This window comes from Hyperolius riggenbachi, chromosome 1, assembly GCF_040937935.1.
Source record: "Hyperolius riggenbachi isolate aHypRig1 chromosome 1, aHypRig1.pri, whole genome shotgun sequence".
Taxonomy (NCBI): Eukaryota; Metazoa; Chordata; class Amphibia; order Anura; family Hyperoliidae; genus Hyperolius; species Hyperolius riggenbachi.
Window position 1 is genome coordinate 358,303,363 of NC_090646.1, and position 72,089 is coordinate 358,375,451.

Consider the following 72,089-nt stretch of genomic DNA (forward strand, 5'->3'; position numbering starts at 1 on the left):
CAAAGATGTTACCAACTCACCTGAAGGCAGAAAGGATGCAGCACTTGCAGAACAAGCTGGCAACTATGCTTTACAGTGCGTTTAAGGGTGATGTCACAGCGCAATGGAATAAAGGTACGACTGCCAGTAATCCTTCTCCCATGTCCACGCAGGCAAGGACAGGACGCTCCAGTGATCTCATGGTGATGTTGGACATGCGGACATACTTTAGTCTAACGCCTCGCCTTAGCCCTTCCGGATCCACCCTCCACCAACGCTTAGACCGGCAGGTAGCCAACTGCCTGGCCTTTAGTGTGGATGTAGACACTATGAGCAGCGATGAACCCCTGGACTACAGGGTGCGCAGGCTTGACCTGTGGCCAGAGCTGTCACAATTTGCCATCCAACTTCTGTCTTGCCCTGCCTCAAGCGTCCTGCCAGAAAGGACCTTCAGCAAAGCTGGAGGCATTGTCACTGAGAAGTCGCCTAGGTCAAAAAATGAATGAGGCATGGATCCTGGAGGGCTACTGCCCGCCCGAAGACTAAGTCTGTCCCCAACACAGCATCTCTGCCTGCACGCCGTGTGACTGCCTGCCCCAAGTTTCAGTTGGTCCCCACACAGCATCTCTGCCTGCAGGCCGCTTGACTGCCTTCTCCGCCACCACCAACAGGGTCCAGGACTCCAGGCGGATTCCTAAATTTGCTAACAAAACCAATAACAATTTTTTCAGGTGTGTGTACATGCCTGCCTAATTTTTCTGGCTGCATTGCAGCTGCAACAACAAAACAAAAGGCATATACATGTGTCAATTCCCCTTCGTGATCGTTACCTTGCCACGGTGAAGGTGCTTGCATATCACAATGAAGCAATGACCGCCGGCTATATGAGTGTCTGGGGGGGGGGGCACACCCAAGATAATAAGGTCGTTGCTTCATTGTGGACATACCAAATTTGATCAGCTGGACAGTCACTGTTGTTCTGTCGTTGAGCTACATCAGCCCGGCGACCATATGGGCTTGAAAACCGCTATCGCCTTCACTCTCACCATAGTGCGCACCAGTCCAGCACAGCCGTCCCTACACAAACAGCTGTTTACAGTCACTGCATACCTTTCACTGCATCTGTGTGACTGCAAATTGTATTATTATACCAGTCAGTGCATACCTTTCACTGCATCTGTGACTGCACATAGTATTATACCTGGCAGTCAGTGCATACCTTTCATTTGAATGGATGGCAGACTTGCCCTCCATAACAGATTGTCGTTAAAGGATTTAACGTTTATTCGTCTCGTATACAGCAGGGCCTCGAAAGAGTCCTCCTCTATTGTTATTTTTCGTCACTACCTTCCTGAGTCGGGACTTGCGTGCCGTGCCTGCTGCCTTCCTTGGATGTGTGGTGGTAGCCGTTCCTGCTCCTTTGCCCACAGCGTGCTTGCTGCTTTCCTTGGATGTGTGGTGGTAGCCGTTCCTGCTCCTTTGCCCACAGCAGCAGCCAGGTGTCCGTTAAGGAAATCTTTCAGCGGAAGAAGCCAATGTCTGCCAGTCACCCCCTTGCCCGGCGTCTGACAGCTGGCTTGGCAGAACTGTTAGCTCGCCAGCTGTTACCATACCAGCTGGTGGACTCTGAGGCCTTCTGAAAATTTGTGGCGATTGGGACACCACAGTAGACTATACCAGGCCGCAATTATTTTTCTAAAAAGGCGATACCCAAACTGTACCGTGATGTTGAAAGGCAAGTGGTGTCATCTCTGGCACACAGCGTTGGGTCAAGGGTCCATCTGACCACGGATGCCTGGTCTGCAAAGCACGGTTAGATTACTTATACGGCACATTTGGGTCCTTCCTTGGATGTGTGGTGGTAGCCGTTTCTCAGGCTCCCTCTCCGGACCAGAATCGAACCCTGATTCCCCGGCCGTTACCCGTGGTCACCATGGTACAGAGAAAGTAATATGGAAAGTTTATCAGTCACACAGTTGAATGAATGGCAGACTTGCCCTTCATAACAGATTCTCGTTAAAGGTACTGAACAGCCAGCAGTAAAAGTTATTTAAAAAAAATAGTTGTAAGCTTTAACAACGGTAAAGAAAGAACCATCAAAAGTTGATAAGGCAATCAGACATTACCTGACATCACTGAGGAAGAGCAATCTCGCCATGGTGTCCACCAGTCCAGCATGGCTGTCACTACACAAACAGCTGTTTGCGGTGCATTACACAGTGAGTTTGGTCTGTCAGTGTGAAGAAGTACACTAATTACACTACCTGATTGATGTATACACATGTATCACTTGATGTATACACATACAAGATGTTTTAAAGCACTTTAGGCCTCCAATTTAGCATGCAATGTGATTTCTGCCCTTAAAACGCTGCTGTGCATCAAATCCTGATTTTTCCCCGGGACTTTTGGCGTGTATCCCACTTCTCCATGCCTCCCTCCAGGTGTTAGACCCCTTGAAACATCTTTTGCATTACTTTTGTGGCCAGCATAAATGTTTGTAATTTTCAAAGTTCGCCTCCCAATTGAAGTCTATTGCGGATCGCGAAGTTCGCATGAACTCAAACTTTTGCGGAAGTTTGCATTCGAGGTTCGAGCCATCTCTAATCCTCTGCCACCAATTTCTTATATTGTTCCTTCAGTGTTTTAATTTCTTTTGGTACTGCAACATGTTACTCCTTGGTTCTCTCAAGCACTATATTCTGAAAAATTGCTGCCTGTGCATTCTTCCATTTTTCCATGAACTATATATCATCTCGGTATTCCGCCGGTTCTTGATACCGTCTGAAGCCCCTTGCCGTGATTTCTTTACTTTCTTATTCTTTCAGGGCCGTTACTATCCAGAATATTTTGATCTCTCTTTCGCAGAGCCTCCTAAGCTTTAGCTCAACCACTCTAGCCCCACTACAACCACTAGATGGGACCAAAACCAAGGAAAAACAAATACAGGCTGAATCCCGCATATGAATACATTTCACTCCAGCATGACAGCCTGTATAAGATGTTACTTTGCAAAAAGATATAAAACATTGTTAATAAAAAGACTAACGGAAGAGCCAGCAGGCTGAACAATGGCTGGGTGGCTTAGTGCAATTACATTTTAATAAGAGAAGACAAAAAAAGGGGGGGGGGGATACTATTTATTCCTACTTCCTTACTTATGCTTACCACCTCCTCACACCATAAGCCGTTAGACTAATCACTGTAGCGTGGATCGGAGGGGTTGGCCGTAGAGCTGCGCAGCCGTACTCGCAGCCAGGCGGACTGCGCAGCCGCGTCCAGAGGAAGCAGCCATATTGGGAGCAGCACGAGAGCCCGACCCGGCCTGTGGGGTCGCGATCGGCACGGGGGGCGATCTCAGGAAGGGGACCCGGCGGAACTGCACGGAGGGCGCGGACGGCGTCCTCCGTGCTTTTAAACATCTTGATTGTACTTGGCTTTGTTAGCCATTTTGGCCTCGTAAGTCCTTTAATAAAGATTATTAAGATTAATTAAATGCTACATGTGATTTATCATTGAAAATCATTCGCTACTGTAACAAATGCCTACATTTATACACGTGCAAATGCTAGGAATTATTGATAGTCAAGTAGATGCAAATAACTTCAAGTTGATGCAAATTTATGCAAATTGTTATGCAAATTTATGCAGCTTGAAAAATGACCCAATCAAATCCTGCTGAGGTAAAATTCGATTGGTTCATTTTCAACCTACATAAATTTGCATAAAAAATTGCATGCATTTGCATCAACAGAAAATGCAGTAGGCCTATAGAGGTACATATTGGCTTTCATACTTAATGAGTTATACCGCATGCGTTAACAGAGTGTCCAGTGTCCGAAAAGTATCTACCAAAATATGGCTATTTTAACATGCACAATGTTTTTCGGCAGAAATTAACATTGATGGAAAAATTGGGGGAAAATGGTGATGAAAGTGGGTGACATGTTGGTAAAAAATTGTAATTTTAGAGATAAAATAAAGTTCATAATGAGTGCATTGTTTTATCCTTAAAGAGTAACTGTCAGGCTGCAGAAGCTAATTTAAACCTCTATTCTCCTGTGTTAAACAGTTTAGACAGAAGCCAAAAAGACATTACTAAAGATAAAGATCTCTCTTACATTTAATGTGTGCTTATCAGCACATCTAAGCTCCTAAGGAGGACGCAAGCCGCATTCCATACTGCAAAGCATTCTGGGGCCCTCCCCTCGGCTGCTAAGGAGAAGACGGGATCAAGTTTCAGCAGCTTCTAACGCAGTCCAGCCACAGCACAGATAAATCTCCGGGAAGATTACTCTGCAGGAGTCCGCTATTGTTCCTAGCCACATGGCTCATTAATATTCACTGCACACTGTGTTATTCTGTACTAGCTCCTCTGTGATCAGAAGCAGGCAGGACATGACGACACATTTGGCTTCACAAACATGGAACCTGCCATGGGCTGTCAGGAGCATCATTCTCTGCATATACTATATAAAAATTCTGTGAAATCCAAACGTGGACAGTGAAATGCATATGTAATGTAAGTACAGCCAATCTTTAGCTACTGATATATGTGTTTATTTTCTCTGAGACCTTATACCTAACAGCTCCTCTTTAAGGCTAATTTCACACCAGGACGTTGCGTTAGAGGGGGCGTTAAGGTCGCATAACGTCTCCCTAACTCAACGCCTGGTGGTGCTGGATCTGGACGTCAGAGTGAGCCGCGTTGTGCAGCTCACTCTGGCGTCAGTGATGCCGTGATGCGCACTCTTGTGCGCATGCGGCATCACGTGGTCCCGCCGGCCAATCGCCGCACAGAGTGGCTGCTCCAGGAAATAAACACTGCACGTCATAACGTGCAGTGCATATTAATTAGCCATGTGCCTGGCCGCTCTCCGCTCCTCCCCAACATTACTGAGCATGTGCAAGCAGTCTAACGCGGCTCAGCCGCGTCTAAAGTACTGCATGCAGTACGTTGTCTTGTGACGCAGCGTTACAATGTAACGCAACGTCCGCACTGTGAACAGCCCCATTGATTTTTTCCATGTGCGGTGGGCTGCGTTACAGGCTGCTCTAACGTGCGCCTGTAACGTCCCACTGTGAAACCAGCCTAAAGGGACCATGAGCAGAGGGGTAAATTGAAAATCTGGACTTACCTGGGCTTCCTCCAGCCCCCCGTAGCCTGCGGGGTCTCCTGGCATCCTCTTGGTCCCTTCCATGGTCCTGCATGTGGCTCTGGTAATCTGGCGACTTCGGCTGGCATCATCACGCTGGTCACCGTAAGTCTCCTGCGCATGCACGGCCCTCTGAAGACTGAATCGTCCATGAAATGGAGGCTTACAGCGACTGGCGTGATGACCCGCCAGGGGGCACACATGCGCGAAGTTGCTGGATTACCGGAGCCGCCAGCGGGACCACAGAAGGGACCAAGAGGATGCCGTGGGACCTCGCAGGCTACAGGGTGTAAAGGTGCGTACACACATGCGACTATAGTTGTCTGAAACGATCGTTCCCCGATCATTTCAAACGACGATCGTTTAAAAAAAAGCTGCCAACGACCAAGGACCAGGGCTGTTTTAAATGATCTGTGCTGCGTGGGCTCTCCAGCCCGCAGCACAGATCGTGTAAAAGGCAGGGCGATCAGACTTCCCCCCCCTTTTTTCCCCACTAGGGGGATGACCTGCTGGGGGGGCCTGATCGCCGCCGCTCCGTGTGGCTAAGCGGGGCGGGCTCCTCAAAGCCCCCCTCCACAGTGCGATCCCTCCCTCCCTCTCCTTCCCTCCCTCCCCTTCGCTCCATGGGCGGCACAGGACGGCGATGCGTTCTGCGCCGCCTCTGATAGGCTTCAGCCTATCACACGGCGGCAATCTCCGGCCAATCAGAGGCTGGGGATCGCCGATCTCCTTTACGGCGCTGCTGCGTAGCAGCGCCGTATTGATTTCTTCCCCACGTGTTTACAATTAGCCTGCGAGCCGCGATCGGAGGCTCGCAGGCTGTTCACGGAGACACCCTCCGTGAACTGACATGGAACGGCCACTCAAACGAGCGGCCGTTTCCATGTAAAACCACAAACGACCAGCCGCCGCCTATCGGCGTTAGCTGGTCGTTAAGTGGTTAAGTCTAACGACGGACGAGCTAGATCGTTAAAAACGAACGATCTAGCTTGCGGATTTGTTTGACGATTGTTTGCAAAAGTAGTACATCGTTGGAAAACGGTCGTTCGTACTAGGCTTGACAAGCGCATTTCGCTATTTCTCCATGGAACGTTTCTTTTTTTATGCGCAAGCGCAAAAGTTGCTTTACGTGATGTAACGTTCGTTCTAACGATCAGATTGTTACACACATTTAAAAGCTAACTTTACTTAGGTAGTTCTTTCGTCAATTAAACGTTCGTTCGTCGTTCACAACGAACGATCGTTGTCGTATGTGTGTACGTAGCTTTAGAGGAAACCCCAGGTAAGACCAGATTGTCAATTTACCCCTCTGCTCAGGGTCCCTTTAATTACTAATTTTTTTATCACCTGCTGCTATTTTTAACTTCCCATCCAATTACATGTAGTCTATGGGGATGATCAATGAGATGCAATTTTTTCAAAATTATGCAAATTTTTATGCAAATGTATGCAGTTTTAAAACGGATCAATAAATTTAAACCCATGTTTAAATTGATTGGTCCATTTTCAAGCTGCATACATTTGCAGAAATATTGGCATACATTTGCATCAACTTGGAATTATTTGCATAACTGTGTTCATCCCTAGTAGTCTAGAGCCTTTTGAGCTGTGTTTACTAGACTTTGAAATGTTTCCACAGAAAACGATATTTTACGCACCTATTCTGCACTTTTAGTGACTGTTTAACAACTTTCTTTATCTACAACCGTCTTGTTAATGCACTTTTTTAGCGACCTTGAGGCTTGGAACCCACTGCAAAACGCTATCGCTAATCGCAAGCGCTAGCATTTTGTATGAGCAGTTTGTCAGTGGTTTCATGAGCGTTTTAGGAAGTGATTTTACAAAGAGTATCAATTTGCCAGCGATTGTGTAGCGATCAGCGATTAGCGGTTTAAAATATGATTGGTCCTTTCAATTAATTTTTAATTTTGTTACAGTGTGTGGTAACGTTAAAACGCTAGCAAAATCGCTCCATGCAGGTTTTGATGAGCGATTACGCCAGCGTTTATATACTTTACATTGAAGCGCTAATGCTCCCAAAATGCTGCATGTCTTGCATTTGCGATTTGAGGAATCGCAAACGCTCCAGTGGAAGTTGCCCCATACATTTACATTAGCTGAGCGTTTTGGCAAAACGCTAGCGTTCTGTCAGGCTTCTTTCACACTAAGACGTTGCGTTAGGTGCTACGTTAAGGTCGCATAACGTGCACCTAACGCAACGCATGGTGGTGGTGGCAGAGGACGTTAGCAAAGAGACGTGTTAAGCGGCTCTTTGATGTGTCCGTAATGCGTACTAAAGTACGCGTGCGCTGGTGGAGACCACGTGAGCGGAACACTCCGCATCACGTGGTCCCGCCAGTGACGTCAGCACAGTGCAGTGAATATTAATTAGCCATGTGGCTAATCACTGCGCCTGTGCAAGCAGGCTAACGCAGCAAAGCCGCTCTAACGCCGTAGCATGCTGCACTTTAGATTGACGTGCAGCGTTACAATGTAACGCAACGTGGGCACTGTGAACAGCCCATTGCAGTTACATTGCTGTGCGTTGGGGAGCGTTACAGGCTGCACTAACGTGTGCCTGTAACGTCTCACTGTAAAAACAGCCTAATGCTCCAAAAATGCTCTCAAAATCGCCCTTGTGGGTTCCAGCCCTTACTCTCATTCGGAAAAAAAATTGTGAATGTGGAGAAAAAAACTGTAATTTCTTGTTACATTTTTTGACCACACGTGTTGTGAATGGAGGCCTATGTGCGTTTTACTGCAAAAAGGACCCCTGCCTAAAGCAAGATATGATTAGTACAAGCTTTGCATTTCCTGCTTGAGGCTTTCACTAGGGGTAACATATTGGGCTCTATTCTCAAAGACTTCCCGCATGCGGTAAAGTGCATGCGGGAAGTTACCGACCAAAACACCGCCACATTGAAATTCTCAAAATGTTTCGCATGTTTTTTCCGCATGCGGAAAAAGTGTGGTAAAAGTGCGGGATTCATGCGTAAAAATTTCCGCAAAAGTCGGTATTTTCCGCAATAAAAGATCAATTCTCAAAAATGTTCAGGCGCATCATTTAGTCGTTAATTAACGATTTTTTATCACCTACAAGTAGTAGGTGATATATTCCGCATCCCATTGACTTTAATGAGGTGTGGAGGGCTGTGCTTGCTGGACTTTAACTTTTTTTTTTTAAACACTTTTTCATGCGACCTTTTTACTGCATCATTCCCGCATGAATAATGGCTGTTTCCGCATCTTTTTTTCCCGCATGCGGAAAATATTTGTGAATGTGGAAAAAATGCGGAGTTTACCGCTGGCGGGAATATAGCGGTAACATTTTTTCGGAAAATTTGGCTCTTTGAGAATAGAGCCCATTGGGCTCTATTCACAATCACACATGCGGTAAGAGATTTTGGTACTTATCCGTTAGCCGGGCGCATCCTCTAGGTGGCGACAAAACTCCACCAGAGTTACAGCTTTCCCTACTATCCATGTCGGCCTGGAGGGGGAATAGTAATTAGCGCCACCTGCCGGATGCGCCCGGCTAACGGATAAGTACCGATTTTTTACCGCTATATTACCGCCAGTGATAATTTCCGCATTTTTTCCACATTCACTAAATATCTTCCGCATGTTTCCCGCATGCGAGAACAATGCGTAAAAAATTTGGGAAACATGCGTAATTACATAGTAAACATGCGGAAACCATGCGGAAAAAAGTGGCATAAAAAAAACTTGTCCAAAAAAAAAAAAAAATTAAAGTTCAGCAAACACAGCACTCAAGGCTCCAGACTTCATTTAAGTCAATGGGAAGCGAAATATATCACCAAGTACTAGTAGGTGATAAAAAAATCGGTAGTTAAGTAAAAAATAAGGCGCCCCTTTTTTGTGAATTTTGATTTTTTTTTTTGCGGGAACTACTGACTTTTGCGGCCTTTTACCGCATTTTTTTATGCATGCGGTTAATTATTGCGTAAAATTTTACGCATGCGGTAAATGTTCATGCGTGCAATTTTGTGAATGTCAAGATGGTCTCATTTCAGTCGTGAATTTACCGCAAGTGCATTTCCGCATGCGGAAAATGATTGTGAATAGAGCCCATTTTATCATACACAAGTAGCCCCTAGCCCATGTTATAGATTTTCACCCAATTGGTTCCACCACAAGTCTTTGCAATTAGCAGCTGATTAAGGATATTAAGCTAAGATCAGCAATTGTTTGCAGTGCTACTACAGGAGCTACAAGGATGCTGTGGATTAGGCTGGGTGTATTACTGGTGCTCTTTGTTCCAGTGACACTAGATTCCGAATTCCAGCTCAGAGAAAGTTTGTTCCTAAAAAATTTGGGGTTCCCAGCTAAGCCAAACCCTGTGTCTCCGCCTCAGGTACCTGCGATACTATGGAAGATCTACAATCAGAGGATGGGACCTTTAGGCATTAAAAAGAATGTAGACTTGTGTTTTATGCAGGAGTTTAATGTTCCTGGTAATGTTGTCAGGGTATTTCCTGACCAAGGTGAGTGTAAGCTATGCCTAACTGCTGCTTTCCATTATTAGAAAAAGGTTCTCTGCATGGGGATATGGCTGGTTCATTGATGTGTGTCTGTTATTTTTGTTTTTTCCTTCATGGGGCTCTATTCACAATCATTTTATGCATGCGGAAATTGTGGTAAATTCACAACTGAAATGAGACAATCTTGACATTCACAAAATTTTACGCATGTTTATTTACCGCAATTGCATGCATGGTTTTCCCGCATGTATAAAAAAAGGTGTGGTTAAAAAACCGCAAAAGTCGGCATCATTTCTGACTTTACTGATTTTATATCACCTACAACAAGTACTTGGTGATAAATTTGGCTTCCCAATGACTTGCATGAAGTCTGGAGCCTTAACCCCCTTGGCGGTATGAAAAATACCGCCAGGGGGCAGCGCAGCAGTTTTTTTTTTTTTTAAATCATGTAGCGAGTCCAGGGCTCGCTACATGATAGCCGCTGCTCAGCGGTATCCCCCCAGCCCCGCCGATCGCCTCCGGCGATAGGCGATCAGGAAATCCCGTTCAAAGAACGGGATTTCCTGGAGGGCTTCCCCCGTCGCCATGGTGACGGGGCGGGATGACATCAGCGACGTCGGGACGTCATTGGGAGACCCGATCCACCCCTTGGCGCTGCCTGGCACTGATTGGCCAGGCAGCGCAGGGGTCTGGGGGGGGGCCGCGCGCCGCACCGGATAACGGCGATCGGGCGCGCGGCGGCGATCGGGGTGCTGGCGCAGCTAGCAAAGTGCTAGCTGCGTCCAGCAAAAAAAAAATTATGAAAATCGGCCCAGCAGGGCCTGAGCGGCACCCTCCGGCGGCTTACCCCGTGTCACACACGGGGTTACCGCTAAGGAGGTTAAGCGCTGTTTGCTGAACCTCCTTAACCTTTACTTTTCAGCAATACTTACCTTGCCTGTCACACGGCTGTACTCAGTACAGCGCTGCTGTAGATCGCAGTGCTATACTATGTAAATAGAATGCGATTTCGCTGTCTAACAGTCTCCTAGCGGCGGTCGCTGCTGGGAGATGGATGACGGAGCGCATAGGCACATGTGATCTCATGCAAACCCCTCCACTTACATACCTGATATTTAACTCTTTCAGGCAGAAAAAGAAAAAAGGAACACAGCATAGTTATTTGTGTGCTAGGGACTGTACATACCCATGTCTATCCCATCATGCCACATGTCACATCGGGTATCCTTTAAAGTGAACCAGAGATGGGGCACCCTCATGTATTTTACCATATGTATCAGTGGGAACATTAGAGAAAACACCTCAGCTATTATAGCTGAGTCTGTCTTTTCTGGTGTCTTTTCAAGCCCGCCCCCTTCTGACTCTGCTATAATGATTCCTGAGCAAAGCCAGACTGAATGCTCAGTTGGGGATGTTATCAGGGCTGATAAGAAGCAGGCTGAGCAGTGAAGAGTGAAACAGAGGTATGTATGTTCGTTCTCTGGTTCACTTTACAGACAGTTGACAGGTAATGAAATGTCTCTCAAACTCTCACAACGGCTCACAGCTGCCTGCTAACTGCTTTCTGAGCATACAGCTGAACTGTCTGTGGAAAAGAGGCCTTAGGCCTCTTTCACGCAAGCAGTTGATAGGCAGTGAAATGGCTCTCAAACTCTGTCAACTGCATGCTGCTGCCTGGCAACTGCTTGCAGAGCACACAGTTCAGCTGCCTGTGGAAATGAGCCCCGAGGGCTCATTTCCATGGGCAGTTGATATGTACAAAAAGGATCCGCAATCCAGACCAGGTTGAAGTAAAAGGCTGATATCTTGATTCAAAAAATCCACAGACATGCAATAAAATCACAGGATCAACTCACGCGTATCGGGCCTACCATCTGCCCTTAATCGTAGTACGATTTAAGGGCAGATGGTAGGCCCGATACGCGTGAGTTGATCCTGTGATTTTATTGCATGTCTGTGGATTTTTTGAATAAAGATATCAGCCTTTTACTTCAACCTGGTCTGGATTGCGGATCCTTTTTGTACATATCTATTTCGCTATGGCTTGGCTTGCCTGATCCTGCACTGACTGGTATGATGCTTGGGGGTCCTGAGCTTACATGAACTTTCCCCACTGCTGTTCCATGGGCAGTTGAACTGTATGCTCGGCAAGCAGTTACCAGGCAGCAGTGAGCAGATGTGAAAGTTTGAGAGGCTTTTCCCTGCCTATCCACTGCCTGTGGAAAAGAGGCCTAAGACGATGGTAATATAATGCGTTTTGTATGCGTTTTCATTTGTGGTGGGTTTTTTCTTTTTTGTTTTCTGGTGTATTTTCGCTTCCTGTTGCCTTCCTAGTGATTTGCATAAAACACAATAGAAAATCGCATGGAAAACGCATACAAAATGCATACGTGTTTTGTATATGTGAACCGCAAACAAGTTAAAACCGCATGTGCTGAAAAAAAGCAAAGGCACTACAAACGTAAAGACACACATGACAAACGCAACATTTCACGCACTGACAAGTGTGCATCCAGCCTCAGGCCTCTTTTAGACAGGAGGCTGAACCTAACAGTTCAGCATTCTGTCTGCTGCCAGCCAGTGCAATTCGGGTGAAATTTTAAATGCAACCGCATTGCAGTGGTTGTAACACCATGCGTGTCAAGCTCTGACTTGCTGGTGTTACCCAGAGACAGAACCGCGACATGTCATGTCTGAGTGCAGTTGCCCTCAAATCTGACTGGGTAGTGTCTTGTCAAGCACCTGTCAGATGGCAGTGTGAAAGAGGCTTGACGCACAAGGTTCTTTTTCATGTAGCTGTGAGTGGCCAAATGAACAGAACGAGAAGGCTACATGCTTTTTGATATCCTGCAGGATTGTTGTTTTTTTTTAGATTAATGTCAATGTTGGTTTGCATTAGTTTTGGATAAGGTCATTTGACATTCTCTAAGGACCCATTCACACTAGAAGCGCTTTTCTGAGCGTTTAACGACTGATTGGTTTCTTAAAACTGCTACCATTCACTTTCATTAAAATCGCCATTTTTTTTTTCTGCAAATTTTTTTTTTTTTTTAATGAAGGTGAATGGGAGCAATTTTACAAAACACTAATCGCAAAACGCTCAGAAAAGCGCTTCTAGTGTGAATGGGCCCTAAGGGTTTTATACACTATTAACCAACAGGATTTGATCTCACGTAAGGCCTCTTTTTCCACAGACTGTTGCTAGGCAGTGAAATGTCTCTCAAATCCTCACAACTGCTGACTGTTACCTGGTAACTGCTCACTGCTGCCTGGTAACTGCTTGCTGAGCACACAGTTCAACAGTCCGTGGAAAAGAGGCCTAAGTCAGGCACCCCAGCTAATACACAATTAAAAGCAATATTGTGTCTGTGCACTATTATCTTAATTATGACTCCATTTAAAGAGGAACTTCAGAGAAAATCTTTTATAATAAAATCCCTGTGTCTCTGCGTCCCTGTGTGTGGGTCTGTGCTTTGCGCTGCTGCGCATGTGCCGCACGGACACCTTTGGGCCAGGGAGCAGGACGGACCAGGGGGTTGGCCGGGCGTGTGTGTGTGCGCGCACTGTGGGCAGTCACGAGCATGCGCACTGACTGTGTGACGGTCACAGGGGAGGGAGTTCAGACACAGACCTAGAGCCCGTTTTTACAACTTAGGTCTACTAGTAATGCAATAAAGTGCTTCATTTTTTACAATAATTATGTATAAATTATTTAGTCAGTGTTTGCTCATTGCAAGATCTTTCCTCTCCCTGATTTACATTCTGACATTTATTACATGGTGAAATTTTTACTGCTGGCAGGTGATGTCACTGGAAGGAGATGCTGCTTACTTTTTTGTCAATTGGAAACAGCTGTTCTTTCCCACAATGCAACAAGGCTCCCACAGTGTGATGTCAGGACTTCAGAGCTGTGAGGCACTGACATCACACTTGGGAGGGGTTTCACCACAAAATCAGTCATACAGAGGCCCCTGATGATCCGTTTGAGAAAAGGGAAAGATTTCTCATGGGAAAGTGGATATCCCAGGGCCGGATTTACCATACGGCACTGTAGGCATGTGCCTACAGGTGCCTGATGATGGAAAGGAGGCTCACTCCCTTCCCTGAGCACCTCCTTCCCTATACAGAGTCCTGATGAGTGTAAATTAGAGGTTACTCACTCAGCTCTCGGCATTCCACTGACAAAAACTCCCTTCATTCAGGGGCATCTCTAGCCCCCCTAATACTTGGGGGCACCTCTAGCTACTTAATATTGAGGGTATTTTTGGCTACCTAATATGAACGGGCACCAGTAGCTAGCTACCTATGATGGGCAAAGGAACTAAGAAGTGACAGCTGGGCCAGCCAGCCCACTAGCGGTGCAGTTAGGTGAGGGCTTATAGGTTTATGTAGAGCAAAGTCAAAGGTGGCAGGACATCTGTGCCTACAGGCTCCTGTGAGGTAAATCCGGGCCTGGGGTATCCAATACTGATTTGGATGAAGTTGATTCTTGGTTAAGGTTTCTGTTTAAGTATTAACCAATTATACTAATTTGATACATTTTACAAAATGGTGGTCTGGTCTCCACACTGTAAATGCCACAACTGTAGAGAGGAATGTAGTGAATGCATGATTTAGAAGTTGTCTCGTTCCTGCTGGAGAACTGAACCCCCACAAACTTTGTTGGGGGGGGGGGGGGGGAATTGAGAGCTTTACCCACATAAAGACTGCAGCAAAAACTCCAGCAGAGGTTCTAACCCTCGGCCATGTTCAGCAGCCATTGCGTTGCATACTCTGTGACCATAGCATCGAAACAGTGACGCTGCATATTATACTTGTGTCGAGTACAGTATGCTTCACTCTTACTGTTAAGCGCTAATGCACTGAATGCCCTGCGTTACCACACCACAACGTACCTGCTGCAGTGCGGTAAGCCACGTTACAAAGTGGCACCACTGTTAACGTGGCTTTTAGCTTCATACACATGCTAGACAGAACCTAGCTGAGGTGGCCAGTAACCCCTCTGCTGAGAATTGTCCCCCAATGCCTCGGCCTGTGCTCAGCCAGTTGGATTGATTCAACCAAGAGATTTATTCTCACCATGCCTGCCACGTGATGTCACAACCCCACCAATCCATTGGTCCACTCCCACCGCATAGGAACAGAACATGCGGCTAGCCTGCAGGCTAACAACGTGTCTGTACAGTGTTGGCTCTGCAATGCCATTCATGGGATCGGGTATAACCTTTACTGTGATTGGGTTTTAAGGCCTCTTTTCCATGGACTGTTGATAGTCAGTGAAATGCCTCTCAAACGCTCCCAACTGCTCACTGCTGCCTGGTAACTGCTTGCTTCACCGGATCCGGATGGCTCAGTCCGTGGCCTGTTTCACATATAAAACCGGATCTGATCAATGATTGATCGGCTCCATTTTCACTCAGCAAATACATACCTAATCTTCTGCAGCAGCCGGCGGTAGAGGCTTCCCCTCATGACGCGTCATGTAGTCACATGCCGCAAAAGAAGATGGAAGCCTCTACCGCCGGCTGCTACGGAAGATTATGTATGTATAAACCCTCCCTAGCCCACCCACCCGGCTGCTGCACCCTCCCCTCACCCTCCCATCGCTAGATTTGTGTCGGCCCATGCCCCCATCCCCCATGGAACGGTCCGTTTCTTCACTAGCGTGAAGAAACATTCCGTTTCCCATTGCCCCAATGCTGCTGCATTTTTGTCCGGATCCATTCCACTAAGCAGAACGGTCCGGAAAATTAGGGCCTGCACCAATTTTTAGGTCCGGGGACCAGAACGTATCCGTACCAACGGACGCATGTGAATGGATCCATAGGTTAACATTGGATCCATTCACATCCGTTCCGTTTGTACAGTATATGTATATGTTCCGGTTATGTTACGGAAAAAACGCTAATGTGAACCGGGCCTTAATCGGTCAAGCTGACAAAGATAAGTAATTCCTCTTCCAATCTGATGTCCTGCAAAGTTCCTGTTCAGCCCAGTAGAGTTTCTGCTGGCTGTGGAGCAACAAACTGTCTAGAATGACCTTCACATCACTACATTAGAAAGTAGATGACCTTTAGTCATTTTCCTGACATGGGCTGGCTCCTATTCAATTAACTCAACTCTTCCAGGAAATGTTGGAAAGTTATTCTGTAGAGAAGAACAAACCTCTACTAATTTTAAAAAGCAGGCTAAAAAGTAATAGTTACTGCATGGATTTGTTTGCCAGGTGTGGAAAATCTCCTGTGGGGAAAAGTTAATTGAAAATGGGCATGAAGTTAAGTAAACTAAAAAGATTGTTACATCAGATAAGCAATGAGACTAGCTGTGATGAGCCTCTCATTCTCTGAGCAAGCATGGTTGTCCCCAATGTGAATGTCTGTATATTAGGATATATGTACCTTTTTCAATGCAGCCAGGGGCGTAGCAATAAGGGGTGCAGAGGTAGCAACTGCATCGGGGGCCGATGAGCTACAGGGGCCCCAATGATCCCTTCCTCAACTATAGTATTGGCTCTCTATTGGTCCTGGGATCATAATTAATTCTATAGATGCTATGAATAGTAGCAATCATTAACAAACTGTTCCCCATCCCTTTCTTGCACCTCTGACACTGTGGTTGCAATTGGCAGGTTTTGGTGCACCGCATCAATTGTTATTTATAGAGTGCTTGGGGGGGGGGGGGGGGGGGGAATTGTAAAACTTGCATCGGGACCCACAGCTCCTTAGCTACGCCACTGAATGCAGCTGTTACTCTTCATGAACATTATCTCAAGTAGACTTAAGGTGGACCTGAACTCAGAACTCCTCTCTGCTCTAAAATATAAACCGCATAATAACCTTTAAACAAAAATGTCTTTGTTACAGCTGATACAAATCCTAAAATCTGCACTCTCTCTACTTCCTGATTCATGGAAGTAGACTTGCTAACAGCCTGTGCTTTCAAATGAGCTCATCTGCCATCTCTGATGTGGCAGCCATGTGGAAAAAACGTCAAACCGCAGGTGTGCACCATCCCATTGAAATACATTAGCCAAGTGTTTTTACAGGCGGATGCGGATCGCACCTAAAACCGCTCAGTGTGCACTGGACCTTAGAGTGGACCTGAAATCTTGCACAGATTTTGCCCTGTTAGGCCTGGTGCACACCAAAAACCGCAAGCAGATCCGCAAAACGCTAGCAGATTTGGAAACGCTTTTTCTTCTTTTTCTGCAGCGTTTCAGCTAGCGTTTTGCGGTTTTGTGTAGCGGTTTTGGTGTAGTAGATTTCATATATTGTTACAGTAAAGCTGTTACTGAACAGCTTCTGTAACAAAAACGCCAGCAAAACCGCTCTGAAGTGCCGTTTTTCAGAGCGGTTTGCGGTTTTCCTATACTTAACATTGAGGCAGAAACGCATCCGCAATCCAAAATCTGCAGCAGCCCGGGAGTATGCGTTTCTGCAAAACGCCTCCCGCTCTGGTGTGCACCAGCCCATTGAAATACATTACCCAAGCGGATCCGCACCCGCAAGCGGATCGCAAAACGCTGCCGAACCGCTTTGGTGTGCACTAGGCCTAACAGCTCTTGCCTTCATGTTAAAGGGACTTGTGAATTAATAAGTGTTAGGCCAGAAACCCATTAGGAGCGTTTTTTTTTTTTTTTTTTTTTTTTTTTTTTTTTGAGCGACGAGAGTTTATAAAAATCCCCCATAACATTGCATTAGCAAGCACTTTTTCAAATCGCTAGCGATTAGAAGTTGTTGCTCACAGTGGGTTTCTGGCCTCAGGCTTCCATGGACTGTTGAGCTGTGTTCAGCAAGCAGTTACCAGGCAGCAGTGAGCAGTTGTGAAAGTTTGAGAGGCATTTTACTACCTATCAACAGTCCGTGGAAAAGAAGCCTTAGGAAGACTTCCAGGAGTGTGCATTTGAGAGTTGTAGAGCCATTATGCATTGTGCCTGCATGTCTGTGCCATATTTAAGTATTGGGGTGCATACACGCATCAGACCATAGTCTTTGGAAAATGAAAGATCACAGACCAATTTTACCCCCTTCCATGTAGTATGAGAGCCATACTCTACACAGTCTAATCTATTGCAGATGAATGTCTGTTAAACAAGGTGTGTATGAGGATCTGCAGATCTCATAGACTATGAATACATTTTGCAGGAACGGATCTTTTGCAGATACTGATCTTTTGAATGTGTGCAGCATCTTGCAAAGATTTCTATCTGATGGGGAGTGCAGCTCCATAGAATAGACTGTGTGGGTATGGCTCTCATACTATATGGAATGGGGTAAGATTGGTCTGTGATCTTTCATTTTCCAAAGACTATGGTCTGATGTGGTGTATGCACCCTTAAGTTGTGTACATATAATAAAGGCGCACGAGAGAAAAGGTACTGAATGTTGCTTCTAGTAAAATTACCAATGTTCTACTTATTCTGATAGTAAACTATTTGTAATGTTTGATATTTTACTACGATTTAATCAGTGGCATAGCTAAGAAGCTCTGGGCCCTGATGCAAGTTTTACATGGGGGCCCCTCAAGCACTCTATACATAACAATTGATACGGCGCACCAAAACCTGCCAAGGACAACACAGTGTCAGAGGTGCAAGAAGGGGATGGGGAACAGCTTGTTAATGATTACTATTCAAAGCATCTATAGAAGTGATCATTACAAGACCAATAGAGAATACCACAATTGAGGGAGGGCCCCTATGGCCCAAGGGCCCTGATGCGGTCGCTGCCTCTGCACCCCCTATTGCTACGCCCCTGGACTTAATCCCACATACACAGAACCCTTTCCTCTACTGATGCCTAACACTATACCCCCTGTTTATTGCCACAATTTGCACAGAGGCACCCACTATTTTATCAGACCCCCTCAAGTGGTGGCGCCCTTAGGCACTGTTTTGTTTTGTTTTTTTTTTTCTCGTTTTTAGTACCCGAGCCGCAGCTTGGGTACAAAATTAGATACTTGCCTAAAGGGAGGGAAGCCCCAGGATCCTATTGAAGCTTCCCTCCCTGCCTCTGATGTCTCCTGTTGCTGAGCTCAGCCCCCCAGAAGATTGGCGACAATGCAATGTCACTAAACCTATCCAGCATGGGAGCGCAATAACCGACCTATCCTGCATGTGCAGTAACCCTACTGCATATGTGTGGGCAGGCTTACACGGCTAGTGCGCAGCCACGCTTCAGAAGGAAGAGCTGTGGAGGGGGGCTGTGCTTAGTGTTGGGCGAACAGTGTTCGCCACTGTTCGGGTTCTGCAGAACATCACCCTGTTCGGGTGATGTTCGAGTTCGGCCGAACACCTGGTGGTGTTCGGCCAAACTGTTCGGGTTCGCCCGAACGGCTCAATGCCTGGCCGAACAGGGCCCCTGTTCGGCCGAACAGGGCCCTGTTCGGCCGAATACGGCCCCCCTATGGGGTCGCAGGCATAAGGGGGGAGCATGCCCCGATCGCGGGGGGGGGGTCGGAAATTCCCCCCACCCCCTCCGCTAGCGCTCCCCCCCTCTGCCCGCTTCCCCATACAAAAGAAGTGAGTGAGGAGGAGGAGTCCGGAGAGTGACGCGCTGAGGGAGGCCGGGCAGCGGGCGGTTCAGCGGTAATACCCTTGTGGTACTTCCGCCCTTTCTCTGACCTCACGTCCTCTGCGTGATGACGCATACGAGGGTACGCGTGACGCGTACCCTCGTATGCAGAGGACGTGAGGTCAGAGAAAGGGCGGAAGTACCACAAGGGTACTACCGCTGAACCGCCCGCTGCCCGGCCTCCCTCAACGCGTCACTCTCCGGACTCCTCCTCCTCACTCACTTCTTTTGTATGGGGAAGCGGGCAGAGGGGGGAGCGCTAGCGGAGGGGGTGGGGGGAATTTCCGACCCCCCCCCCCCCCCCCCGCGATCGGGGCATGCTCCCCCCTTATGCCTGCGACCCCATAGGGCCCCCAAAAGCGGGATGTTCGGGGTTCGGCCCGAACATGCCGAACATCGCGGCCATGTTCGGCGAACGTTCCTGAACCCGAACATCCAGGTGTTCGCCCAACACTAGCTGTGCTCAACAATGCGGGGCTTCAAATCAGTGAGGGAAGCCTCAATAGGACCTGAGGCTTCCCTCTTGTTTTAAAGTATGGCTCTGATTTTGATCCCAAGCTAAGGCGCAGGATCACTTTACGTCTAGGACCATTAAGAAGCAATCTTTATGCCTAATCTTTACTATCTGCTCTTTTCAGGTCACTTTGTGATTCCTCATCTTCCCAGTAAATCTTCTGCATCGCTCTGCCTAGAAAAGAGACTGTTCTTCAATCTCTCGGTAATGGAAATGGAAGAGGAAATAACCATGGGAAGACTAGAGATCCGGTTTAGCCGGAATACCTACTATGGACAAATATTTGATCTCCGGCTGTACAGGGTCACACACATGTTGCTACAGGGAATGGGGAACCATAAAGTAAGGGGGAATCTCTTGGTTTCCCAAACCTTTCGTCTGCTGCACAAGTCCCTTTATTATAACTTGACAGATATTTGCCAGAGTTGGAGAAACCCTCTTAAGAATCTTGGTTTGATCTTAGAGATCTCTTCAAGAGGAGAAGGAAACTTGGTGGGTAGACCATTAGAGGACTGCCAGGGAATACAAACCTTTCTCTATACTACTCTAATTGCAGTGACTCTTCATCCATCACAGTGTAAAACGTCACGAAATAAAAGAAGTTCTACCAAGCACCACTTCGCTGCCAGCAACATCTGTAAAAAGAGACGTTTGTATATTGAATTTAGAGAAATTGGGTGGGAGAACTGGGTGATCGCCCCTCGTGGATATATGGCCAATTACTGCCATGGAGAATGTCCTTACCCACTGGTGGAACTGCTAAATGGGTCTAACCATGCCATCCTCCAGACCCTTGTCCACTCCATTGAGCCTGAGGAGACACCACTCCCCTGTTGTGCACCCACAAAAATGTCACCTTTATCAATGCTATTTTATGATAATGACGACAATGTGGTGCTCAGACACTATGAGAGTATGGCTGTGGATGAATGTGGCTGCAGGTAATGGTCTGCTTTTTAAATCCAGGTGACCATGTGTTTACGACTTGTTTCCACATTCCAAAAGAAAATAAACCGGTTTTAATCTTGTGATTATCTATTTTGCAGCCCTCATATTAAAGGGTTTTTTAATATGTATATATGTAGTATTGCATTATTTGAAGTTTATTATGTAAAATGGCACCTTATGTTTGAAAATAAAGTATTCTTATAAAATGGGTCTCAAGCAAATTTGGCTCATTCAAAATGTGTCCCTGTTGGTGGCTTAAGCTTACTGTTCACACTTGCCTCTGCCAACAATCTAAAATGTGTACAATTCTCCCCCTCATCATGTTGCTGATTGATGAGCCTGGTAGATCATCTCACTAGAGCACAGGCCATGGGATTGTTCTCCTAATTTTCAACCGATCCATCAATCGCTGTGCTGAATCCCACCAAATTGATCTGGTAAACTTACAAACTGCTTACATTTAAGATTTAAAATTACATATTCCACCTCAAAATTATTTGCAACTTTTTGGGCAATCATTAATTCTGATTTGCATAGATTGTACATCAGGATATTCTGTGTGTAATTCAAGATTTAGCCACCCAATTCACCAACAAAATTGTCTCCATCAGGAAATATCCAGCCTACAAGCCTCACCTCCATTCCCCCTTCCATGCAGATCCTCCCCCTCACCTCCTTCACTCCTACCACTGAGGAAGTCAACCACCTACTGCAGACTTCCCATACCATCACCCCTCCACACCATGACTCCATCCCTTCTGACTTACTCAGTCCTCACTTCCTGGCTTTGGCCCCAGTCCTCACTTCCCTCTTTAACCTCTCCCTATGCACAGGCACCTTCTCCTCAGGCTTCAAGCAGGCCACTGTACTGCTTCTGCACAAGAAACCCTCCCTTGACCCCTCACTACCCTGCAACTACCGCCCTATCTCCCTCCTCCCCTCTGCCTCAAAACTCCTTGAGTGTCCTGTTCACAAATGCCTGATCTAGTACCTCAATGCCAACTCCCCTACTGGGCCCACTGGAATCTGGATTTCCGCCTGCCCACTCAACCGAAACCTAATCAGTGGTCAATGACCTTGCCTTAGCTAAAGCTGAAAGAAAATACGCCATAATACTCCTCCTTGACTTTTCAACAGCTTTTGACACAGTGGTCTCATCCCTTACTCCTCCAGTCCATGGGAATTCATGACCTTGCCCTGGCCTGGCTCTCATCCTACCTCTCCAACTGCTTCTTCACGACCTCCTTCAATGAGTCTTCATCCACCCCCAACCACCTTTTGGCGGGAGTTCCCCAAGGCTTGGTCCTTGTCACTTTACTGTTCTTTCTCTAATCGCATTCCGGGACAACAGGAGATCCGGTCCCTCCTCCGGATCTGGGGAAACCATGATCAAGAAGGATTAAAAGCTCCCGCCCTCCCTCATCCCTCAGTTCATCTGTGTTTCCCTCCAGGAAACACCTTCAAGAAGAAGCTCCCATTTTTTTATTTTTTACCTTACCGGAGGGTGAGGTTTTTTTCTGTGGAAGCCAGGTCCGAGAGGGGTTCCAGAGGGGATTCGGAGGACCCAGGTTTCCAGTGGGGGAGAGAGCGCCTCAGTAGGGTATGGAACAGCGCTGCTCCCCGGCCTCCCGCACGCAACGCCGGCTGAGCTAGGCGCGTGTGTCGGCCGCAAGGACTTCCGGGAGGCGTAACTGCGGAGGTCGTGACGTCAGACGCCGGAGTATTTCGAGGAGCGTGATGACGTCACATGCGGCGGAAGGGGAGGTCTCTAAATACGGAAGACCCAGAGAGGAAAAGTGGCTGGCGTCTTCCGTGCATAGGAGGCAGCATGGACACACAGCAGGGGACAAAGTCTTCCAGCCAGCCTCAGCCCCAAACGGCAGCAGCAGTTTCTGGTGGGGTGAGTCCTCCGTTGGAGGAGGTTTATTCTAATCTTCTTTAGACTGAATTAAGACTCAGTGGTTTGTCTTTCATTCTCCATTTATAGGCAAAATCTGAGCCCAAAACTTCTACTACAGCCCCGGAAAGGAAATACAAACGTTGTGGGTTTTGTAGTGTAAAGATTCCTATTGAGGCCCCTAAAAACGCTTGTCAGACATGCATAGATGCCTTGATAGCCTCTGAGACTTCCAGCATTTTAAAGGGAGTTATGGAGTCAGTTAACATTAAAATGCAGGACACCTTGGATAAATTTAAGGAGTCCTTTATCCCTCCACCCGCAGAGGTTAGGCCTGGTCCTTCCTCTGTTTCTCTCCCGGGCCCTTCGGGGCTTCCATCACGTCCCTCCGCTATGTCTGATGTTTTGAGGGGAGAGGGGGAGGAGGATTTGGAAGAGGAGGAGGAGGGGGAAGACATGTCTGAGATCATTTCTTTAGAGGAGGGGGAGCAGGTTCAATCTGGGGAGTCGGACTCAGAGCAGTTAGTCCGAACCCCTAGATTTTTGTTTTCCCCAGATGAATCTTCTGAGTTACTCAAAGCGGTTTATGCTACGGAGCAGATTAAAGAAACTGTGTCTGAGCCTACCCCCCAGGATCTCGTATATTCGGGTTTAGCTAGGCCCGTGGGACGGGTTTTCCCTATCCACAAATCTTTGCAGGAAATTATTTCCTCGCAATGGCAAGACCCTGAAAGGCGTTTGTTTATACCGAAATCGGCCAAGAGGAAGTATCCTTTTGCTCAAGAGGAGATTGATAAATGGATCAAATGCCCTAAACTAGATGCAGCTCTAGCCAAATATTCAAAGAGTGGTCCTTTCCGAAAGGAAGGGGAAGGGGGGGTTTCACTTTGGGAAACCCCAAACCTTCCAGTCAAGACAAATGACGTCTTTCCAGTGGGGGGCAGACTAACCTTTTTTCATTTGGAATGGGAGAAATTGAATCCCGATCCCTTTGTGTTGCAAATTATAAAGCGGGGTTACCGCCTTCAATTTTCCGCCCTCACAGAATTTTTGTGAATCGGATTCCGAGAGATCCAGAGAAGGCTCTGGGCCTAGAATCGGAGATCCACAGGTTTTTGGAGAAAAGTGTAATAACCCAGGTCCCTCGGTCAGAGGAGTTCCAGGGTTATTATTCCCACGTGTTTTTGGTAAAAAAGGCAAACTGGGATTTCCGATTCATTCTGAATCTGAAATCCCTGAATCCATTTTTGGACTACAAAAAATTCAGAATGGAGAGCATTTATTCCGTGAGAGCTCTCCTTCAGGGTCAGGAATTTTTCATTTCAATAGATCTGCAGGACGCGTATCTGCACATACCCATTTTTTCAGGCCATCAAAAATATTTGAGATTCGCGATCCAGGATCATTCCCGGATTCGCCATTTTCAATTCCAGGCTCTGCCTTTCGGCATTGCATCAGCCCCCCGCATCTTTACCAAGGTGCTGGCGGAGGTGATGAAAGAGCTGAGACTGCAACAGATCTCAATCGTGCCATATTTGGACGATTTACTGGTGTTTGCCCAGTCAAGAGAACTTTTACTGGCTCACAGAGAGATCGTGATACAGTCTCTCACTCGGGTTGGGTGGATTATAAATCATGCCAAGTCTTCATTAACCCCAACTCAGCAGATAACCTTCCTGGGTTATCACATAGATTCCGTGAGGCAAAAGATTTTTCTGCCTCAGGAAAAGATTCTAAAGATTCAGAAACAGGTAGAAAGGCTTCTGACGCCGAAGGATTGTTCCCTTCGCCAGATCATGAGTCTTTTGGGTCTTTTTACAGCCGCAATCCCGGCCGTGATATGGGCTCAGTCACACGCCAGGCGATTGCAGAATCCTCTTCTATCAAACTGGGACAGGTCCCAGACCTCTCTAGACCTCCAGACAATCATTCCGGAGCAGGTGAGAACAAGCCTATCCTGGTGGTTGATTCAGGAGAATCTACATCAGGGGAGATGGTGGAGGCAGCAGAACCCAATACAGATCTTCTCAGATGCGAGTTCATGGGGCTGGGGTGCGACAGTTCAAGGTCAACATGCACAGGGCTCCTGGGATCCTGTCGTAAGGAGAAAGTCGTCCAATTTCAGAGAGCTGAAGGCAGTCCAGGAAGCTCTCAGATCATTTCAAGAAATGATAGAGAGCAGACACGTTTTGTTTTTTTCCGACAATATCACGACGGTGGCTTATCTATTCGAAACAAGGGGGGACGAGATCCAGAGATCTCATGGCCCTTTCCTCAGAAATATTCGATTGGGTAGAGCTAAAGGTTCTGTCTTTAACTGCTATCCACATAAAAGGAGTATTGAACCTGGAGGCGGACTTTTTGAGCCGCCACCAAGTAAATCAGTCAGAATGGAGCCTCCATTCACAGACTTTTTCAGAGGTAACAGAGATTTTCGGAGTTCCGGACATAGATCTCTTTGCCTCCCCAGACAATGCAAAGGTGAGTCTTTTTTACTCCCTTTTCAGGAGCCCAGGGTCTCTGGGATTGGACGCACTCAGTCTCCCATGGAATTTCAGTCTATGTTACGCCTTTCCTCCACTGATTCTCATTCCTCAGGTACTGGTAAAACTTCAAAAAGAAAGAGTAAGGATGATTCTAATTGCCCCTATGTGGCCAAAGAGGTCATGGTACGCAACCCTGCTAAGATTATCGGAGAAACCTCCGTATCCTCTCCCAGAGCGAGAGGACCTACTGATGCAGGGTCCCCTGAAACATCCCAAGCCCCACTTATTCAAACTGGCAGCTTGGATCCTGAGAGGGTAATTTTAAGAGGGAAAGGTGTCTCGGAGAAGGTTATCGAGACTCTTATGAAATGTAGGAAGTCGGTGACTCAGAAAATTTATCGGAAGGTCTGGAAGGTTTTTCTGGCATGGTGTGCTACTAAAGATAGAAACAGGGAATTAACTAGCTCAGTATTAGATTTTCTTCAGGATGGCTGGGAAATGAACCTTGCGCCTAGCACCTTGAAGGTTCAGTGTTCGGCCCTGTCTATTTTATTAGATAGACACCTAGCTCAGGAGGAATTAGTTAGGAATTTCTTTAAAGGGATACTGTAGGGGAGGTCGGGGGAAAATGAGATGAAGTTACCCGGGGCTTCCAATGGTCCCCCACAGACATCCTGTGCCCGCGCGGACACTCCCCAATGCTCCGGCCCCGCCTCTGGTTCACTTCTGGAATTTCAGACTTTAAAGTCTGAAAACCACTGCGCCTGCATTACAGTGTCCTCGCTTCCCCTGATGTCACCAGGAGCACACGGCACAGTCACAGACCATACTGGGCCTGTGCAGTACGCTCCTGGTGCCATCAGCGGGAATGAGGACACGGCAACGCAGGCGCAGTGGTTTTCAGACTTTAAAGTCTGAAATTCCAGAAGTGAAACAGAGGCGGGGCCGGAGCATTGGGGAGTGGCTGCGCGGGCACAGAATGTCTGTGGGGGACCATTAGAAGCCCCGGGTAACTTCAACTCATTTTTCCCCGACCCCCTACAGTATCCCTTTAAGGCTATTCAAAGATCGACTCCTGTTAAACAGAAGATCTTCCCACAGTGGGATCTGTCGTTGGTTCTAAACAGCATTATGAGGTCTCCCTTTGAACCCATTGAGGAGATCGACATCAAACTACTTTCCTTTAAATTGGCCTTCCTGATTGCTATCACGTCGGCAAGGAGAATAGGGGATTTGCAAGCATTGTCCATTAAGGATCCGTTCTTAATTATTTGTCCCGATAGTGTTCGACTAAGGTTAGACCCAGCCTATCTTCCTAAGGTCTCTTCAGAGTTTCACCGCTCTCAGGAGATTATTTTGCCATCATTTAGCAACAATTCATCCAATAGTAAAGAGAGGGAGTTCCACTGTTTGGATGTAAGACGTACACTTCTGGTATATTTATCTAGATCTAGAGAATTTAGGAAGTCTAGTAATCTGTTTATACTGTTCACGGGCAAGAATAGGGGTCAGCAGGCATCGAAACAGACAATAGCCAGGTGGATTAAGCATGCCATAGTTCTGGCCTATCAAAATAGTGATTGTCCTATACCGAATGATATTAAAGCCCACTCCACACGTTCTTTGTCTACATCGTGGGCGGAAAGAGCAGGGGCAACGATACAACAGATCTGTCAAGCAGCAACCTGGTCGACGGCATCTACGTTTATCAAGCATTATAGAGTGGATGTGTTGTCTCAACAAGACCAGTCGTTTGGCAGAAAGGTGCTCCAGGCAGTGATCCCTCCCTAGGTGGGTCTTTTTGTTTAAAAGACTTCTTGTCTATCTCTCCTGTTGTCCATGAATGCGATTAGAGAAAGACTCCTATTAGACCTACCGGTAATGGAGTTTCTAAGCGTATTCCGGGACAACGCCTATAACCCGGCCCTGTCTATAGGGCACCTTTCTATGGGGGAGTCAGTATGGAGCACTTGTTGGTGTATAGATTTCTCTCTTCATTTCCGGTGGTTTTTTGTCGGTTCTACTTTTAAATGCACTGAGGGATGAGGGAGGGCGGGAGCTTTTAATCCTTCTTGATTATGGTTTCCCCAGATCCGGAGGAGGGACCGGATCTCCTGTTGTCCCGGAATACGCTTAGAAACTCCATTACCGGTAGGTCTAATAGGAGTCTTTCTCCCTATACACATCCTCTATCGGCAAGGTTATCTGCTCCTATGGGTTTTAACTATCATCTGTATGCAGATGACACCCAGATCTACCTCCACACCCCTGCCCTAGCCACCATTACCATGCGCAAGGTCTCCTGCCTATTAGCCATCTCCTCCTGGATGTCAACTAGGCAGGGGCGAGCCTGGGGTGCCTGGCACCTGGGTGCAAGATTTTCTCTGGTGCCTATGGGAGTGGTTAAATTTACTGCGCCCAACCACATAACCACACCAGTGTCCTGCCTAATCACACCCACACCTTCCACCTCTTTCCGCATGCATGTGATACCCCATTCCTACCCCTCTTCCATGGGCTTGCTCCTGGCTGGCTTTGGCTTCCTGCGAGTCTGCTAGTCTCTGGACTGACTCAGGCTGAGAGGCTCTGCGAGTGCGACGCAGTCACACACTGCGTATTTATGGCTGCCTGCGGCCACCCTACTCTCGCTGTCGTAGGCTCCTTCCCCCGCCAAGCCCAAGCGTGAGGTGGGCTGCCTGTATCTTTCCTGTTGCGCCGCGCAGCCTGCCAGTGTTGCCAACCTTTCACGTTATTTTTTTACTGACAAATACCTAAAAATTTACTGACAAAAGATTATTTTTACTGACAAAATTTCCCCACTAAATGCACATAAGAGACAGCTTTTCCCCATGTAAATGCACATAGCAAGAGACCGCTTTTCACCAGCAAATGCACATAGCAAGAGACCGCTTTTCACCAGCAAATGCACATAACAAGAGACCGCTTTTCACCAGCAAATGCACATAACGAGACCGCTTTTCACTAGCAAATGCACATAATAAGACAGCTTTTCACTAGCAAATGCACATAATAAGACAGCTTTTCACTAGCAAATGCACATAATAAGACAGCTTTTCACCAGCAAATGCACATAATAAGACAGCTTTTCACCAGCAAATGCACATAATGGAAAACAGACAGTGTCCCCAGAATATATAGCCAGGGATATATGTCCCCAGGATAGGTAGCCAGGGGGTATATGCGCCCAGGATAGGTAGCCAGGGGGTATGTGCGCCCAGGATAGGTAGCCAGGGGGTATGTGGGCCCAGGATAGGTAGCCAGGGGGTATGTGGGCCCAGGATAGGTAGCCAGGGGGTATGTGGGCCCAGGATAGGTAGCCAGGGGGTATGTGGGCCCAGGATAGGTAGCCAGGGGGTATCTGTGCCCAGGATAGCTAGTGAGTGACAGGAGCACTCCCCGCCACCAACGCTCCATCCTCCGCTCCCCCCTCACCTTTCAGCAGCTTCAATCAGACCTCAATCAGCGGGCGACCCGACCAGGAAAAGGGCATCGGACGCACCCGCTCTATATATGCGGAAGTGATGTCACTTCCGCATATCAGTGCGGCGTGCTAGGTCCTAGCGCCCGCCCGCCTGATCGAGGTCTGACGCGGCGGCGCCGGCGGCTAGAGGGAGGGAGCTTGAAGCTCAAGCTTCGGCCACAGGGGGAGAGCGGCGGCGGCCACAGGGGGAGAGCGGGGCCGGGCGGCGCCTCTTAGAGGCAGGCGCCTGGGTGCCTTGCACCCGCCCAGGCTCGGCCCTGCAACTAGGTTCCTGAAACTAAACTTGGGCAACATGGAATGTATGATCTTGCCACCCCTGACCCTCCCAGATGTGTATGTCACTGTTAACGCTACCATTTGCCCTACCTCTCAAGCCTGTTGTCCTGGGAGTCACCCTGGACTCACAAAGTCCTGCAACTTCCACCTCCACATCATCTGCAAGATCTGCCCTTTCCTGACCTCCGTCACCAAGTCACCACCAAACTCCTCAGCCATGGCCACATAATTTTCCACCTTGAGTACTGCAATGCCCTTCTGTCTGGTCTCCCTGTGACCCAAATTGCCCCACTGCTATCCGTAATGATTGCGGCAGCCAGAATTATTCACTACTCCCATCGCTCCACCATGGCTCTCCTCTGTGAATCCCTCCACTGGCTTCCTATCCAGTCCAGAATGGGACATGTTATAGATAGTAATTGAAAAATGGGTGTGTTGCAACCAACATCCGCCAATCCCAAAGTAAAAATAAATCACTACCTACAATTATACATGGCTCAAAGTGGTTTGAGTAAGGAGAAGTGAAGAGAAAATCAGAACCCAATCTACAAGTCAAAACACTCAATGAGCGTGCAGCAAGAAATATGAAAAATGTTTATAAACCTCAATTAAAACATACAGTATATAGTACAATATAAGAGAAAAAAAAACTTCAATAGGGCAGTATAAAGCATGGTCTATTAGGGCACAGCTCCTAAAATCCAGCCAAGAATAATGTGATTTGTGAGAGTGTCTCATGAAACAAGATAGGCCTATGAGCTAAGTCCCCACTGGACAACTTTTCCTGGATGGAAGTTAGGACAACTTCCATCCTGGGAAAAGTTGTCCAGGGTGGACTTTGCATTCTGTCACCACAAAGGACACAACCTATCAGATTGGATTCTATACTCAACACAGGTTCCGTTGACATGCCTGCTGTGGTCCACTGCAGGAAAAGGTAGATTTCTTCCTGTAGTGTGAACCTAGCGTTAACCTCTCTGGCGGTATGGACGAGCTGAGTTCGTCCAGGAAAAACATGCAAAAAGCGGTAATGACGAGCTGAGCTCGTCCATGCCAACAGGGAGATTTCCTATTTCTCTGCACCACCCGCTGCACTTTTACTACAGAGGGATTCCCCAGGATGGCTGGATGCCTGTCTGCACGCTGTGGGTAGCGATTTGTGCTACCCCCAGCGTGCAGAACTAGCATCCAGCCATCCTGGGGAATCCCTGTGCAGCCAGCGGGGAAGAGAATGTACTAGCAGCGTGCGGGATTCCCCTTTCTCTGCGGGCGGGTGGCTGGGCGTTCCTTCTGTGCGGGAGGGGGGGGGGGGGAAATGTCCCCCTTCTGTTCAGGCTGGCCGGGGACTCCTGTGTGTGTGAGAGAGATCCCCCTTCTATGCAGGTTGGTGGTGGCCTGCGGAGATACCCCTTTTGTGCGGGGGGGGTGTCCCCTTCTATGGGGGCTGGTCGTGGCCGGTCGGGGACTCCCCCTTCCATGCGGGCTGGTGGTGGCCTGCGGGGATCCCCCAGTGGGATGGGGGCTGTCCCCTTCTATGGGAGTGTCCCCTTCTATCCTTCTATGAGGGCTGTGGGTAGCCTCTCCCATCTCTTTCCCCGTGCCCCTCCCCCCCCCCACCAATCATGAGCCCTGATCTATTTACCTGAGGGCTTCCTCCTGTGCAGGCTGCGATGGACACCCTCCTCCTCCATCGGCGAAGTCCCGGTCTCTGTCGTTACAGTTACGAGGCTCGGTGACGTCACCAAGCCTCGTAACTGTAATTACACAGAACACGAGACTTTGCGATGGAGGAGGAAGTGCGCCACTTCCGCCGCAGGAGAAAGCCCTCAGGTGAGTAGATCAGGGCTCCTGACTGGGGGGGGGGAGGGAGAGGCCCCCCCGACAGAAGGGGGATCCCAGCAGGCCACCACCAGCCCGCATAGAAGGGGATTCCCCCCCCCCACACACACACACAGGAGTCCTCGGCCAGGGACACCTGGCCACAGTCGGGGGGAGTACAGGAATCAGGGGCAATGGCGGGGCAGAGGCACCTGCAAACCTGGCTCCCTATACATCTGGCTCCCTAGACCTGGCTGCACATCTGTCTCCTATATACCTGGCAAACATCTGGCTCACTATATACCTAGCAAAACATCTGGCTAACTATACCTGGCTGCACATCTGGCTAACTATACCTGGCTGCACATCTGGCTAATACATCTGGCTAACTACACCTGGCTATACATCTGGGTCTTATACTCACCATTGGCGTGCTGATCCCTCGTCGCGTACCTCTGATAGCTTCTCCAGTGCCTTCTTCCAGGTCCCTTGGGGGATTTTGCTTCTCCCTCGGCGATCACATATCCCCTGTCAATCGGCGTTGATGGCACCAGGGTCACACAGCATCATCAACATCTCTCAGCAAACACTTTTTTTTTTTTTTATTGAATTCAATACAATAACCTGTATTGAATTTAATATAAAAAAAATTGATTGCCAAAAAAAAATGGTTGAAAATTATTGGAAATTAATTGAACCACTTTTTGCACGGAAATCCTGGGGAAATAGAATGCCAGGGTTTGCCATTAGGTATCTTCCAAAGGCACCAAATAAAAAAACAAAAACTTTTACTTATGCGTTTCAGTGAGTGAGTAACTAATATGCAATCCAGTAGTAGTTGACTCTGAGACATTACAAACTAGCATCCAGTAAGGCTGACCATACACTGCACATCAGTATTTACATGAGGTAAAGTGTCTACCTGAACAATATATCTAAGTTACATCCATTCTAATGGTCTTTGTACATTAATGGTAAGAATGTACAATCACATTGCATAGTGTAAGGCCAACTTAAAGTGTACCTGAGGTGAGTCTGACAACAAAAATTAGATACTTTCCACGTCATCCTAGCCCAAACCATTGCTGCTCGCAGACCCCCAGAACATGTCTAACAAAAAAGGACATGGGAAGGGTTCAGAGGCTTCTCTCTATGTATTTTTTACATTTGCCTTGGATTCTCTTTAAAGCAGAGAGCACTGGCTGCATTAAGCGGGAGAGTGTGTTGCTTGGAATCCTTATTAGTTTAATGTCACGCCACCTACAGTTTGCAATAAAGTCAGAAATGTAGCCTCTAATGCAGGGCTCTCTATTTATCCTGTTTTGAAAAGAAGTTGTTCAGATAAACATAAAATTCACAATTGTATCTATTTTTTACTTTATTAACTTATATACAAACTCATTTAAACAAAACTCTTTTCTCAGATACAGTATCGGTGAGCACGGTGGTGTAACATGTACATTGGGGGGACAGTGGTTTTCACCGTGTGCGGCTGCGGTTATTGCACGCCATTACCGCCAACCGAGCATGTCAGGATGATATTTTCCAGCATGTCTAAAAGCAACTTTGCCTTAAGTGAAACAATAACACAATAATCTCCCAAGATAGGACAGATTCATCATATGTTTTGTATAGTCTCTTTGGGTAGGATTATATAAAATGTCACGTGCAGTGATGGCATTGTTTTGTGTCTTCCAAGAATAAGTCAAGGACATGTTTGCTGAAAGTATTGAAGTATGTTTTTTTCTTTCTTGAGGAAAATGGTTGGCAACACAACATGATTACATCCATAACTCGACCAGTATCCTCACTGGGAAAGTAAAAGAATCACTAGGACGATTGTGGAATTTAGTCACCTGAAAAAGGTACACAAAGAACTGTCCAGACTGTGATGGGTTGAGGTAGAAACTCTGCCCTGCAATTCCTAGTAGAAAATGCAGATGCTGGTTAGTAGGGTGGAAGCCAGTTTGTTATGGTTACTTGCCTGTATACTGTAATATCATAAAGTCAACACTGTTATACTAAGAGTAGGTTGTAGCTTATAAAAAAGAACAGTCAGAAGGTACCCTCCTTATTTGCAGCCACATTCATCCACAACCATGTCCTCATAATGCCTTAGCACAACATTGTCATTGTTATCATAATACAACATGGAGATGGGCGAGAGCTTAGTTGGAGCACAGCAAGGCAGTGGTGTGGTTTCAGGCTCAATGGAATGCACCAAGGTCTGTAGTACAGCATGGTTAGTGCCCTTAAGCATCTCTGTCAGTGGATAAGGACATTCTCCATGACAGTAATTGGCCATGTAGCCTCTTGGAGCAATCACCCAGTTTTGCCAGCCAACGTCTTTGAAGTCAATGTAGAGTCTCCTCTTGCTGCAGATGTTACTGGGAGTTGGTGGTGATGGCTCTGCATTTCTTTTGGTTCTTGAAGCCTTGCAATTTGTTGGGTCCAGGGAAACGGTGAGCAGAGAGGTGTGGATGAAGGAAGGCATTTGATGACATGAAGAAAATTTCTGGATATCTGTGTCCTCACCATCAGCAGATATTTCCAGAATTAGACCCATGTTGTTTTCCAAATTGGTCCAGTCCTGTGTCACCTTTGTCAGATTGAAATGAAGAGATTTATGAAGCAGCCGAAAAGAGTGGGCAAAGAGGAGTTTCCTGTTTGTGTGGTGGTTTCGCATTGCTTTTAATGTCATGTGAAGAGGGCGATAGATTCGGAGCTGAAAGCCATGTCCATGGTAAGTATTGTGCTTGAACTTGATCTCCAGCTGCCCAAAGGTCACCTCCTCCTTTTCCTCAATCACAGAAAGGTCAAAGAAGAGATGTTTCCTGACGCACAAGGAATCATGGGATTCTTCATTGGAAATGAAAGGCCCTATGGAAAAGAGACATCATTACTATAAGGCACTTAAAGTGGACCCAAATTAAAAATACAAGATTTCAGAAATAAAATCTATTTTCTAAATTATAATAATACATAGCAGCCTTTTTTCAGCTGCATGATGACAAATATAAAATATTTTACATTTATTGGAGGAACCCCTCCCTTCCTTTCATATTGCCGGGACAGAATCCGGCAAACTGGTGGAGTAGGTGGTGTCTGGCAAAGGAGGAATTGCTAATGGCTGCCCCCTGTATAACCCTAGTTATGAAAAGAGAAGGGTGAAAAGCATGCACTGAAATGCTCATAGGCTTGAAGGAGTGTTTATTTATCTTTGTATGTGTCAAAGTGGTGCAACTATATATTTTGAAATAAAAAATGTTTTTGTTTTGAGTCTGCTTTAATTAACCACTTCGCATCCAGACCTGGACCAGAGCGGTTTTGATGTTTTAACTAGAGTGACCAGACGTTCATTTTGTACTGACATGTTGCCCGCATTGCGTTTATTTTGTACTGACATGTTGCCCGCATTGCGGTTATTTTGTACTGACATGTTTGCCCGCATTGCGTTTATTTTGTACTGACATGTTGCTCGCATTGCGGTTATTTTGTGCTGACATGTTGCCTATTGCGTTTATTTTCTGGTGTCCGGGGTAACTGTTACTGCATTTATTATTTAATGGTCATAGATGGCTATGTTTGCTGTTTTGTGGTTACGGTATACTATTAGCATCACACAGTTTCTGCACACCCATGATGCAAAGTCTCGTTTGTCCACATCATGGTGTAAACACTGCTTTCTTATGCCTCGCTGTTACATCATTACATTAGCTCCGCCCATACAATGTCATGGCCACGCCCATTTTTCGCCAGCCCCCCCCCCCCAGTCTTCGTCGCTGCGCGCTCCTCAGTCCTCCCCACTATTCGCCGCGGCGCGCTACGCGAAATGGACACGCAGGTTCATCCCATTGTAGCTTGGTTACCGTTATGATTAACCTTCCAAATCGGCGCCGTGCCTGAATTTATCGGTTTTTATAACGGCTATGATTCGGCAAAGTCAGTTTTGTAAATTTCCAAGCCGAAAGATGAAATGAATGTTTTAGCCGTTGATGTACCTGCTCAAGTTGTATCGGGAGGGGTCGCAGCATAAGAGGAGAGCTGTGGCCGCAGATCGGTGGGGAGGCAGGAAATCTCGACCCCCTTCCCTCACCTCGGGCTCTCCCCTTAGCGCGCCCCTCCTGCAATCATTGGTGGTGCTCGTGGCAGCCGCGGCGGCGGCGGCAGGCAAGCTGAGCACATACCTCCTTCTGGCCTCCGATCACTAAGAGCTTCATAGAACTTCCTGTTTACACAGGAAGTTCCATAAAGCACTTAGTGATAGGAGACCTCCGGCCAGAAGGAGGTATGTGCTCAGCTTGCCTGCCGCCGCCGCGGCTGCCACGAGCACCACCAATGATTGCAGTAGGGGGAGCGCTAAGAGGAGAGCCCGAGGTGAGGCAAGGGGGGGAATTTCCCCCCTCCCCTCGATCTGCAGCCACAGCTCTCCTCTTATGCTGCGATCCCTCCTGCCCCCAAAAAGTCCCCGAGCGGGCCCTAGGGGGGCCCGGGGCTTTGTAGGTACGCGTAACAAAATATGAAAGACATTTAGTATACGGCTATCAACCGGCTATCAACCATTGAACGTTGCCGTTAGACATGAGCTTTGCGGCAACACACGCGTCCATTTATAACTGCGGCCAGTATTCTCGTACCGCCCCCTAGTTACCCAGATGTCCCCCAATGAAGATATCAAACCCCCCTTCAGATATCCCCCCCCCCCTTGCTAGTCAGCCCCCGTCATGGCCAGATTGCTAAAAAAAACGCCCCTGCAAGCAGCCTCTCTCACCTTACCTGGTTCACAGGTGCGGTAGAAGTTCAGTAATTTACTGGTTCAGTAGACAAAAAACTCAGTGCAAAGACAGCATTACAACAGTAAGAAGCATCCTGACATCCCTTTAGATGTACATGTTTTGCTGTATTGTTTGTTATACTGCCTCTGTTCGCTGTAAATCTGTCTATTAGTCTTTCCTAACATTTTATTTATTTGCCACAGATTAGATGAACTTCCAGAAGACAGTACACATGCAGGGCTGGATCTAGACTTTTTGCAGCCTGAGTCAAACTTGTGAGAAACTACCGCCCCCTCCAGCCGTGGGTGGGGGCTGCCAAGCTGGAGGGGGTAGTGGGCAGGAAGGGGGTATTGGGCACAGCAGCAGGGAGGGGGGTCGGAAACCCCTCCCTCACCTGGGTCCCCCAATTTGCGCTCCCCCTCTAGCTTTTAAAGTGCAGCAGCAGCAGCAGCAGTGTATTAATAAGAGGCAACGGGCGGGGATGACTCACCTCTTCCGCGTTCCACTGTCGTCACTTTCTGCATTGCCGCCCACTGTATTGTAAGTGGACGGCATTGCAGGAAGTGACGACAGTAGAACGCCTGCTGAAACGCGGAAGGGGTGAGTGCTCCCCGCCCACTGCTTTTTATTAATATGCTGCTGCTGCACTTTAAAAGCTAGAGGGGGAGCGCAGATCTGGGATCCCAGGTGAGGGAGGGGGGATCCGACCCCCCCTCCCTGCCGCTGTGCCCAATACCCCCTTCCTGCCGTTAACTCCTCCAGCTCAGAGGCCCCCCACACCAACAGCCAGGTGAGTGCTGCCCCCCCCCCCCCCCCCCCGGGACTTGCCACCTGAGGAAGTCATTTCACCCCGCCTCATAGGCATGCCATGCTTAGATTATTTTCCCACTAGCTACTCTGCAGCTTCAAACAGGAACCTAAGAGGTTAAACCACCGAAGGGAGGCAAGGGAAGCATCTTTTGTTCCGTTTTCTCTGTTCACTGCCTGGGGGGTAGGAGAAAGCTAGACCCACTGGAGAAGCCTGTGGGTCCTATATCCCAACTTGCAGGAGACGGGGCTGTTTCTATTGGCTGCGTAGTACTGTCCTGATGAAATCGGAGAGACCACGTGACCCGTGCAGTGGAGCGCAGAAGAAGCTGACCCGGAACCTGACCTGGCGCCAGTGGAGAAGACCGAGAGTCACCAGAGCTGCAGCGAGGGCACAGGACATCTGCCACGGGCTGGAGGAAGCCCCAGGTAAGTGGATCTTTTTTTTTTAATTTGATCACTCCTTTAATGCATGGAAAGTATAGGAGCTGAAATGAATCAGCACTGGTGCAATAGCCTATCCCCTAACAGAGGAAACTTGACATACTGCAAGTCTCCTACTTTACCAACCAGTGCTATGTACTGTATGTATGTACTATCTGGCAATAGCTGCGGCAAGCTAATCACAAAGCAAGATGGAGCACTGTCCAGCGGTAATGCAGCCTTGATTGATGCTGGTAATGACTAGAGATGGGGCAAAAGGAGGAAGACTGCAGATGAATAAAGAAGGAAAATGCTGTCTGATACCAGCATTATATTTTATTTAAACCTCCCATGTGAATTGGCCCTAAGGCTTCGTTCACAGTGGTCACCCTTGTTATATAACGTGTCATAATGACTGTGAATTGCAATGGAGAGTGGAGATAGACTTTAATACAAAGGCTGCATGTAGTCACTCAGTTAGAATAACATGATCAGTTACAACGCACTGAACACAGCACTGTGAACAGGCCCATAAAATTGTACGGGCAGTGGGTTGACATGCAAATTATTCTGCAACGCAACTGATGCATTATGAACAGAGCCTAATCCTACAATTACAGAATGTTAGTACACTATCTAAAAGAACGATATTAGTAATAAAGAAAACATAGCAACTCACAAGGTACAGTAATCTAATAGCAATATCTCAGTTTGTTTGGGATAGGGGCCCCTATGAAATTAACTTTTTCTGCTGAGTTTTTCCCTAGGTAATATTTTCGCAACTTGTCAATAAAATGCCTTTTAACCTCCTTGGCGGTATGAAAAATACCGCCAGGAGGGAGCGCAGCAGGTTTTAAAGCCGAGGGCTCGCTACATGATAGCCGCTGCTGAGCGGCACCCCCCCGCCCGCTTCGATCGCCTTCGGCGATCTCCGATCAGGAAATCCCGTTCATAGAACGGGATTACCTGGAGGGCTTCCCCCGTCGCCATGGCGACGGGGCGGGATGACGTCACCGACGTCACTGACGTCGGGACGTCATTGGGAGTCCCGGGCCACCCCTCGGCGCTGCCTGGCACTGATTGGCCAGGCAGCGCTGGGGTCTGGAGGGGGGGGGGCCCGCGCCGCAGCAGATAGTGGCGATCGGGCAGGGGCCGGCGGCGATCAGAGTGCTGGCGCAGCTAGCAAAGTGCTAGCTGCGTCCAGCAAAAAAAAAAATTATTAAAATCGGCCCAGCAGGGCCTGAGCGGCACCCTCCGGCGGCTTACCCCGTGTCACACACGGGGTTACCGCCAAGGAGGTTAAGCCACCAGCAAGCAAGAAAACATTTAGAATACTTTTCATAGAATCTTTTCACACAACTTTTTGATACTTTTTCAATTGCAAAACACTGAAAATTTAAAACTGATGAAACATCTCCTTGGAGAAAAAGTAAATTGAATACGGACCAGGGATCTGCCAAGTTATATGACAGTCACATCTACTGATACTGTGGGCTACATAAATACACATCAGAGGCCTACAAACACTCAAGGCCAAACCATGGATGGATGCCTACTTATATGATTCTAAAGCCTGGTACCTACTTACAATTTTGATTGGCCAATCACTGTCCAATTTTACCACCTCCATGTGGCAGGAGGGCCAAACAGCTCTGAATACTATGAACAGTTACAGATTGTGTTAAAGGACCACTATCGCGAAAAAAGTAGGCAGTTAAAAAATGTGACAGATGACAGGTTTTGGGCCAGTCCATCTTTTTAAGGGGGATTTTCAGGGCTTTCTTTGTTTTCAACAGCATTTCCTGAACAGCAGTTGCAAAATCTAACTGACGTAATAGTGTGCAAGTGATTAGGGAGGCCGGCTGGTATCTTGCTATTTTGGCAGTTAAACTGCTGGTCAGGAAATGCTGTTGAAAACAAAGCAAACCCTTGAAATACCCTGTGAGGAGATGGATTGTCCCAAAACCTGTCGGTTCTGTCAGATTTTAAATGCCTACTTTTTTTCGCGATAGTGGTCCTTTAAGTTTTCACTACATGGAAGTGGTAAAATCACTGGCCAATCAAAACTGGATGTGCATACCAGACTTTACACACTGTGCAAACAATCGGCCAAAAAGGAGAGCGAGGTACAGACTTTGTTGCAATCAGTCTGCATAACTTGACCATCATTCATTTGTGCATGCTAGCTTGCAAACTCTGGTTGAGTTAACCCGAATGTTATTTTCTACAGAGGGGAACAGAAGACCCTACATTGTTTCTGAATACTGTGGGTATCCAGCGTCACTAATTTCCATCTCCTCCAAGAAACATCAGGAACATGAGGTTACACAGAAGTAAGAGTCCTACACTGTGCACATTGCATTGCCCTACCATCACCAAACAGCGACAAAAAGTCACACCAAGCAACTATACAGTGAAGTGTACAGTACATTGTAAGGCCTCGTTCACATTAGGCAACGCGTATGGCCGTGCATTCGGGATGCAAGCACACCCGATCGCACACCATCTGCGTTGCTCTGCTGATACGATTCATTACAGTGAATGGGATCAGCAATGCGATTTGGCAAAAATGCATGCAGCAGTGTGATAGCGCATCTCACTGCTGTCCAGCGCGCATATTCTAAATGTCAGAAGTGCTCTCTATGCACTTCTGATGTTCTTGCTGATCGCATCCTATACGCGCTACCGAAATGCGCACGGCAACGTGTACAGTATGAACAAGGCCTAAGTATGCTTTCCTGCTTCTGTAAACACGCTTGTCGTCCAGTAAACGCACTGCATGCTGTCTGCCCCGTCTAGCTGCACCGATCCCAGTGTAAACATGCCATAGGAATATCATTGCATCGCGTTGTTATGCAATGATAATGCCCGTTGGAACACAACGCAACCAGTGTAAAATAATTCAAATAGCTAAAATATAGCAGTACTGTTTTAGTACCATGACAGAGAAAAATCTATGATCTGATATGTAGCTCTACATACAGTATATATAAGTATATTTAAATCTACACATTTCTTAACATTTCTATAATAATATAACATCATGAACAGACCAATTAGCATCAATAACTTACCTTGATCGCTGTAGGATCTGACGATATTTCCTGGGACTTGGAAACTTTCCATTCTACAAGGATTATCCGCATTTATCCCTTTCTCAAAGATTGCCCAGAGTGAATGGGGTACTGGACGTGGAGAGGCTGGCTGGGGTCTTCTGTTTAATCCCAGGGCTCTGAGGAGCATTGTCTCCTGAAATGTGAGCTCGGTGCAGTCAGCCAGCAAGAAGAGGGACAGAAGAGAGATGAAAAGCACAGAGGCTTCCATGGTGCTGCCTCTCAGTGATCTGATGCTCTGATCAGGGACCTCTTGATTAATACCCTCACAGGGCTGCCACGGTGTGAAATGTGACAGCTTTCTGGAGCCGGGAAGGAGAGAGGTGTTACAAGCCCATTGTCTTGTCTCCGCTCTCATTGTGTACATAACTTTCAAGGGGACACATGCGGGGTGCACACGAAGTCTATTCACCCATTATTTCAAATGATTAGTGGATCTCTTGCAAATCTCACAATTAAAATCATTGCAAGTGCAAAACGAAACTACTCTGTATATAGTTTCAGTACTTTTTGGTCGCACATGGCTTTACAGCGGTTTTCTTTTTATTCAAGTCAAAAATTATCTAAATGATTTATAAATGTGATAAAAGTTTGCTTTTTAGTGGGGTTCTGTGTATAAAGCTGGCCAAACGCATCATTTTTTTTACCGGGAGACTTGATCACTCACAGGGCAGTTTCTAGGCTAAATTCCCCCTCTCCCACCCCCCACCTCGTGGACTCTTACTCTTTATGCTGGGCATACATGGCTCGATTTTGCTGTTCGATTCCGCGTCCGATCGTATTCCGCACTCAATTCTGCAGGCGATTCTGCTCATGTTTCTTATCTTTTGCCATTGTCCTTCATGCAGAATCGAGCACGGAAACGATCGGGCGGCAGATCGGACATGTCAGAAATGATCTATCATGCCATCTAAATACGAGCCGTGTATTCCCAGCATTAGGGACAGTAGTCACACAGCCACAGGTCACAAGTAGATCTGCCTACTTACTAGAGACCAGCCGCTCATCCAGGAGGAAGCAGGGACCAGGAAAACACACAGGTGAAGAGAGCCCGGAAAGCCAATCCTCCACAGGCGCCGCGCACTGACAGCCTGCAGCACCGCTACAGGACATCAGGTGTCAACACGCGGTCGTGACGTAATGATGATTTAACGTCTTACACAGGCAGCCCAGGAGGAGTCAAGGAAGGTGATTGCGCTGATAATCTTCTTTCTTCTTCCATTTGGCTGCACCACACGTCACCAGCTCCCTTAGTGGTTATGTCCTTCTGCCTGCGCCCCCACTTCTTCTACTTGCCGGTCTGCGCCCAGGTCGGTCGCCTTGCTGCACTGCCCAAGAAACGGCCCTTATCACTCAGATGGTTATCTATGAAGTAATGAGCCGCCGCATCTATCATGATCACTTCCCTGGCAAAAATCGATTAATATTATGATCGGACAGCAAAATTCAATCGATTTGATGCGGCAGGGGGAATTGACAGCCCACTCTATCAAACAGTGCAGTTTGATATAATTTCAGTAGTTTCATGCTGCAATCTTTTGAAAATCTGTGTACATGTGGTCCAGCTGGAGTGGTCAGCTCAGATGGTCCATTGTAGTCCAGTTGGTGCCCCGGGCAGATGCATTTCAACCGCAGGCTGTATGGGAAACGCATTAACTCTCCCAGAACAATTGTGGACAGCACAAAGTGTGGACAGATCCAATTCATAAAATAGGATCAGTTTACTGTAATTTTTCTGATGCGGTAAAAGGGACAAAAAAAAAATCAGTTTTCCGATGTAGTGAGAAAATAGCCTGAGGGCTTATTCACAGTGGGACATTGCGCTGTAATGCAATGTTAAAGTCACAACGCAGCACTACAAACGCAAAAATAGGTGGTAACACACATTAACGTTGCGTTACCATCGCATACAGTAGGTACAGGAATACATACAGGCAATGAAAAGTATGCTTTCCTGTACCTGGTAATGTGTGCGTTTAAAGGTAACGCACTGCAGCAGTGCGTTACAATAACGCTACACGTTACAATGTGACGCTAACGTTGCACTGTGAACATCCCACAGGATTAGCCTTGCAGTGCGGTAAGCTACATTATAAGAGTTTATAACGCAGCTCCACAACGTCCAACTGTAAATATGCCCTCAACTCATGGCTCTGTGTCATATTACTATAATGTGACCTCAAGTGACCCAGAGAGACCTAACTGGCTGTTCTGTTATCACCATTTGTACACCCCAGAGGAAGTTGTCTGAGCAATCCAAGTGGAAGCAGTAAATTTGGCCTACTGTGGCTACTGTACGATTTGGGCGCTAATGCAAATATCGGCTATTAGGTGACCAAAACAAAAATGTAGGCACCTGATAAATAGCAGGTGCTGAGCCTAACCGACATTTTTCGTTTTTTAAAATTAGAACATTATAGTTTTCGATTTTTTTTGTCTTATGTGCTTATGAATTTTTATCATGATCATTTTCAAATGTATCATTTTAAAAATTATAAGGTTAGGAAGAATGGGGGTTAAGGTTAGGCATCAGTACGGGGGAGGGGGGGGGCAGGGTTAGAGGGGGTTTTAGAGTTAGGCATCAGGAAGCTATGATTAAGAGCTGAGGTAGCTCGAAACATGTTAGCTTATTGATGCATGTGTGTATCGCTATACTGGATACGTCCTAAATAAAGACTTTGAATCCTGGACAAGTGCGGACCTTCTTGCTGTGTACTGTGGGCCTTGCTGACCTGGTCGTGCACGGTCCAGCGATTGGTGGGTCGAGCGGTGTTCACACAGACTGCATCAGGAAGGAGGTTTTAGGGTTAGACATCAGAAAGGAGGGTTTTAGGGTTAGGCATCACAAAGGAGGGTTTTAGAGTTTTACACGTCAGGAAGGAGGGTTTTAGGGTTAGGCATCAGAAAGGAGGGTTTTAGGGTTAGACGTCAGGAAGGGGGGTTTTAGGGTTAGGCATCAGAAAGGAGGGTTTTAGGGTTAGGCATCAAAAAGGAGGGTTTTAGGGTTAGGCCTCAGAAAGGAGGGTTTTAGGGTTAGAAGTCAGGAAGGAGGGTTTTAGGGTTAGGCATCTAAAAGGGGGGTTTTAGGGATAGGCATCAGAAAGGAGGGTTTTAGAGTTAGACTTCAGGAAGGGGGGGTTTAGGGTTAGGCATCAGGGAGGGGGGTTTTAGAGTTAGGCGTCAGGAAGGGGGTTTTAGGGTTAGGCATCAGAAAGGAGTGTTTTAGGGTTAGCTGTCATGAAGGAGGGTTTTACGGTTAGGCATCTGAAAGGAGGGTTTTAGGGTTAGACACCAGAAAGGAGGGTTTTAGGGTTAGACATCAGAAAGGAGAGTTTTAAGGTTAGGCGTCAGAAAGGAGGGTTTCAGGGTTAGACGTCAGGAAGGAAGGTTTTAGGGTTAGGCATCAGAAAGGAGGGTTTTAGGGTTAGAAGTCAGGAAGGAGGGTTTTAGGGTTAGGCATCTAAAAGGAGGGTTTTAGAGTTAGACTTCAGGAAGGGGGGTTTTAGGGTTAGGCATCAGAAAGGAGGGTTTTAGAGTTAGACTTCAGGAAGGGGGGTTTTAGGGTTAGGCATCAGAAAGGAGGGTTTTAGGGTTAGAAGTCAGGAAGGAGGGTTTTAGGGTTAGAAGTCAGGAAGGAGGGTTTTAGGGTTAGGCATCTAAAAGGAGGGTTTTAGGGATAGGCATCAGAAAGGAGGGTTTTAGAGTTAGACTTCAGGAAGGGGGGTTTTAGGGTTAGGCATCAGAAAGGAGGGTTTTAGAGTTAGGCGTCAGGAAGGGGGTTTTAGGGTTAGGCATCAGAAAGGAGGGTTTTAGGGTTAGACGTCATGAAGGAGGGTTTTACGGTTAGACATCGGAAAGGAGGGTTTTAGGGTAAGACATCAGAAAGGAGGGTTTTAGGGCCCTTTTCCACTAGAGTGATTGCGATTGCTGAATCGCAAAATCGCAAATCGCTAGCGATTTGAAAATCGCTTTCTGGAGCAATTTTTACAATGATAATGCAGTGCAAATGAAAATCGCAATCGCATAACAGAATTAATGAAAAATCGCAATTGCTGGCGTTTGTGATTTGTGATTGCGATTGCTAGTGGAAAAGGGCCCTTAGGGTTAGGCATCTGAAAGGAAGGTTTTAGGAATAGACTTCAGGAAGGGGGGTTATAGGGTTAGGCATCAGGAAGGGAGGTTTTAGGGTTAGACATCAGAAAGGAGGGTTTTAGGGTTAGGCAACAGGAAGGGGGGTTTTAGGGTTAGGCGTCAGGAATGGGGGTTTTAAGTGAGGGGGTTAGGTTTCGTTGTAGTAAAGTATCAGTAACATTTACCAATGTATCGTCATTACCAATGTAGATATTTTTCATTTTCATTTGGTGCCCAATTCACAACAGTATTTATCATTTACACTTACCGTATATCGACTTTAGCAGTGAGCTGCTTTCACACTCTTCTCGGCACTGAGGGCGATGGACACATTTCATGGAGTGAGAATGCCGCTACTGCCGTGCACCTAACCTAGCCTTCATGCAAGATATTTCCAGCATGCTGGATCAGATTAGACAGGAAATCAAATTAAATGATTGATCGAGTGGCCATGTTGCGGCATCGATCTCTGCCAGATTCGATCATTATGATCTAATCAGCCAGATATGTATGCACAAATCGTGTAATGTGTGGGTACCTTTAGCGGGAGGTAAATTGTCATGATTTTCCACTCCTATGTTAGATACATGTTATACAATTTCCCATCAGAATGACGGTTTGAAGCAATCATTTCTGACATGTCCGATCTGCACTCCATTGACAAAAGGATCCATTTTCTGCAGTAGTGATTTGAAAATCTATCCCGTTATTGATGATTGGGAGCAGCTGGGACATATCAGAAATTATTGTTGTAACCTGTCCATCTGATGGGAAGTTGCATGAGTAAACTAAGCTTAAGATAAGACAAGAGAAAGGGGTATCTGCAATTTCTCCACTGCTGTATAAACAGAAACAAATATAGTGATGAGATTACCATCATTTACATAAGAAATTCCACTGAAGAGAGGTGTTGAATCTGTTTGCAAAGAATACTGCTAATTAACCCCCTACTTGTGTCTGAGCAGCAACTGTTATCCTGTCACCTGATTTCTGATCTATCTACACCAGTGTGAAATGCTGATTCACACCAGATAACAGCACTCTACATTTTCACAAGTGTCGGAACTGAAACCCCCAATTGACACTTTCTAGTCTGGTAAATGGCTAGTTGTTTACTGACCTCTGTGTGCCACTAAGGGCCTTTTTCCACTAGCCTGCGATTTGCGATTTGCTTCTGATCGCAAATCGCAAGGTACATGAAACTAATGGAAACTGCAACAGCAATTTCCATTAGCGCGATCCGATTGCGATGCGATTTTGGTCAAAGCGCAATCGTCGTCCTGCCGCGTTTTGTATGCGATTGAGCTGGACTATAATGAGTATAGTAGCTCAATCGCAATCGCAATTGCATGGTGGAAATTGAAACGCGATCGGAATCATTTCATAGTGGAAAAGAGCCCTTACTGTGGTTGTTGAGTGTGTACAACTCTTCTCTACCCATATGTGTGCAGGACAGGTCTGACTTCTGTAAGGGCAACATGCCCAAGCAGTATTTTTATTTTAATTCTATTTGGCACCATGCTAGTTTTACTGCTAATATTTTTGGATCCATTCTTTTTTGGGAAAACATATTTTTGACTTCATATTTATTTATTTATTGTATTTATAAAATGCCAACATTACGCAGCGTACAATTGTCTGGTTTATTTTTGGTATTGCAGATTCTTGCCGTGTCTAATTTTAGTGCTGAGTTATATTTATATTTCAGTAAAACATAATTTTTATTACATAAACCAAATTAATCTCATAATTAAAATGCATATCCCATTATGGGTTAGTAATTTACTTGTCTGTAAGATAGGAACATAAATTCCATATTCAGCTTTTACTCAACAGCGCTTATCAGTCATAACTGTCATGTGTAATTAAAATAGGCACTAACGAACCACTGTGGAGAGTTTTCTTCAAATAAATGATAAATTGTCTTTATTTGTCTCTTCCAATGCCCCCCCATACCATGGACCATGCGGGCTGGTATAGTTTAGGGTGCAAAGCCCCACACAGTCCGGCCTCCACATTCACGCTATCCGAGCCTGCTTGGGGGACAAGGGGTTAACCTCCTTAGCGGTAACCCCGTGCTGGACACGAGGTAAGCCGCGCAGGAGGATATCTCAGGCCCCGCTGGGCCGATCTGCATAATTTTTTTTTTATACACGCAGCTAGCACTTTGCTAGCTGAGTGTTACTCACGATCGCCGCCGCCCCGCGCCGATTCGCCGCTACCCGCCGCATCAGAGGGTGCCCCCTCCCCTGAGATCCGTGCGCTGCCTGGCCAATCAGTGCCAGGCAGCGCTGAGGGGTGGATCGGGACTCCCTCCGACGTCGGTGACGTCATCGTGCGCGCCGCCATGGCAACGGGGAAGCCCTCATGGAAATCCCGTTCAGAACGGGATTTCCGGATGGGCATACGCGCCGGCGGCGATCGGAGGTGACGGGGGGACGCCGCAGGGAGGGGGGAAGCATGTAGCTAGCGCTAGGCTAGCTACGTGCTAAAAAAAAAAAAAAAAAAGGTTAAAAAAAACCTTTGCGGCCGCGGGAATCATACCGCCAGGGAGGTTGAAGAGGTTTAGGGGGGCCCATGCTGTCCATTTTTATGAAATGTATACAATGTGTGTATAATCCTCAGAATGCAGTACAGTGTACTGTAGCAAAGTGTCATTTTTGCCAGTTTAAAAACCATTTTTCCTATGAAACTTTTCTAAAAAACTACTCAGTCTTTTTTTAAAAAAAAAATTATTATTATTTTCCTAATGATTTCCCTAACAAATTTGGTAAGGAGATCATGTACGAGAGCTTTGCTATTACACGTGGAAATCAGCGCCATTGACTGCAATATAAAATTCCCCCAGAACACGAAAATCGGAACCAGGGGTGCAGCTAAGGTTTTGGTGGCCCCAAGCAGTCCATAACTTGAGGCCCCCATCCACGAAGGCGATAAATGGATAGCCACACCTCAAAACAAAGCGGCGCGCGCATCGCCCCCAGTATAGGTAGTCCATATAGTTGCCCCCAGTATAGGTTAGATAGGTAGGTGCCCCCATATAGGTTATATAGGTAGGTGCCTCCAATATAGGTAGCCAGTATATTTGTTCCAGTATAGGTTAGATAGGTATATGCCCCCACTATAGATTAGATAGGTATATGCCCCCAGTATAGTTTAGATAGGTATATGCCCCCAGTATAGGTTAGATAGGTATATGCCCCCAGTAAAGGTTAGATCGTATATGCCCCTAATATAGGTTAGATAGGTATATGTCCCCACTATAGATTAGATAGGTAAATGCCCCCAGTAAAGGTTAGATCGGTATATGCCCCCAATATAGATTAGATAGGTATTTGCCCCCAGTAGATTGGAGGGTAGGCGCAGCGGTGGGGAAGCGGGGAGAAATACGTTTCCACTTACCTGCCTGGATCCTGCACAGAGCTTCTATCTTCAGCCTCTCCCAGCACGCATCGCATCGGTAACAGCTCCCCCTGTGATGACATGCGGTTACGTCATCACAGGGGGCGCTGTTACCATAGCGACAGACGCCGGGACAGGAAGTAGATAGAAGCTGTCAGGATTGAGGAAGGTAAGTGGAAACTTCTCTCTCCCCAGAAAGAAGGGAAAGGTAGATTAGGCGTGGGGTATACAAATGGGTTAGATTAAGGTAGGAACAAATAAAGTATTTTATTCTAAATTAGCCATGAACCTTTGGATAATCCCACGCCAGTATCCTCAGATGTGATCCAACACCAGCATTCTCTAAGGAGCTCCAGTGCACTTCTTGATCCGACAAACTCCCAGCGCTGAATGGCCATGGACAAGCCTCTGAATATTGTAAAGGCTAGGAACGTTTGGTTTCTGAAATGGTAGGGTTTTCCTTATGGATTGCTCATTCTGCCATATATAATGTAGATCAGGCGTCACTGTAGCCCTAATTAATTTTGCAGTTAATGGCAGTGCTTAAATGACTAGGTGCCGTACGGCACTCAAATTACCTGCCTCGGGATAAGGGAAAGGTTTGTTGTACCCATATGATCAAGAGTAAGAAAGTAAATTTTAAACACAAGGACAATTTGACAATGAAAATAGCTTCAGTATAAATATATCAAATATTTATACAATAGCTCTGACTTCTAAAACAATATTAAACAAAATGTAGTCATTTATAAAATATGTTTAAAAAGTTAATCCTCATAAATTTTGTAAGGCCATGTTCACAGTGACTGTTGCATTCTCTGAGACAGCAGGAACACAATGCAATGGATCGGGAAAGCAGCATGTCACCCGCGGGTTGCGTTACATACAGTGAAACATACAGTCAATGAAAAGCATGCATTACCATGCTGCACTCCGTTGTGCTGCAACTCACTCACCCCACAGTGGACTTCGCTATAAGTGGTGCATTGCAGTGCAGCAAGCTGCGATACAGAGTGGCCATTATGCAACGCACCACTGCGAATGTGGCCTAAGCATTGTTGAAAATTTCATGTAAAATATAGAAGCATCAGTCTTTTATTCAACAAAACAGGAAAAAAATGTGTTAGACACCATGGGGCTGATTTATAAAGGATATCTCACAAATTATCAGCCGTTATTTATCTTTCATCCACAGGATCCCAAACCCATAACCGATACTACAGATGAATTAAGGACTGAGAGATGGATTTAGGTCTTGGTGCTGAAAAACAGCCCTTCTCTATTGATTATTGAGAAGGGTATGAATCATTTTGGACTGGACACTTTCTTCTCAAATGTAAATAAAAGCTGAGAAATGTGTTTTTTTTTCTCACCATAATTTATTTTGTACAACATTTTTTGAGAGACACCTGTCATTTCCCGTCAAAAAATTGCTTGCTGGTTTAATAAAAGTAACTTTAAGTCAAAATTTGCCAGGGTTATATATAATTATAGCCAGCACTGTATATATATATATATATATATATAGTATACAAATAAATAACACAGTAAGCAAGCAGCTCGGGGTGACCCAAACCACTAGGAAAGTATAGGGGACTAAAAGAGACCAAAAAGCCCTCCTACTAAAAAGCAATACTTAGTGTGGTTTGCCTTTGTTTGTTGTAACCACAGATGTTCACATAAAGATGAATTATCGCAAATTCATTTTTTTTAAGAAGGCAAACCACACCAAGCACAAATAAATAAATAACCATATAACAACTGAATTTCTCCTGTATCACCACAAGATGTCAGCGATGTTCTAAAATCACTCGTTAAAACGACAGTATTATTGTAACGAGTTTATAATAGCAGTTCGACTGGGGTGTTAGTAGGGAATACACACCACACCCCAATTGGTTATTCAAAGCAATTTCAGTTGATATTTGGTTTGTTGCTCTTGTTAACATATGTTTCTCCAATATAAAGAACTGTTTGATTTTTATGCCCAGTTACTTGTGCATTTGATGTCTGTCCATCATTTTGTATCGTATGATTCTTTCAAAAAAACTTAAATCAGAAAATAACACAGTGAAATAACAAGGGCATTCCACAGCGCTTTACAGAGTATACAATCATGTCAGTGTCTGTCCCTCCGATGGGCTCACAATCTAGTCCCTACCATAGTCATGTATTGCTATCATAGCCTAAGGTCTTTTTGGGGGAAGCCAGTTAACTTTCCTGTATGTTTGTTTGGATGAGGAAACTGGAGTGCCCTGAGAAAACCCACACAAACATGGGGAGAACATCCCAACTCCTTGCAGTGTTTGGCCCAGACTTGGACCAGGGACTCAGCTGCATACAATTTACATGGGGCTAGCATGCAAGCCACAATTATTTGCATCTCATTGATCACCTCAAGTTTTTAATGATCTGAATATCCATGGTGTCTCTTTACACAGAAGCTTTTTAATCATAACTCTAATTGGTTCTCCATATTTATTGTTCACATTACCAGATAATATGTAGACAATTTTTGTGATGTAAAAAAAATCACTCAAAATATGTATTTTTTTTGTACTTTTTTGACTGTTGGGTTAAAAAGCATTATATAGTTATGATAAAAAGCCAATGAGAGATCATTCACAAGATAGATGTGAGGAGGTGTGTATTCCAGAGGAGTCCCAAGGCTTCCTATGGATACAGGAAAAACACAGAGAGAGACCAGGAGCCCCTTATGGTGTAGTATATTAATGTCAAATTCTGAATAAATGCAAAGTGATGAGGTACTCACAAAGGTGGGTTGCAAGACCAGCAACCACAGTATAAAAACAAGTGAGAAAATCCCGTCCCCACTCGGGCTCTTTGTCTTCCAATTTATGGGTCGCACTCCAGAAAAACGATTGTTTGGGTACACAAAACAAACAATTGACAGCAACATCTAATAGCTAGGGGGCTGTAAACAATATCACTGGGAGGGAGAAGGCGCCCCTAAAAAAGGCGCGCCAAGATTTGCACCTTGGCTACCCAGACACTGCTTTATTTGATCTGAGGAAGCAGACTGTGCTCCGCGAAACGCGTTATCGTTTTTGTGTCTGCTTATTAAAATTTCTTTCCTATATTGGCGTTGACCCTTCTTGTTAGAGGTAAGCCATTTTATATTTATTACATCCATGGTTATTTTTGGGGGCGCCTTCTCCCTCCCAGTGACATTCACAAGATACATTTTGTGAACTAACTTTGAAGCATACCAAGTCCTAATTTAATGTTGTGCAAATGCTCATAGATTTTAGATTTTTATTTTCCGACTGATCCTGCCTAAACACTGGAGCCTGCAAGGTTGGATGACAATTAGAAAGAAAAATCTCATGGGCACACCGATAATCAGCGTAAAGTTGTTCATTGCACATAATTGGAAAAGCTCTACTGTACCTACATTGATCACAAATTCACAAATTCATGCACCTCCATTACTGTGCACCCATGCTATGCATCTGAGTGAACCTAACTTGCCTAATCTCCATGCTCCATCCAGTGACTGACTAAGCATTACCTTGTACTCATACTGTGCTGCCAGATCTGGTCTTTCTTGTATTCCTGTATTGTCATATTGCTGTATGTCACCCCTAAATATTGTCTGTAACCTAAATTAAATGCCCAGTGCTGTGTAATATGTTGGCGCTTTATAAATACAATAAATAAATAAAATAAATATCAACAATTGTAAAACCATAAAAACAACTGCAAGCAAAAGGTATGGCCCTACAATGCAACAATATAATAATTGTCTCAATAAGGACAAACTATGCCAAAATTGTTAATAAATACATATATGCACAGTCCCACCTACCGCTGGAAAGTAGGAAATGAGAAGTGAAGTGAAAGTCCCTATATGGGGATCAAACTGGTGATAGGCACCCTGCATCGATATGCACGGGTATATGGGGGTGAGTGACAGGAGAATGGTGCTGGGATGCAGGGGCGCCTCTAGCCTTCTTGTCACTCCAGGCAAGAAATCCTGTGGCCCCCCCCCCCCCCCCCATAAAAAATAAAACAAAAATCATATACATTATAGAACACTTCACACATGATATAAGCCATCAGAGAGGGATAACTATGAAATGGGGCCCTAGGCAAGATAACACTTTGCCCTCCACTGATGGTCACCTGGCTTATTTAGTTAGATTTGGTGGGGGCTAGCAACCACCAGGCCCATAAACTCTCTCTAGACCCTAGGCAGCTGCCTAAGTTTGCCTTGTGGATGATCAGCATTGTATGCCATACATCACATGCTGCCAGTATGCACCTCAAATAAATACAGCATCCACACTCAGGGCCGGATTTGTACTTTTTACCGCCCTAGGCCAACTATATGGTTGTTAGCTCTGTGTGCCCCAACGAGAATTCAACTTACTTTCCATCATTGGTGTCACAGACAATACCTATTTTAGTAATATGCGTATAGATTATATGTTATGTTTTGAACTTTTATGGTATGTTTGCCATCTTGTTGACGATGGACCCAATGTGTCACCATGAGAGTTAGGCTGATGTGTACCTGCAGGATAGAGCTTACATATCTTTCAGGGACAGCACAAGTACAGGACAGAGAGTTCAAAGGTTAAAGCTGTCCTTGTAGATAGGGATGGCTGCATAGAACAGCATTACTGCCACTCACTGAGCCGCCCCTAAACTTCTGGTGCCCTAGGCCATGGCCTATGTGGCCTTGCCAGAAATCCGGCCCTGTCCACACTACAAGTTCCAATGGCATTCACATTGCAAGATTGGATTATCAAGCAAGACATTCTTACTTTCAAAATAATTTTTCACAAACATTATGAGATATGCAGATATGTTACCACCTGTTAGGGTAGGACTAGAGTGGGTATATCATGACATTGAAGGGCTGATATGGTAAGGTGGTTTAAGGCCCAGTGCACATCGAGCGGTTTTAGCAGCGATCCGCCAACCGCATCTGTCTGTGAAAACGCTTGGCTAATGTATTTCCATGGGATGGTGCACACCAGCGGTTTGAGGTTTTTAGCAAACCGCAAACGTGCCTCCTGCTGCACATTTGCAGTTTGCAGAAGCGATTCAGCCTCAATGTAAAGTATAGGAAAAATGCAAACCGCTCTGAAAACCGCTAGATCAGAGCAGTTTTCCAGGCGTATTTGTTACAGAAGCTGTTCAGTAACAGCTTTTACTGTAACAATATTTGTAATCTGCTTTACAAAAACGCTCGGCATGTTTAGAAAATGTCTCTAAACATGCCTAGAATCGCTCTGAAATCTGCTCCAAAACCGCTAGCGTTTTGAGGATCTGCTAGCGGTTTTGGTGTGCACTGGGCCTAACAGTTTGATTCATAATCCATTCTGGAGATAAGCACAGTGTGTTTGTAGTGTAAGTGATACAAGAGAAGAGAAGTAGAATGGAGGGAGGAAGGGTATTAGAGGGTCAGAATTGATGACATGGATGAGCAGATATCTATGAGTAGAATAGAGGCTCAGTGGGTACCACTACTGCATTTTAGTGCTGAGTCCTAGGCTTGAACATTGGCCAGGGCAAAATCTGCATGGAGTTTCTGTCTTCAGACACTTCAGACATTTCCTGCATCCTAAAAAACATACTAATAAGTCGACAGAGGTGCCTGGCTCTTCTACTGACCACATATGCTATTGCTCCGTTGTTATTGCCTGATGAAGCGGGATCAAACCTGCGAAACGCGTTGCATATTTGGAGTTCATAAATAAAATATATTGACTGTGTTTACTACAGTCGTTGTGTGTCTACTTGGAGGAGGTAAGTCCACCACTACCTCCTCTATTTACCAAGAATTTGGTTTTTAAGCTCATTTAGCTTCCTTTTATCCTTTTGGCGCCTCTGTTCTCCTGCATAATAAGTCAACTGGTTTACCCCAAAACAATCCTATATTGAAAATATTAGACTATAACTGTGGTAGGGATTAGACTGTGAGCTACTCTGAGGACAGTCAGTGACATGACTATGTGCTCTGTAAAGTGCTTCAGGAGATGTCAGTGCTATATAAATAAACAATAATAATATGGTAGGACATTATACTATGACTATGGTAGGGTTAGATTGTGAGCTCCTCTGAGGACAGTCAGTGACATGACTATGTACTCTGTAAAGTGCTTCAGGAGATGTCAGTGCTATATAAATAAATAAATAATAATATGGTAGGACATTAGACTATGACTATGGTATAGTTAGATTGTGAGCTCCTCTGAGGACAGTCAGTGACATCACTATGTACTCTCTACAGTGCTGCAGAAGATGTCAGTGCTATATAAATACATAATAATAATATGGTAGGACATTAGACTATGACTATGGTAGGATTAGATTGTGAGCTCCTCTGGGGACAGTCAGTGACATGACTATGTACTCTGTAAAGTGCTGCAGAAGATGTCAGTGCTATATAAATACATAATAATAATAATATGGTAGGACATTAGACTATGACTATGGTAGGATTAGATTGTGAGCTCCTCTGAGGACAGTCAGTGACATGACTATGTACTCTGTAAAGTACTGCAGAAGATGTCAGTGCTATATAAAGTACTGCAGAAGATGTCAGTGCTATATAAATACATGATAATAATATGGTCGGACATTACAGTTTGACTATGGTAGGGATGAAATTGTAAGCTCCAGTGAGCAGTCAGTGACATGACTATGTACTCTGTAAAGTGCTGAAGATGTCAGTGCTACATAAATACACAATAATAGTTCCAAATGCTACTGGCTCCCCTGAAGAGTGCTCATACTAGTGTACATAGTTGTGCACATTGTTCCCCAAGTAGCAGTTGTTTGGTCAGAGAGACAGTGGGAGAGGGAGCATGAGCAGAGGGTGAGGGCAAGCAAAGTTAAGCTCCACACTCACCACAGTGACTGCAACAACACAGGAAGATGGATCCAGCGAGGTGTCCCTCATGACAAGCGTCCAGCGATTCATCTTCCTGCCAGCGGGTATGTGAGATGTCACGTGACATTACAGGACGGGCGCAAACGAGAAGTCAAGCGACCTCAGTACTTTACTTGATCCTCAGTGACGGTCACTTTTCACCACACAACGCTAAGCGATATCACGACATCGTGTAAATGACTACTTGTCGCTCAAAAAAAAATTGATGAACATCGGGAAAATCGTTGGAAAAATCGTGAGGTGGTACATAGCATTAGAGAGAGGGCAAACAGACAGCATTAATGGTAATACATTATTATGCCATCTTCAATTATAAGTAGTGATGGATGTAATTACACACATTGCTTACATGTCCATTATCATTGTTTGAGCTTTAGATGCTGCCCTCCTATTCACTCACACACAATGAAAGACAAAACCTGCAACCCCCACTGTGTCCATTACACACTTCAAACACTGTCCTGTTGAATTCAGGGAGAAGTGCAGGCTGTGTAGGGGAGAGGATCAGATGATCCATAGCTAGTCATGGCGATCCTCCTGACATCTAGACATGCAGACATTCTAGCAGAGCACACAGCTGTCTGCAGAGTTTACTGTTTGTTTGTTTGTTTGTTTGTCTCACTCCCTCTGCAGACTCAGTAACATTTGGGGGTAGGGCGCTGTTGCTGTCTCCTCTGTGGAGAGGCAGAGAACAGCTATAAGCCAGAGACACCTTCTTAGGGAGTATCTATAATTCTGAACTCTGAATGATTCTTTAGTGACTTAGCAGAAGGCTATTTGTGAAAAGAGCAGAGTAACCAAGCAGCTCAGGGTGACCCAAGCTACTAGGAATGTATAGGGGGATAAAAGGAACCAAATGCCCTCCTACTAAAAAAGCAAAGCTTGGTGTAATTTGCCTTCTTAAAACAGAAGGAAATCTTTTTCTCTCCAGTCCCTTACAACGGTCTTTCAGGACAGGAATTTTTATTTCCCCTTGGACTGACAGTAATTTATTGCGCCTTCCCCATCAAAGCCGCTCCAAGCCGCTGCCTGGGTGGTCAGTAGGTAAAGGCGCCCCTGCTGGGACGTAAGAGTGGAAGACAAGTAAGATGGCAAGAAAATGAACACAAGTGTCAGTGAGAATGGCGTGGTCGGATGGCCACGCTGACAATGCGGTGACAGGTAGTGGACAAACCAAGTGTGCAAGACGCTAGAGAGTCAGAGACAGCGAGTCTTACCAGCGGTGGACTGTGCAGGAGGGCGTGGGTGTGCAAGAGACCTTTCTGCACGCAATTTTAATACATCATTTCATTTGTATAAGCCTTTATAGTAATACTATTGTTGGTGGTGCTAGTCCAACCCCTTGCAGTGATAAAAATCAACATGGGTCTAGACCCTCTTGAGGGAGGCTAGTTTAGTTTTTGAGTCCGCTAGGAGAAAAGCGCAATATAAATGTTATTTGTCTTGTCTTGTCTACTATCCCTTTCCCTTGGGGTAGCTTCTCTTACCCCTCTTTTCTGTTTCCTCTTTCCCTCTTCCTTTGCTTCTTTTTCTGCGCTGGAGGGTAGGTTTATCGGACATTGAGTGCGGTCATGAACGGTATTTCTTACATATGCACTTTAGATGTATCTTTCCGATTTTGGTATCAACAACTTTTTCTGGACTTTCTTATGCCTTTGTGCAATGTCCCATTTGTATTTGTGCTAATACGTTTTGCAACTGAGGTCTGTAAGCTTTCCTTGACAGTGTTTCTGTACTTTTGATATGCCTAATAAAAAGTTTTATTACAAAGAAAGGTTTGTTGGGAAAGGGTCTTAAAGTGAAACTAAACTCAGAATTTCCTCTCTGCTTTAAAAGATTAGCCACAGCATGATAACCTTCATGGGGAAAAAAATCTTAATTACAATTGATGGTAATCCTAGAATTTATGGTAATCCTAGAAAAACCTGAACTTTTACTAGAGTTCACTTTCTGCAGGGAGCACTGAAAGGGTTAACCCTCAGTGTTTACTGAATGCCAGAGCTGCCTTGGCAGAGCTCTCTGGCAGTCTATGCAGTTTCTGATAAGAATTAAGCAGGACATTTTGATCTGCCTAAGCAAACACCAAACACAGAGAAGTGAATTTATTCAGCAACTATATGTGGACTAAAGACCTTTCAAGAGTTCACGAGTTTGGGTCCACTTTAAAGAAACCCAGAGACCTCGCAATTGAACGTTTTACTTACCCGGTGCTTTCTCCAGCCCCATAAGCATGGATGTGTCCCTCGCCGTCCTCCCGTTGTCCTCCGTTCATCTGCAATCAGCCCCAGTAACTGGCTAAGTCGGCTCCAGTCTGAGTCAGCAGGGGTCTTCTGTACATGCGGGGACCTCCTGGGCATACACAGAAGATCCCAGCTAACATCACTGAGCCAGATACCGGGGCTGATTGCCGCTAAACGGAGGACCGGAGAGGGACGCACCTATGCTTATGGGGCTGGAGAAAGCCCTGGTAAGTAAAACAACTTTGTAGTGTGCCGTCTCTGGTACACTTTAAATCTACCCTTGATAAACTCAGGCATATTTACTGTTAATATCAATATTCATAAATATGTGAAGAAACTGTGTTTTTACGAATTCACCCAATAAATTTTGTCCTGCCTCAGAATGTTACTAGAGAGAATGGCTTCAATTCTGGTAGGCTTAGTGTCCGTTTTACCACATACATGGTATTTTACCACATGCATTTGCTATTCTAGTAGATGTTAGTCATAATTTACATGAATTTACATAATTCTCATGAAAAATAGGGGGGCATGTTAGCTTATAATTTACCGATCAGTTTAAGACCTGCCTGTACCTGGTGGTAAAGTCAATTTGAGTGCATTTTGCAGTTTTTAGTGGAGTTCCTATTGCTGTTTTAGTAGAATTCCTATTCAGGCTGTGCAATAGAAAAGAAGAATAAAATTAAATCTCCAAATATTTCCTGGATTTTTTTTTAAGAGGATGCCTATAGATCAATCAAATACACCCCCCCCCCCACCCCACCCCCCAAAAAAACACCATCCAAAGACTATCCTAACTCATGGAAGACAATTAAAGAGTAATATTATTTACCGTATACCTACCGCTGAAATACCAAACATTTTAGCTCACTTTCCGCATTTTCTGTGCATTGTACCATACATTTTACTGCATTTTTGGAAATGCATAAAAACATTTCATAATTGCTGGAAAAAAAAAACGGAAAATACCAATTGCGATATTTTACCAACAACCGCATATAGGCTAGCTACCAGAATTGAGGCCAATGGGTATATCCATGCTAATTTAGAAAAGCCATCAGTAGCCAGCTCAGTAAATGTAAACAATTGTTGAGGTGATAACTTTAAAAGACTGGTGTTAGAAGGCTTTAGAAGGGATTAAGGAACAAAAAAAAAAAAAAAAAAAAAAGAAATCAAAAGGCTGGATTTAAGAGGAGATAGAGGGGTTAATTTAGCAAGGGAGATATCTTTGTAATTCATTCAGTTGAAAAAATTATTAAAGTAAACCTGAGAAAGGGGGTGGTAGGGGAGGATTTTTGCTTGTTCTAGTTTGCACTCCGGTGGGCAGGCTGGGTCTGCACTCGCGCAGCAGTCAGTGACTGAGCTCACTGGCGTAACAATAGGGCCTGCAGCCCCTGCACCCGCGGGGGGGCCCGGCCCCCCTCCTGGGGCCCGCTCGGGGCCGTTTTGTGGGGGTTGGAGGGGACGCAGCATGAGGGGAAAGCCATGCAGCAATTCGGCGGGGAGGGGGGAAGGTCCCCCCCCTCCCTCACCTCGGGGCTCTCCCCTCTGCGCTCCCCTCCGCCTTAAATCTAAGTCCGGGCAGTGTCTGGGCAGCGGCGGGCAATCTTCGGGTGATCCGGATAGTAGTTATCCGGATGACACCCAGTACTGCTGTGCTGTGCGGGCTGGGCGGAGGATCAAGCTTACCCTTCTGACGTCTTCTCCGGCCGTCCCTCGGCGCCTCCCACGATGCGTTCCACTCGGCGCTCACGTGACTTCAAACACTTCCTCCTTTACGCCAGCTGGAGCACACAGTGCAAGATCCACTCCGATGGTCCATTAAGGTACGGTTGGAGTCCGGAGCAGATGTATTTCCACTATAGGCTTCTATGGGAAATGCATCCACTTATCCAGAAAAATGGTGCAGGTTGCAATGTATTATTTTTCTTTGCTTACTCAGCTGTAATGATTTGCATTATTGTGCAGAGTGCTGTAAAGTTGTTTTAAACAGAAGATGACAAATTATCTCCTATGAGAAAACTTAGGAGAAAAAGTTAACTGAATAAGGTCCATATTATTTAGTCTTTTTTTTTTAAATGAAAATAGGAAGAATTTCAGTTTAGTAGAAGTTAAATAGAAAAGAAAGTCATTTTCTCTCCTTTTTCTTTACATTTATCACCTCATCATCATGCCAAGTTTAGAAAAGCGCAAATAACAGTTTTTGCACCGTTAACTTTATATTTTTCACTTTGGATGGCAACAAAGGGAAAAGCACCAGTTATAAAAGGTGCAGTGAAGAACTCTGCAAGAATAGCTTTGTTATCTTTAAATAGCCTATTTATTTTAAATTAACATTACTGAACCTTAAATAGTCAGGGCTGGGACAAGGTCCTTCAGGACCAGAGGCAGAGACTTCAAAATAAGCCCAGCCGTCCATCCCCCAGTAAGGTAGCCACATCCTCCCCTGTATAGACAGTCAGATACCCCCTCTTTGTAGATAGCCAGATTTTCTCCACAAGTATAGGTAGCCAAATCCCCCAACCCCTCTCTTCAGTGTAAGTAGCCAGATCGCCACCCTAAGAACAGGCAACCTGATGTCCCCCCTCAGTATAGGTAAGCTAGATTCCCACCCACCCCCCTCCAAGGAGGCCATGAGAGGGATTATGTTGCCCCCACTTCCCGCAGAGTGCCACAAAACCACCAGGCAAACTATACAGGGATGGGGGGGGGGGGGGTACCAGTAGACCACTGAGGATGTCACATTGGAAGGTACCACTAGTGTGCCACACCATCACACCCCCCTCAAAAAAATGATTGGGGGGCTGTAAATAATCAACACCGGGTGTCAAATACCCTAGATTCGCCACTGGCTGCTAGTGTGTTTCAACACAAATTACAATTACTAATTAAACTTGACACTAGAGAATCCTATTTGATCCAAAAGATGTGGACTGCAGCTCCTATAGTCCTCAAAGGGCATTTAACATGTGCTTCTATCTTGAGCCCTCATGCCTTGGATACCGCTCTTTCAGCTGTCATTAGGAATAATTTCCCTAGTCATGAGTGTAGGAATGGCATCTATATGCAGCCACTAGGTGCTGCTGTCGTCCTTTGTTTAATTATGATGTTTCAGATAGCTATGCTATAATAAGTTAAAGTAACCCATTCAGACTTTTCAGGGTTTTTTTTAGTTTTTTTTGGGTGGATTAACCTGTAATACCAACACAGGGGGTACTATAGAGAAGATATAATATAGGAAATAGTATTTCATACAGGATGCAGAGTAAAGACTAAAAAACTTAAACGCTTAAAGGGGTTCTGTTAGGGGTTTCTGAGGAGAAAAACAGACCCTTACCTTGGGCTTCTATCAGCCCCCTGCAGCGGTAATGTCCCACACCGTCCTCCTCCCATCTGCTGTTCTCCGCCGCCGGCCCCGGTCTAAGCGGCATGGGATCGAACTGCGGCTGCGCTACAGTGGCCGCGCACTCGCTTGCTTCCGCCTGCGTCATCAGAAGCTTACTGCGCAAGCGCAGTACAAGGCTCCGTTGTACTGCGCCTGCGCAGTAAGCCTCAGATGACGCGAGCGGAGGCACGGCAACACGCATTATTCGTCTGTGTGACAGACGAATAATGGCCCGGTGCCGGCTGCGGGGATCGGCAGATGGGAGCAGGACGGCGTGGGACATTACCACTGCAGGGGGCTGATAGAAGCCCCAGGTAAGTGGCAGTTTTTCTCCTCAGGAACCCCCACAGAACCCCTTTAAGTAGGCTTGCCAATCCTCTGCAAACCCTCTGCTGCCATACGGGACCCTCTTTGTTTTCATGGCCGCACTCCCCTCCATGTATGAGCATAGACGCACTGCACAAGCACCAGTGGGTTTGCACCTGCACAGAGCTGCTCGTGCTCAAAGCATGCAGACTGTTAGCATCTTTTCTAACCTGCAGTGGGGAACCAGGGGCAAACCCAGGATTTTCAAGGTGGGGATTCCTGAAGGGTCTCCCTCAGCCATGCACAATACAGTATAATAATATGGTAGGACATCATGCTGGGTACACATAATGCAATTTCCCGTCTGACTGACCAACAACGGGATTGATCAGGAGCAGTTTGGATACAGATAATAATGAGGACAGCCGACATTGGTAATGAAGGGGAAAGTGAAGCATTCACACAGCAGGGCTTAGGGCTGTGCTCATACATGACTCTGTTAAGTTCCCCAGAGCTGCTTCATGCTCTGTACACACACCACTGCTACATCCAAAGTCAACCGTAGCAGGGAAAGAAAGAAAGGAGGCAGTGCTGTGAGTTGAAGGATGCCTGCAGATATTCTGGTGTCTCAACTTGTGCCTGTCCCCAGACACTGCACCGGCCCTGTTCTGAGGGGGGATTCTGGGCAGCTGTAATTCACCCCCCCCCCCCCCCCCCTTGAATTTTGCCTATGGGAGCCTCCTGCTTCTACTCCCTCTCTTCTTCCCCCGCTGCTCTGTATAGGACAATAAGTGTTAGACATCGCAAAATGGTGTGGGAAATTTTGGCGCACCATCCGCTGCCATAGGCTGTAGTGTAATCAACCGGGACTTTTGCAGGAGCTGTGAGCTGTTTATCAGCTTTGCCCTGCGACCAAATTTCCCAGCGCTTTAATTACATGGATGCCGATTAGTGCAGCTCAGCCAATAAATATTAATGTCTGTTTAGATTTCCAGAGCATTAAAAAAGGCAGATTGGTAAGTTTATCCAACATCTTGGCACGGTTATCATTTAGCCCAAACTGGAATACCACCTTTGGTTGGACTGTGCAAAATATTGCATTGTAATCACAGTATGTGTGATGTCAAAATTATGAAAGAATTCTGCTCACAAACGGGCATAATGCTTATAGTCCTGATGCTATTGAAGGCATTGTTATATCATAATATATGGGGAAGGGGCAGGGGTCAAGTCCTGGGAAAAAAGGTGAGTGGACTCACTTCAAAAACCCATGCGCCAAAAAATGAGCATGGTCATGCAGCAGAATGTGGGCAAGGTCATGGGTGGGGCCAAATATACATGATATCTGGCACTGGCAGGCAGACTAGAGGCCAATTATCAGGCAATATATCTGGCACTGGCAGGCAGACTAGAGGCCAATTATCAGGCAATATATTTGGCAGACTAGAGGTCAATATCAGGAAATATATCTGGCACTGGCAGGCAGACTAGAGGCCAATTATCAGGCAATATATCTGGCAGACTAGAGGTCAATATCAGGCAATATATCTTGCACTGGCAGGCAGACTAGAGGCCAATTATCAGGCAATATATCTGGCAGACTAGAGGTCAATATCAGGCAATATATCTTGCACTGGCAGGCAGACTAAAGGCCAATTATCAGGTGTCAGGAATATAGCAGCTAGTTATGAGGCTGATGATGTAAGGAATACAGGAGTATATTTCTATCATTTTTCTAATCTGCTGTGTATTATGTCAAAGGTGTAGATATGCCAGGCTAGATTCATGGACTGTTCATGTGATTGTGTGTGTGGGTCAATAGACCTACATTTGCATTGGATTCCTCTGGAAGCAGGGGGCTGGGACATTAGCATACAGTTCCTCTGGACAGCCAGAAAACAGGTAATTAGGAAACACTTAATCAGACAGTTGCTTTGAAGCCTATACAGGTGGTCCGACCCTGTTGTCTGAATACTGTCGCAGAGGTGTATGGTGCTTGGAAGCAATTGTCACCTGGACTGGCTGCAGTATGCTTTGAAGCAGATCACAGCAGCCTGAGCCAGGACTTTACACATGACATCCTGCTGCAATGTGAAAGCCTTAATCAATTGTCACCTTTAACCTGGGGAAATCGGATGTTAAGGAAGTCTTTTGTTGTGTGTGAGCTATAATACACTTTTCATACATGGACGTTAGATCTCTGGAAATTGAATTATGTCTGAGATATAATTAAAACTAGTTCATCCCCTCCCCAAGGAAGTTGCAGCCTCCAGGCGTATCTCACAGTATAAAACAGCAGCTACCACAACTGGTAGTTCTTGGAGATAGCACACGGCTAGAACTAACCTGGTTCCTGACCAGAAAGTGCGTACAACGCCCAGATCGATACGCTGGTACGTTTATTCCCCTTTTATTTTGCAAATCGCTTTGTGTGTATTTTTGTAACTTTTATCTTTGTAACTTTTTTACTTTGTTTTTTTGTACATCTTTTGTATATATTAAGTTCTGCATTGTTCCATGTTTTCCTGGAATATTAAATCGTTATTTAAATAAGTTTGACTTCTGCTGTACTAAACCAACACTCATAGCCTAGAAGAGACTGAAGTGCAACTGTGTATAAATCCATGCCTAATTGTACGTTTGAGTAACCCTACCGTATGAGATTGTAATTGCATTGTGTGTGGGGGCGTTTGTCATACGTTGGCCTAAAGCGCGCAGCTGACCCAACGTACGAAAACGCCAGTGCGAGTAGCTCGACAGCAGAGTAGCTAACAGTATCGCTCGTAACGACTGTTAGTGGTTTTGCTTCACTACAGTGTAAGATTGCAACTGTGCGTGTGTGTGCGTGGCGTTCCCGTATTCGGCCGAAAAAGCGGATTGCGTGCTGAGCACCCGACAGCCGAGTGGACGTGTCTAGCAAAACGCTAGTGGTGGCAGTAAGGAGCTTTTGAGGGGTCACAGCCTTGTTTGTAGCTCGAATAAGGCTGCTCCTCGCTTGATCTGGTAAAACCCGCAGTCGGGAACCATATACGCAGGCGTGCCGCGGGCCGGTTCCTGACATCAGGCAATATATCTGGCAGACTAGAGGTCAATATCAGGCAATATATCTGGCACTGGCAGGCAGACTAGAGGCCAATTATCAGGCAATATATCTGGCAGACAAGAGGTCAATATCAGGCAATATATTTGGCACTGGCAGGCAGACTAGAGGCCAATTATCAGGCAATATATCTGGCAGTGGTACAGGCAGACTAGATAACAATTATCAGCCAATATATCTGGCACTGGCAGGCAGACAAGAGGCCAATTATCAGGCAATATATCTGGCAGTGGACAGGCAGACTAGATGCCAATATCAGGCTATATCTGGCACTGGCAGCAGGGCCGGGCCGAGGCAGAGGCTGAAGAGGCTCCAGCCTCAGGGCGCAGTGTAGGAGGGGGCGCACAATTCATTCAGCTGTCATTCCCAATTGTGTTTGAAGCAGAAATAAATAAGAAAAGGGCATACATGACAGTGACTGCAAGCCAGATAACTAGAGATTAAGGTGTTGGGGGGGTTGGGGCGGGCTGGGGCGCCTCTAGACTATAAGCAGTCAGTGTGTGACGGCCGGGGTGGGAGGGATGGGGGGGCGCACTTTGCTGTCTCAGCCTTGGGTGCTGAAGGACCTTGTCCCACCTCTGACTGGCAGACTGAGGTCAATATCAGGCAATAATATCTGACACTGGCAGGCAGAGTGGCAGACTGAGCTCAATATCAGGCAATATCTGGCACTGGCACGCAAAGTGGCAGACTGAGGTCAATATGTGGCACTAGCAGGTAGAGTGGCAGACTGGGGTCAATATCAGGCAATATCTGTCAGACTGAGGTCAATATCAGGCAGATATATTACACTGGCAGGCAGAGTGGCAGACTGAGGTCAATATCAGGCAATATCTGGCAGGCAGAATGGCTGCGAGAGCAAAGTGGCCGGCCGGGTGCTCAGCGAGGTAAATGAAATGGGTCAAAACAAATAGCGCTAAGCTGTAAGTGCTGTGACTTCTCTCTTGGGCTGCGGCTGACTGAATGGTGCTTGGCGGGCGAAAAGCGTAGACGTGCTGCCCCTGCACGTCATTACGCTGCCACCCGCATTGTAGAGAGGAGGGAGGAAGGAAGGTAGGAGCTCCGAGCGGTCATGTGACTGAGCAGTGTCACATGACCGCTGCTCCTGACCAGGAAGTAACTGGGGAAAAGTATGAGTCCGGCTAAGGTGGACGGCGTCCACGCTCAAAAAAAAGTAAGTGGACGTCGTCCACCCGCTTTCACGCAGGACTCAACCCCGGAGGGGGGATTATAAATTAAGGTATAGTTAAGTCAAAATTATATACATTTTCCTACACCACAAATGGGACAGAATTGTGATGTTCAAATATTTATGTCTGATGTCACAGAGCACACCAACTTATCCCAGTGGTGGCAATATTAAATTATATTTTTTTTAGTATTTATACAGTGCTGACATCTTCTGCGATGCTTTACACAATATATTGTTTTGTCACTAATTGTCCCTCAGTTGAGCTCACAATATGATCCCCACCATAGTTCTAGGTCCATTGTAGTCTGGAGCAAATTTAGGGAGACGCCAATTATCGTATCTGTATGTTTTTGGGATATGGGAGAAGACCGGGGTGACCAGAGAAAACACAAAAAGACATGGGGAGAACATACAAACTCCTTGCAGATAGTGCCCTGGCTGGAATTCAGGGGTAACTATGCCTGACAGGGCCCCCTTGCAAAACATTAGGAGGACCTTCCTACATACAGACCTCCCTGCCTTACCCCTATGCCCAATGGAGAGGAGGGGCCGGGCTTCTTCCTTCCTCCTATGCACCCCTGGATCTGTCACCCAGACCTACAGATCGGATTCACAGCTCTCTGGTGCTCCCACTGCAGCCACTAGGTGTCACTGTCCTCCATGGTCTCTGCATTCCTCTCCATCTGAACTTCTGAGCAGGAAGTCATGTGTCATATGTTAGACAGGGAGGGAGGCAAGGACCAAGGAGGACAATGACACCTAGAGGCTGCAGGGGGAGTGCCGAAGAGACCTGACAAGGTAAGAGGTAAGCCCTGTCACTGTACTGATCTGTAGGTCTAGAAGAAGTCCAGGCCTCTCTCTGCCAGGCCTCCCCGCTGCTACCCCATAGTTACACTAGTGAGTGAGATCTCACAGTGATGGTAGTAAGGAATTAAAAATCAAGTAATCGTGATCGGAAAATCCTGGTTGAATTGGCATTGGCAATGGAGACCTTGTAATGTCATAATGATAGTAAAATTGCATTATAGTAAAATTGCATTATAACCGGTATTGTGGTGACAAAATCATGACATTATTCTGTACTCACAACTAGGATAGAATGCTGATGCCAACATATTTATTATGATGTCAATAAACACATTATCAGGTTATATAGACTTATAAATAAAACTACTGTGACGTCAAAATGATTATAAATAGAGTTATCATAGTGGAACCATTCATTCAGAGTGGAACAATTCATTAAAATATATAGCTATTGTACGGCTGAAAATTATGGTTGTATTGTGAGTTCAGACATGCAAGAAAGTTAGGGCCCATTTGCACTAGAAATCACAAAATGCAATCGCCTATCGCGATTTTGCATTGCAATTTTCTCACAAGTTTGCTTCAACTAACTGACAGAGGAGAGCATTGCTCTCTCTACTTGTCCTGCCTACTGTGTGATGTCACACCCAGACTGCTCCACCCAGGTATAGGAACAGTTCATGTCATTAGCCATCAGACTAACAACCCGTCTGTCAGCCTTGGCCCAGCTATGTCACCCAAGGGATCGGTTACCGATCTATGAGCGGCTAAATGCCTCATATATGTTAATGAGGCTTCAGTGATTTGCAGCAATTTCATGCATGTGAATAACCCTTGGAGCCTGCTGCATTTTGTTTGCAGGACACATCCATATCCCCATAGTGTTGCATGGCACAGTTAGAGAGATTTAGGTGCGTACTCACATCAGTACAAGTGGAAATATAGCCTTAGTGATAAATGATAACTGAAGGGATCTGGCACAATACTGTCTGATTATCAGGTAAAGCCTGTCACTGACATTATTTAGGGACAGTGGCACAAGAGGCTACATTTTCTAAGGGGATAGAGAGACAGGTGCGCACGAGGCTCTTAAAGAACATCTGAACTGGCCCCTCTAACCATCCTATTCTCTTTACAACTCTATCCACCCTCCCCCCATGCTTCTATCTCAACCCCTAAACTGCTTATCTAAATATTTCAGTGTGTGATTTATGGGGTCCTTATACTTACTGAACCCCCTGCTTGGCCGGCCTCCTCTTTGTTTCCCCATTCTGCCCCTGTTTGGGGATACATCTGAAGCCAGTCGAATGGAAAACAAAAGAGTGGTGAGAATAGGCGGTAAAGAGACAAAGAATAGAGGAGGGACCAGGGCCGGTTTAAGCAACAATGGGGCCCCAGGGCAATATAAACCTGGGGGGCCCCCCCCCAACATATACCCCGGAACAAAAATCGGCATTAGGGGACTTTTTTTGCAGCTGGTATAGTCAGGGTGTGAAGCCCCAATCGGTCGGAGCTCCACATTCTGGCTATCCCAGCCTGCATGGGGGACAAGGGGTTAAAAAGTTTCAGGAGGGGGGACCCCACATAATTTTTTTTTTTTAAATTCCCACACTCTAAACATAAAAAAAATTGGGAAAATAGGAAAAAATGCCAGGGATCTTCATACAGCCATATTGCGGCTGTATAGCGATCCCTGGCCAAAGCGCTGCGGCTGCGTATGGACCCCCTGGAAACCCCGTCAGGAAATGTATTGCGCTTTCATTTGATGCATGTAAAATTACACTACCATTAGGTTTGCTACTAAAAGTGACATTTACCGCATTTAAAAGTATACTTTTTTCCTTCTAAACTTTAAAATCGATTTTCTCAAAAACTATAAGGTCTTTTTGAAAAATTGTTTTTTCCTCTTATTCCTAATAATCTCCTTAACATATCCTGCAAATTTAGGGTTTCTAGCATTTAAGGTGGATTTGCTATTAACCATTAAAGTCGGCAGGTTTTTAAATGTGTATATTTTTTTCCCTTTGAAACTTTAAAATCGATTTTCTCAAAAACTATAAGGCCGATTTTAATTTTTTTTCCTCTTGTAGCCACTGGGGGCCCCTACAAGCTCTGGGGCCCTGGGGCAGCTGCCTCCTTTGCCTTATGGGGTGAGCCCATCCAAAATTTCCCAGAGTAGGGGGGGATGTTAATTTCTAGTCATGCCCCTGTTAATCTGGCTTAGTCATTTCTGAGAGTTGTTTAACAGTAAAAATTGCTTCATCAGGTCAAGTATGTTTAAAGTGCCTTGAGCGCTCAGAACTGACCCTGCGACTTCATCCTACAAAACTTTTACTATTACCACCTATTTCTGCCTACATACTACCACCATTGGGCACCTCCTACCCTTTTCCAATATTAACCAGTGACCCCCGTCTGAGGGACTCAATTCACGGCCTCACATAGAGTGAGACTGCCTTCCCCTTTTTTTTGGGAGCAGTGACCACCACAACTCATTTACAAGGCCAAATGGGGATGGTACTTTTCCACATGCTCTTAAGAGTTGTTGCCTTCCTAAGCAACCCAGCTTTGTGAGTATAATCTTATACTGTCCTTTCTGTATCTCCAAGTACCGTACAATATTACACAAGATTGGGCTCCCGGTGTCCCTGTGTGGTTTTTCTTTTCTTTACAAGTCTGTCCATCTCATGGAGGCACATCTGAGCGCGACCCCCAACTGCACACAAACATTGCAAATCTACAGTGGATATTTTTTGCAAAATAACCTTAATTAATATTCTGGATTTATCACTACAGCTGCATAAATGCAAAACTACTATTTCAATAATGACTCAGGGATCCTCACTGTGGTTTGGTGAGAGTTGCAAACTTTGGCTACTTAGCAGAAGACAGTTAAAAAAAACTTCAGTCCAGGTTTGCTGAATGACTTATGTTCTCTATTGATTTCCAGTGTACTCTTGCCCTGGAAATCCTTAGTAAATCAAACCATCTGTGTCAAAGAATGAGTATGAAGTAAGGTATCTCTGCATTAATCTGTTAGGCTCATTTAGGGAATCTGTAAAAAAGTCTGAAAGTCCAGCAGAGAGAGAGAATTTGAAGAATTTCACTACTGATAACTATCCAACTGCCAAGCCAACATAATCTTTTGGAGTTCCTCTTTAATCTTATGATTGTCTGCCATGCTCTCTTATTTGAACATCAGTGTTATTTATGTCTACTGTCTTAAAATGGACATATTTACTAAATGAAGTTAAAAAAAGAGGAAGAAAAAAAAGTAAAAACAGCAAATGCGAATGAATCAAGTGCTCTCAGAAATGCTGTATCTTACATACATACAGTATCTATAACTGACCAACTCGGGCAGAAGAGTAATACTTTCTCCTTAATAAATTCTGCATTATTGTGATATCTATTCTGAAAATAACCTTCATCTCCTTATATTCAATTAACTTTACTCCTGAGTTTTTCCCCAATGAGATACATTTTCATCTACCTACCTATACTGGGACTCCTACCTATGCCTACCTACCTATACTGGGACTCCTACCTATGCCTAGCTAACTACTGGGCCACCTACCTATGCCTATCTACCTATACTGGGACACCTACCTATGCCTACCTACCTATACTGGGACTCCTACCTATGCCTACCTACCTATACTGGGACTCCTACCTATGCCTAGCTAACTACTGGGCCACCTACCTATGCCTATCTACCTATACTGGGACACCTACCTATGCCTACCTACCTATACTGGGACTCCTACCTATGCCTACCTACCTATACTGGGACACCTACCTATGCCTATCTACCTGTACTGGGACACCTACCTATGGCTACCTACCCATACTGGGACTCCTACCTATGCCTAGCTAACTACTGGGGCACCTACCTATGCCTATCTACCTATACTGGGACACCTACCTATGCCTACCTACCTATTCTGGGACTCCTACCTATGCCTAGCTAACTACTGGGGCACCTACCTATGCCTACCTACCTATACTGGGACTCCTACCTATGCCTACACCTGTGGCCTGGGACAACTAATTAACTCTTTTGGCTTCCAGTATCACCTCTATGCGGATGACACCCAAATCTATCTCTCAGCTCCTGACCTGTCCTCACTACTATCCAGAGTCCCCGACTGTCTACGTGCCGTTTCTGCATTCATGTCCTCCCGCTTCCTCAAACTCAAAATGACTAAAACGGAAATTGTGATTTTTCCACCATCGCTATCTTCACCCCCACCAATTGCAACCATAACGGTAGACAACACCCCAATAACCTCAACCACTAAGACCCTCTGCTTGGGGGTTATACTTGACTCAGAGCTCTCCTTTAAACCTCACATTGCCTCATTAACCACCACCTGCTATTTCCAGCTCAAAAATATATTCCGTATCCGTCCCTTCCTCACACAAGAAGCCACCAAAATGCTTGTTCATGCCTTAATCATCTCCCGCCTAGACTACTGCAACACCCTGCTCTGTGGCCTACCAAAAAACAGGCTAGCACCTCTCCAATCCCTTCTAAATTCAGCGGCCCGCCTCATTCACCTTTCCACACGCTCTTCCGATGCAGCCCCACTGTGCCATTCTCTCCACTGGTTACCCATTACCCAGAGGATCCAGTTCAAACTCCTGACTCTAACATACAAAGCCCTTCACGAGTTGTCTCCTCTATACATCTCCTCACTAATCTCAAGATATTGTCCCTCCCGCAACCTTCGCTCCTCCCAAGAAATTCTCCTGGCCTCTAAACTGATCACCTCCTCTCATGCTCGCATCCAGGACTTTACACGAGCATCACCCCTTATCTGGAACTCTCTTCCACAGCCTGTACGTCATGCTCCAAACCTGGACATCTTCAAACGCACTCTTAAAACACACCTTTTCAGACAAGCTTATAACATTCTATAGCCCTTATTTACTTCTCTGTCACAATGTAATCAGAGGCAAAGAATCACTGCCTCATCCATCCTCCACCCCCTTATCTAGTGTGTCCCCCACAACCCATTAGATTGTAAGCTCGCAAGGGCAGGGTCATCCTCCTAATGTTTACTGTTCTTGTAACAATATTTGTGCTGCTTGGAACTCTGCTGTACATTTGTTAGTTGTATCTATGTTCCCCTTGTCGTCTTATTGTGCTTTGTAAAGCGCTGCGGAATATGTTGGCGCTATATAAATAAATAATAATAATGCCTAGATAACTACTGGGGCACCTACCTATGCCTATCTACCTATACTGGGACACCTACCTATACCGGGACTCCTACCTATGCCTAGCTAACTACTCGGGCACCTACCTATGCCTACCTACCTATACTGGGACTCCTACCTATGCCTAGCTAACTACTGGGGCACCTACCTATGCCTACCTACCTATACTGGGACTCCTACCTATGCCTACCTACCTATACTGGGACTCCTACCTATGCCTACCTACATACAAGAAGATAATAAGGTCGTTGCTTCATTGTGGACAGACCAAATTTGATCAGCTGGACAGTCACTGTTGTTCTATCATTGAGCTACCACAGCCTGGCGACCATATGGGCTTAAAAACCGCCACGGCCTACACTCTCGCCATGTTGCGCAGTAGTCCAGCATGGCCGTCACTACGCAAACAGCTGTTTGCGGTGCGTTACACAGTGCGTTTGGTGTATCAGTGTGAAGCAGTACTCTAATTACACTCCCTGATTGATGTATACACATGCAAGATGTTTTAAAGCACTTTAGGCCTGCAATTTAGCATTCAATGTGATTTCTGCCCTTAAAGAGGATCTGTAACCTCAAAAAATCCCGGGGTGGGGGGGGGGGGGTACTCACCTCGGGTGGGGGAAGCCTCCGGATCCTAATGAGGCTTCCCACGCCGTCCTCTGTCCCACGGGGGTCTCGCTGCAGCCCTCCATGCAGCCATGACGTAATATTTACCTTCCCGGCTCCTGCGCAGGCGCTCTGACGGCTGTCGGCTCCGAACTACACGGAAATACCCGATCGCCGTCGGGTCTGCTCTACTGCGCAGGCGCAAGTTTCCGGAGCCTGCGCAGTAGAGCGGACCCGACTGAGATCGGGTATTTCCGTGTAGTTCGGAGAGGAAAGCAGCCACAGCGCCCCCGCTGGAGCCAGCAAAGGTAAATATTGAAATTACAGTCGGGCCTGTCGCCGGCTGTTCAGAGGGCTGCAGCGAGACATACGTGGGACAGAGGACAGCGTAGGAAGCCTCATTAGGATCCGGAGGCTTCCCCCACCCGAGGTGAGTACCCCCCAGGGGATCTTTTTCATGTTACAGAGTCTCTTTAAAACGCTGCTTTGAGTCAAATCCAGATTTTTCCCTGGGCCTTTAGGCGTCTATCCCACTCCGCCATGCCCCCCTCCAGGTGTTAGACTCCTTGAAACATCTTTTCCATCACTTTTGTGGCCAGCATAAGTGTTCTAGTTTTCAAAGTTTGCGTCCCCATTGAAGTCTATTGCGGTTCGTGAACCGAAAAAATCGGAGGTTCGGGCCATCTCTACTGAGCACTAGCTGAGCACTTTCTCCCATTCAGTTTCATTAAAATCACAGTAAAAATCACGTAAAATCTTTATTTCATGTATTTTGTGTATTTTATGTGACTTTTATGTGATTTTTACCGTGATTTTAATGAAAGTGAATGGGAAAAAGCGCGCAGTAAGCGCTCAGCAATCACAAGCGCTCACAAAGGCACTTATAGTGTGGATCCAGCCTAAAATACAGTATGTTTTATTGATAAGATGTGATAATGATAAGACATCTACTGTGAGAAACCTGAGATGAAAAGTTAAAGAGAATACTCAAAATAATTTTAATA

The 72,089-nt window shown here is 46.0% G+C and overlaps 2 protein-coding genes across 3 annotated transcripts; one reads left to right on the top strand and one right to left on the bottom strand.

The window, feature by feature from the left end:
• Nucleotides 1–11,052: 11,052 nt before the first annotated feature.
• LOC137550654 (growth/differentiation factor 3-like) lies at nucleotides 11,053–20,731 on the top strand. 2 transcript variants are annotated; one of them, XM_068271280.1, is made up of 2 exons: nucleotides 11,053–11,100; nucleotides 19,848–20,731. In XM_068271280.1, exon 2 carries the CDS (start codon nucleotides 19,931–19,933, stop codon nucleotides 20,666–20,668), a length of 738 nt encoding a protein of 245 aa, XP_068127381.1. In that variant the 5' UTR covers nucleotides 11,053–11,100; nucleotides 19,848–19,930; the 3' UTR covers nucleotides 20,669–20,731. The 2 variants fall into 2 exon arrangements, with proteins under 2 accessions (XP_068127381.1, XP_068127382.1); XM_068271281.1 differs by lacking the exon at nucleotides 11,053–11,100 and adding an exon at nucleotides 11,798–11,879.
• Nucleotides 20,732–32,056: 11,325 nt separating this feature from the next.
• On the bottom strand, nucleotides 32,057–40,114 carry LOC137550681 (growth/differentiation factor 3-like). Its single transcript, XM_068271282.1, has 2 exons — nucleotides 39,730–40,114; nucleotides 32,057–33,530 (listed from the first exon to the last, which is right to left on the bottom strand). The coding sequence occupies exons 1-2, from the start codon at nucleotides 39,977–39,979 to the stop codon at nucleotides 32,722–32,724; spliced, it is 1,059 nt and encodes a 352-aa protein (XP_068127383.1). The 5' UTR covers nucleotides 39,980–40,114; the 3' UTR covers nucleotides 32,057–32,721.
• Between the last annotated feature and the right edge of the window lie 31,975 nt (nucleotides 40,115–72,089).

Coding starts and splice junctions, on each gene's coding strand:
- LOC137550681 (XM_068271282.1), bottom strand. CDS start 39,979: ATGGAAGCCTCTGTGCTTTTCATCTCTCTTCTGTCCCTCTTCTTGCTG. Junction 33,531..39,729: donor CAGATCCTACAGCGATCAAG/GTAAGTTATTGA, acceptor TCTTTTCCATAG/GGCCTTTCATTTCCAATGAA.
- LOC137550654 (XM_068271280.1), top strand. CDS start 19,931: ATGGAAATGGAAGAGGAAATAACCATGGGAAGACTAGAGATCCGGTTT.